Source organism: Rhododendron vialii, chromosome 4a (genome assembly GCF_030253575.1).
Source record: "Rhododendron vialii isolate Sample 1 chromosome 4a, ASM3025357v1".
In the NCBI taxonomy this organism is placed as follows: Eukaryota; Viridiplantae; Streptophyta; class Magnoliopsida; order Ericales; family Ericaceae; genus Rhododendron; species Rhododendron vialii.
In genome coordinates, this window is record NC_080560.1 from 13,368,123 (window position 1) to 13,436,682 (window position 68,560).

At 36.7% G+C, this 68,560-nt stretch overlaps 3 protein-coding genes and 3 long non-coding RNA genes across 9 annotated transcripts; 2 read left to right on the forward strand and 4 right to left on the reverse strand.

Annotated features, from left to right (window-relative positions):
* Positions 1 to 8,053: 8,053 nt before the first annotated feature.
* Positions 8,054 to 9,259, reverse strand: LOC131324455 (uncharacterized). The gene is made up of 2 exons (XM_058356417.1): positions 9,154 to 9,259; positions 8,054 to 8,415 (listed from the first exon to the last, which is right to left on the reverse strand). The coding sequence occupies exons 1-2, from the start codon at positions 9,212 to 9,214 to the stop codon at positions 8,084 to 8,086; spliced, it is 393 nt and encodes a 130-aa protein (XP_058212400.1). The 5' UTR covers positions 9,215 to 9,259; the 3' UTR covers positions 8,054 to 8,083.
* A 10,140-nt stretch (positions 9,260 to 19,399) lies between these two features.
* LOC131324456 (mediator of RNA polymerase II transcription subunit 7a-like) lies at positions 19,400 to 23,103 on the forward strand. 2 transcript variants are annotated; one of them, XM_058356418.1, is made up of 5 exons: positions 19,400 to 19,686; positions 20,594 to 20,663; positions 21,784 to 21,950; positions 22,069 to 22,142; positions 22,731 to 23,103. In XM_058356418.1, exons 1-5 carry the CDS (start codon positions 19,549 to 19,551, stop codon positions 22,789 to 22,791), a joined length of 510 nt encoding a protein of 169 aa, XP_058212401.1. In that variant the 5' UTR covers positions 19,400 to 19,548; the 3' UTR covers positions 22,792 to 23,103. The 2 variants fall into 2 exon arrangements, with proteins under 2 accessions (XP_058212401.1, XP_058212402.1); XM_058356419.1 differs by having other exon boundaries at positions 19,434 to 19,686; positions 22,074 to 22,142; positions 22,731 to 22,799.
* A 14,326-nt stretch (positions 23,104 to 37,429) lies between these two features.
* LOC131324457 (uncharacterized) lies at positions 37,430 to 39,384 on the reverse strand. The gene is made up of 2 exons (XR_009199357.1): positions 39,258 to 39,384; positions 37,430 to 38,593 (listed from the first exon to the last, which is right to left on the reverse strand). It is a non-coding gene; the product is annotated as an uncharacterized LOC131324457 (long non-coding RNA).
* An 11,941-nt stretch (positions 39,385 to 51,325) lies between these two features.
* LOC131324459 (uncharacterized) lies at positions 51,326 to 51,692 on the reverse strand. Its single transcript, XR_009199359.1, has 3 exons — positions 51,625 to 51,692; positions 51,460 to 51,531; positions 51,326 to 51,363 (listed from the first exon to the last, which is right to left on the reverse strand). It is a non-coding gene; the product is annotated as an uncharacterized LOC131324459 (long non-coding RNA).
* Positions 51,693 to 52,052: 360 nt separating this feature from the next.
* On the reverse strand, positions 52,053 to 52,423 carry LOC131324458 (uncharacterized). The gene is made up of 3 exons (XR_009199358.1): positions 52,352 to 52,423; positions 52,187 to 52,258; positions 52,053 to 52,090 (listed from the first exon to the last, which is right to left on the reverse strand). It is a non-coding gene; the product is annotated as an uncharacterized LOC131324458 (long non-coding RNA).
* A 5,899-nt stretch (positions 52,424 to 58,322) lies between these two features.
* LOC131324460 (mediator of RNA polymerase II transcription subunit 7a-like) lies at positions 58,323 to 66,858 on the forward strand. Of its 3 annotated transcripts, none has more exons than XM_058356420.1 (6): positions 58,323 to 58,561; positions 61,655 to 61,807; positions 64,430 to 64,499; positions 65,586 to 65,752; positions 65,871 to 65,944; positions 66,586 to 66,858. In XM_058356420.1, exons 2-6 carry the CDS (start codon positions 61,670 to 61,672, stop codon positions 66,644 to 66,646), a joined length of 510 nt encoding a protein of 169 aa, XP_058212403.1. In that variant the 5' UTR covers positions 58,323 to 58,561; positions 61,655 to 61,669; the 3' UTR covers positions 66,647 to 66,858. The 3 variants fall into 3 exon arrangements, with proteins under 3 accessions (XP_058212403.1, XP_058212406.1, XP_058212404.1); XM_058356423.1 differs by having other exon boundaries at positions 65,876 to 65,944; positions 66,586 to 66,655; XM_058356421.1 differs by having other exon boundaries at positions 58,354 to 58,561; positions 61,600 to 61,807.
* The last annotated feature ends 1,702 nt before the right edge of the window (positions 66,859 to 68,560 follow it).

Below are 68,560 nucleotides of genomic sequence, written 5' to 3' on the forward strand. Positions count from 1 at the left end.
AACCCATCTCTAAAGCCTATAAAACTTGGAGTATATTGTACTTGACAAGGATACAAAATTTCAAGTTTATAATTAATAAGTGCCAGTCATGTCTTCAATTTCTGAATCCGCCCCTAGGAGGATTGTTTGTCAGCTGGAGTAGTTGACATTTGACATTTCCAAAAAAAATCATGTGAAAATACATACTAAGGTTTTGAATCCCGTATCGTAGCGGAGGTAACTACCGAATTTGCCCAAAACAAGTACCCAACCCCCTCTAATTTCATACCTGTTCAAATATTGGTTGGTACCCGACGTCTGGTCATACTAGTTTTTGTTTTTAATTTTTTAAGGAGGTAATTCCACAACTAAGATTTTTTTACTAAATCATAATTTCTTTGTTTCTTAATATATGAGCTCCAGAATCATGACTAGTAATTTTTTTTGGTATACTTTCATGTTGGTTAAATTTTTTGAACTTTTTAAGCAAACAAATAAGTGTACATAACAATATAAATCCGAAAAATGGTGCCCGAAATTATACGGATACCGGTAAAGTATCGTACCATTTTAGAAAATGATACTACTACTAATACGGTATTCAAAATCTTGATACATACTGCGATATGGAACAAACAAAAGATGAACGGTAAGGAAGCTTATGTATGGCCCAATCTTGATATTCGGTTCTAATGCTAAATTTCTCACATCCAAACTGGGCCAATTTATTCTGACCCGATCTATGGGCCACCTTAGTCCTTATACCATGCAAACTAGGCTTCGAATCTAAAAAAAGAGGAACTCCGTGAATAATTTATTTATGGCTATTTCTCAACAAAAAAAAAAAACTTATTCACAGTTCTGTGCAATTTTATCCATCCATTTCGGCAACTAACGGTTAAGATACGTTTTTAAACTATTACAGGTGATAAATATTTTGTACTGTTAATAGTTTGTCTTTAATCTGGATCATCCAAAACGCATTTGAACGGTCGAGATTGGCCTCCGTAAACCTTATTTACGGGAGGCCCCGTTAAAAAGTTTTTCTCATCTAAAAAAGGTGGATCACCATCACCCAGTGTTATTTAACTTTGGAGAGTGAGTTTGGTGGCTTTGAAAAGAAGACAAAACTCTCCCATTGACAGCATGCATCTTGTCATTTGAAAGAGCAAACAAGTTGGAGTCAAATCCATGCCGATGCTACTCAGTACTCATAAGACAAAATTAAAGAAGGAAAAAAAAAACGCCTTAGAACCGAATATCACATGTTGAGCATCATTTCATGCATCGAACAATAACAGACATACCAACGTACATTTCGCATCTTAGAAAAAAAAAAAAAACCCAGAGAGTTCCAAACAGAATATATTGTCACCGAACAACGCCTTAATTTCTTTGCTGCAATGATCATAAACCTATTATTACAAAAACAAAAGTAATCCGGGTATTGATTTCATTTTCATCACCCTCCATTTTATCATTAGCTCTAACCTTTTTTACCTCATTGTTCATTTGAATTTACTACTTATCCATGTATGTGTGAAAAAGGTGAATAAATAAAGTAGTAATAATAATTTAAATTCACATGAAATGGGCAAATAATAAAAATGTAGTACCTTAAGCTTTTTTTTTTTCTTATCCGAACACAATTCATATCAATCCAAAGAAGCCACACGACATCTACAGATGTCCATCCGAAAACAACGACAAGGGAAACACCAAAACCATCCAACTAAGAATGAAGCAAGGAAGATAAATGTTTAAGACCAGAAACGACTTCACACCGCCAACAAAAATGGAGTACGAAATCACTGCCCTAGCTGCAACGTTTATTTGTATCTCAATCTTTCAAGAGAAACATGTTCCATTAGGAAGACTGAAGCCCTTGACAGAAAAATTAAACTGCGGATCAAATGCATAAGCGAACCGGGCAACATTATTTGGTTTAATCACTTGGTTCTTGTTGAGGAAGAGGCAACGACCGTCACCGGTGGGACCTAACAGGACAGATTGATCAATCTTTTCAACGGTTTGAAATCCTTTGCAATTTAACTCTATGTATTGAACCGCGCACTTGCATTTGTTGTTGAAAAGGACAATCCATTCGGTTTTCCCTTTGACTTTCTGGGCCGCGATTTGGGACAGTCTGATATCACTTAGGGCACAATCTTGGCACAGGCCTGCAATTCATTCAACCAAAATGATATTCTTACACTGTCACACAAAAAATTCGTACTAGAAATTGCACTAAATCAATTGAAACACAACAACCGTTTGTTTACTAAGCCACGTTGAGTTTCTCTAAGGGCTTTTTGAGCTTTTTCTTGTTTTATCTTTGTTCAAAATATTTGGGTAAAAGTAAAACTTTTTTTTTTTTTATCAACAAGACAAAAAAAATTTAACGCAAAACGAACAAGCGAGAAAAAAATTTAAATAAAGACAAAAAGTGCTAAAAGAAAAAGTTTTTAGCAGAACAGGGCCTAAACTGGATGAGTGCATGTGTTGTAAAAGGACAAATTCTACAAGCATAGTATTCTGTGATGGCATATATACCAAGTCGGGGGATGGTGTTGTGCATCAGCCGCACAACACTGTACGTGCTGTGTGGCATCCGAGCTAGCTATTCGTTTGGCAATCCTATGGTCCAAATTTTATTTCAGCAATCCGAATTTTAAAAAGAAAAAGAAAAGAAGAAGCTAAAAGCCTAGCTAAAACGCAATCGTGTTACATAAACAACACAAAGAAATTGACCGTAAAAAAGATGGGTTTTGTTGATGTGTGCCCCTAAGGTACATGATAATGCACTTGATAATGTTCATTAAATGATGTCAATTAAATTCCACTATTATAGAAAGTAGAGAAAGTAGTTGAAATGTTGGATGAAGAGTAAAATTTATTTTGGAGACCAAAATACCCCTTAATTTTTTCCTCCACTCTATTTTGTTTGTGTTCCATCCTTTTTTATTTATTTAACTGGGATAAACAAATTCAATATTTTTACAACAAATTTAACCCAAAATTACCGGAGACATTGAAGAATCATGAGGAAGTGAATCAACGAGTGCAAAAAAGCAAATATCAATTGAAAGAATGTATTTTGTACGTTGGTGCACATACACTGCTTGTTCTCCTTGGTGTTTTTTTTTTTTTTTTAAATACTTTTGAACGTTTAGATGTTATTTTAAAAAAAATTGTGTTTATTATTTTGAGCTAAATTTTTTTCTGGATTTGGATTAAAGCACAGGTTTTGAAATTTATCTTGAATATTTTGGAAAATATTTGGGTAAAAGTCAAGAAGAAGGTAAAAGGGCAAAATAAAAAAGGAGGGAACCCAAATGAAATAGAGTGGAGGGAAAAATTAAAGGGTATTTTGGTCTCCAAAACAAAATATACTCTTCATCCAATATTTCAACTACTTGTACTACTTTCTATAATAGTGGGGTTTAATTGACCTCATTTAATAAACATTATCAAATGCCTTATCATGTGTCGTAGAGCATCCGTAACGGGGTTTGATATATTTGTGTGTTAAAATGTTTGTTAAAAAGTATATTAGGATAAAAATGGGTCCCAAAGTGTGTGTTAGGCATTGATAACATAGAAGTGTGTTAGAACATCCACAATGAGTTTGGTAAATTTGTGTGTTAAAATATTTGTTAAGATAAAAATAGGTCCCACAAGTGTGTATTAGAAGTAGTGGATATTTATATTTTATGATTGAAGTTTGAATTATAGAGATGAGATCCACTTATTGTTTGCTAGTATCTTTGCCAAACTTGGCACACAAGATAGCACACAACTAGATTTAGCACACTCTAGCACACAAGCACTGTGGCACAAAAAATACATTTTTATTTGTTAAGTCTTAATACACACAATTAACACACTAGTTAACAAACCCATTACGAATGCTCTTAGGGGCACACATTAACAAAATTGTACCTTTGCTTATAAGGAGATAGGAAAGAACAATTTGGATGAGAAACTTGACAGAAGCCGCCATTGTTAAATTATTGATACTCAAAGTATGCCAATTTGCTACTATAATATATATATTATGAGAAGATAACAATAAATTGTTTTTCATTACTCAATTTCCAACAATGTCTTGATTTTCCGCGAGCAATTTTAGAAATTAATAATTATGTAGTTGCTATCGATTACGGAATTTCCAACTATATACGTATATACCTGATTTTGGGGTAATTAAAGGAAGTAACATTTACATATGTATTACTAAGTTTCCAACTATGTACTGATTACCTTTTTTCTTTATTTTTTTTATTTTTGTAACTAGATATTCGGGACCTTAAAGTTAACGATTGGGCAAACTCTTCAGAAGGCCGTAAGGTAGTAAGGTTTGGAATGTCAGTCTCCGTAGGATTTAAACATGCGACCTCATAAAGGAGAAGTACTCATGCCCATTTGGCTGAACTCCGAGCTAGGGGTGTTAGCATTTTTAGAAAGTGAATTGAATGCCTGAAGAAGATTACAAATTCCAAATAAAAGGGTAATTCCACACAAGCATTAAAACAGTAGTAACCTTTGTTGCCTATAAAAAAAGAAGGGAAAATGACGGCCCATGACGTGTTTTGATAATTAATACCCGTCAAATGCTAAAAATGTCCTTGGCAGGTATTAATTATCAAAACATGTCATTGGTCGTCATATTCCCAAAAAAAAAAAAAAACAGTAGCAACTCTATGTTTTACGATTTCAAAGCAAAACGTACTGAAGATTAGTTGTGCTTCTTGTATGGACGGTTCAGTTGTTCAAGTCCTTTGCAAACGGAGCTCCTTGCTATTGTTGGAGATGATTTTCAGTGCCGAGCGGCAGGGCCGGCTCAAGACTTTCAAGGGCCTAAAGCGAACGCCTATGATGGGGTCTTTCTACATTTTCCAAAAACACTTGGTAGGATTTCAAGTAATCGGTTCCAGGTTTGGGGTGCGAATAGTAGCATATTAGGCGATCTAACAAATATATCCAAGACAGAAATCTAATTGTTTTCTAATTCAATTTCCAAGCAAAAAAAGTTGAACTTGAAGAAGCATCCAACTAAAAAATTATGACCATTTTTTCGATGAATGTGGAGTAGATAGAGTTTAGAGACCTTACGAGAGCTAGTTTAAGAATTAGTTGAAGTCCCTTGCAGTACAACACATTAAAACAATGAATACTATTTTGACTCCTTCACGAAAAGCAAACAAGTAATGAGAGATATGAGGGGCCGTTCGGCTAAATAAGCTAAATGGCTTATTTTTTTTGTCTTTATTCAAATTTTTTTTTGCATTTGTTAGTTTTTTGTCAATTTTTTGAGGATTATTGTTTCGTCATGACGAAAAGAATCTAAAAAGTAAAAAATTAAGATCGAAACCTAATTTTTTTGAATAAAGACAAAAAATAAGCCAATAAGTCAATTTTTTCGTCTTTATTTAAAAAAAATTGAATTTCGATCGTAATTTTTTATCTTTTAGATTCTTCTTGTCATGAAGAATCAATAATCCCCAAAAAATTGACAAAAAACTAACAAATGCGAAATTTTTTAAATAAGAACAAAAATAAGCCAAGTGACTTATTTAGCCACTTGGGCTACAAATAGGGGCTAGAAGCTATTGCTTCCCTGGCTTACCCCATGAGTTGGGGCTACCGAGCGGGTATTACGTGGTTCCCGCTCGACTATCCATTTTAGTTTTGGATGGCTCGGATTTAGAGAAAGAAAAGAGAGAGAGAAAGAGGAGAGAGAGTGTTCGGGTGAGAGAAGATAAAGTGTTCCAATCTGAGCCGTCCAATACACTTTTGGATGGCCCATATGGAATTGTTTGGGCACCCCGTCGGCCAAGTGACGCGGTACCCACTCGGCACCCAAAAATTTCTCGCTATTCTTCTCGCTATTCAATGGGCACTTTTTCACAATTACATAGTGGTACTTCTGTTTACTGATTGTTTAAATGCTGTCATGCAGTTAGCAAGTCGGACTGAATGCCACTACTCGAAAAGATTTTTGTTGCTCAACCTTGGTCAAGAAATTTCCAAGGTCACTCACAAGGACATAAATAAAGCCCATCGGCTGGCGAGACAAGCAATGACCACTTTTGTTCACCCATCAGCTACGGAAGTGCAATCGTTTTGTAATAGAGCTAGTATTTCATTATCTCCTGTTGTGTAGAGTGTTCACGTATGCTAGTGATTAATTTATACAACACAATTTTTTGGTTGTCCTTATTGAATTTTTTTTTGCCTTTGTTAGTTTTATGCTAAATTTTTGGGAAATATAGGTGAGTAAGGTTGAGAGGAATTGGAAAAGTAAAAAATTATGACTTTTACACAAATATTTTGAGCTTTTCTTTGGATATTTCCCAAAATTCTTGTTTGAAAGTCATAATTTTTTACTTTTTCGATTCCTCTCATCATTTCTCACCCATATCACATAAAAGTTTAGCGAAAAACTAACAAATGCAAAAAAAAAATAAAAATTGAACAAGTTTGGATAAAAAAAATATTCTGCATAAATTAATCATTAGCGTAATTGGTTGTACAATTTTGTAACTGCTCTTTACTTTATAAAATTTCTCGTGTTTCACTAAAAAAAAGAAAGAAGCAAAATCCCCATCAAATTGAATTATCTTTTCAAAACCGCCATTACCCCTTACATATAATTCTGGTCAAGGTGGATGTATAACAACTCCGATCCATAGCCAGTAAATTAATTTAATTTCAACACCTTCTTTTCTTTTACCAATTATCTTTAGAAAGTAATAATTTCATCATTGGGAACATACTCCAATATCTGTCAAAATTTGCTTGTTCCTCCTTCAATTCTAGTAACATGATAAGAAAATTGATTCTATCTTTCAATCAGCTCGAGGATATCAGACCGGTGACCCTGTAAGAAAGGTTCTCTTCGAGGTTCCGAACATCCTAAAGCAAGAGAACCCCTTTCAAACTGCTGAATTTATGGGCAAACAAGAGACAACCTGTTTACCATCCCAAGTTCGATGAAAGAATGCCGCATTGAAAGACATTCACTCATAATCAATAACCTTTTATAAGTCATTCGAATATTATTTGATAAATCTCAATTAATTTTATAAAATAATTTTAAAATCACACTCAAGGAGGATTGCCAACTGGTGTCTCCTCCCACCTTTATTGTTCAAGCAAGAGAAACCAAAAAATCTAGGATCTGTCTTCAATTTCGTGTGTGTGTGTGTATATAGAGACATAGAGTACTCACTGGTAACAAAAAGTCTGAATACCATAAACCAGTTTGATTGAACATTTGGGGATTGAATTTGGTGGCATATATTTATAGCAAGAAGTTCCCAGTTGGAAATAAGACCAACTCTCCCCATTGACACCATCTTGTCGATTGATGAGCAGAGAAACAAGTAGGAGTAAAATCCATGCACGTCGAGGCTATTTATCCCTACGACAAAAGAACAACGACAGTTGCTGTTAAGAGAGCGAGAGGCTCATGTCTTGACGTTGGTCACGAGTTATCTCCTTTTTGCGTCTACCTAATGTATTTGGCTGTGCTAGGCTCGGTTCTATGTACGTATTTGGTGAAATTCTGTGTAAGTGCTGTTGGGCGTTCTTGAATGAGAAGTTTCTGATGACCAAAGAAATTTAGAAGACAATAAATTGCTGTTTGAGACATTGCTGATGGGGAATCCACATGACACAAACAAAAGAGAGAGGAAAGGAAAGAAAAATGGTAGTAACTCGTTAAGGATCTATCCGTTTCGTGGAGAGGTCGGTTGGAGTCGAGCTCATACGATTAATGAATAGCACAATTGTATTCAAGCTTGACTTGTTTGCACAATTAATTTCGCAGGCTTGTCAAATAATAACAAACAATTCAAATAATAATCGAAAATTGATTTCAGCACTCTCTTTTTTTAATCATCCACACTACTTTTTTTCCTATTCATGTTCTTGTGAATCTACTGCATTAGTCCCTACGTGTGCAAAATTGAACCAATAAAAGAGGAAGAGGGTAAATTACATGAATAAAAATAAAAAAACAAGCACAAATAATATAGGAGTAATAAAAGTAATGCGAGATTAATCACTGTTGCGAAATGTTTATTTGTATCTCAATCTCTCAAGAGATACATGTTCCATTAGGAAGAAGGATGTCCCTTACAGTAAAATTATACTCTGTATCAAATGCATAAGCGAACTGGCCAATATTTTGTTTAATCAGTTGGTTTCTGTTGAGGAAGAGGCAACGACCACTGCCGGTGGGACCTAATAGGACAGCTTCATCAATCTTTTCGACGGTCTGAAATCCTTTGCAATTTAATTCTATGTATTGTAGGGCACACTTGCACGTGTTGATCAGAAAAACGACCCATTCAGTTTTCCCTTGGATAAATCTCCCGCTCGCGAATTGGAAAATCTTGATTTTGTTTAGGGGGCAATCTTGGCATAGGCCTGCAATTCATTTAAGCGAAGATGATATTCTTACACAGAAATTTCGTTAAAAAAAAAAAAAATACATAACTTCAATTGAAAAAAACATAATCTTGAATAATATTCAGTCACATCACAATTCATTAACCTTCTATTTTTATGTCAGCAGTACTTAATAATAATTGGCTAATTTGGTTATTCAGTCAATATTTTTTCTCTCTAAATAAACCATATTCAAATGCAGCTGATGAGATGTTGCAGTGGGGTAGCTATATATTCACACCTAAGTCACATAATTAGTTTGTGTGAGCGCGAACATGAAAACTTCTTTGAAAACATCCCAACTTACTAAAATTTGCGAGAGCGAGGATTGCAAAAGTAAGAGCACGAGCGCGAGCGCAGGACATTTTGAAGAATTATATGACTAAGATGCAGACTTTTGGTTTGCATATATACGAGTGAAGTGGTTTTTGTATATCTATCTTTGCAAAACCAAACACTCACCATTAATTGTAATTTTAAAACGCAAGTAGAATAATTTGGTGCAGATTTATGTACACCAAGGCAAATCATGAAGAAAAACATTCTTCTACTGTTCTCTTGTCCAAATATTATTTCATTGAATATTCAGTCCTAGTTAAAAAAATAATAATCGGGAACGCAAATTCTTGTTTTTAAAATGATGGTAAAACATATAATCGTATTACTTGAACAACACAAATAAATAGGAACAAATCATCGACGGTTAAAAATTGTTACCTTTGCTTATAATGAGACATGAGAGAACAATAGCGATGGAAAACTTGAAGGAAGCCACCATTGCATGGAGGGAGAGAGAGAGAGTTCGATCACCTAGTAAATACGTACTTCAGTAGACCTGGTTATGCTTGTAAAGAAAAAATAGACCTATATATGCTGAGAAGATAACAAGTATAGTAATTTGTTATTACTCAATTTCCAACAATGTCTTGATTTTCCCCGAGCAATTTTAGAAAGTAAATGATTTTCTGATAATTAAAGGAAGTACAGTTTTATATAGGTATTTCTAAATTTCCAACTACATACTGATTTTTTGGAATTATTTTTAGAACGTGAATTGAATGGTTGAAAAAATACAAACAAAAGGGTAATTAATATGACAGGGAGGCGTTTGAATCCAAAAGACAACCAACGCTTAAGATTTGTCCTTTCCTTTTGCATAAATCTCCGCCCTCCATTCTATATTCCTTTTTTAGTCTTAAATGTTTCCCTGATATAAAATTAGAGGAATCAGAATTAAATGAATAAAAGGAATGAAAAATTGAACCTAGCTATATATAGAAGGAATCGATATTTGATATCTATCTTCTATATCTATATCTATATTATAAAACAGAGCGGTTTTTATGTACACATACAAATAAGAGTATCTTTCCAGCCGTCAGATCAAATTTTCAGTAGGTTATAGCCATCCAATCAACTTCTTTAATAAATTTATCCTCTCCCTCCCTCCCTCTTTCCTTACTTCTTTGGCAATGTTGTCATTTATAGGGACAAATATTTTTTTTTCTTTATTTAACACTTAATGAGCCTTTTATTATCAAAACGTTTTCTTTTCCCTATCGTCAATCTTTAACTCTATTATTGGGATGTTGTGCATTGTCCACTCATCTGTTAGAAAACTCTATTTAATTTCTATCTTTCTTCCATCAATTGAGGTAACAATAGAAAAATATTATACAAACTTTACTCATACAAAAGAATAAACTTAAATTTTTTGTTTTTTGGTAACAAGTTGTTTCACCTATTTCTTGGACGCATGATTGAAAGTAGTAGTGCTTAATAATTTGTCTCAGTTATAGGCCTGTAGCATTCCTTTGATTTGAATGGGGAAAAAACTCAAGTTGTGGCATTCCGTTGCAAGAATTATTTTCAATGTAAAAAAAAAAACAGCATTCATTAACCTACGGGAAGTAGAGTTTTAAAACTATTCATTTTTTTTTTGGATTAGTTGTTGGTTGAACTATATTAGATACGGGTGTGATATAAGTATTGGTTGATCGTGATAGCTGTTAACAAATGGTTGTGCATAAGTTAATTACAAATTTCATTTGGGTTTGTGCTCCTACTTTTTCAACGAGTGTGGTATTATTTGTTGTGAAACTATTCTTAGAAGAAATTAGTTCAATTTATACCATTTGTCTATTTGAAGAGAATTTTAAAAAATAAATTATAAAATTTTTCATTTGGGTTTTTTAAGATTACTAGAAGGGAAGGATAATTTTTTTTAAGTTGTAATAAAAAGTGTTGTGGAGTGTCTTTTTTTTTTATCGGCGTATTGTGCCGTGCCTTTAGGCACGGGTAATCACTAGTATTCTATATAATATGACAGGGAGGTGTTTGAATCCAAAAGACAACCAACGCTTAAGATTTGTCCCCTCCTTCTGTATAAATCCCCGCCCTCCATTCTATATTCCTTTTTTAGTCTTAAATGTTTCCATGATATAAAATTAGAGGAATCGAACGGAATTAAAGGAATAAAAGGAATGAAAATTTGAACCCATCTATATATAGAAGGAATCGATATTTGATATCTATATAATATTCTATATAATATGGGATGGGGGTTTTCAAATCCATATATTTTTTACCATAGGATCGGTATATTTGGAAATGACAGGAAAGATTTAAATGATATATTTGGAAAGGATGGTACAATCATACCTTCTATTTTTCCAAAATCACGGGAAAGATCTATATTTTGGCTAGCTAGAAGGCATACGTTTTGATTATACCTTTTATTTCCGAATAAACACATTTTTTTCCAAATCTTTTGGTGACTCAAATACCATCATGGTAAACTTATCAAAGGTTGGAACTCAAAAAAGCTAATAAAACCATTTCCCAAACATAAAACTCTCTCTCTCTCTCTCAAGCAATGTGTCTGTTCAAACGAAACTGTAACACCTCGACTTACCCCGACTTTTAAAAATAAATAAGGTGATAATATATATATATATATATATATATATATATATATATTCAATGTTAATATAACAGTTAGTGGTCGCTTGCCGTTAAGATTTAGAAAGTATACTAGTTGTGACGTAACATTTACAAAAAAAATTAGAATATTTTTCTGCTTATATGTCAATTTTTATTAAGCTTTGCCGATATCGTCTTACCATGTTAAGATCACTGCGACACTAGAATAAGGCACGAATTTCTGCGAGGAGGAGAACCGTGAATTTTTAAACAGAATAATTCGGAAAAGAGTCGGTGTCTTATTATAGGGCGAATCGGATAAAAATCCCTAATTAAAAGAATATTCTAGAAAGATATACCTAGATTCTATTAATTATGATTGGATTTTATTAGATTTTATTAGATATTACTAGATATTCTTAGATTATTCTAGATAATATAAGATTAGATATGATAAGATTCTTCTAGATACACCCTAGATCTTACTAGTTTAGTATAAAAAGCAATGTTTCTACTTTTTCCACACTACACACGGCACACACAGCACCAGGGAAAAAGAAGAAATAAAAAGAGAGAAGAAGGAGAAGGGAATTAGGAGAACAACAGAGGAAAAGGAAAAAGAAAAATTAGGAGGCTAGTATTCCTTTCTTTTCTGCCAACAGCACGCACCCACACACACACTTGCACTCACTTTTTATGTTCTCCTTTAAATTCACAAAGTATAGAAACAGATAGATGGTCTGCAATGGCCTTCAATAAATGATTTTGTAGGATCAGCTCGATTCGGAATTGAATCTACTCATGGATTCGCAAAATTGATCATGCATAGTTCATCTCTTAAAATGGTAATCGGGTTCCTTCTAGGGCTGAAACCAAACCGAGCTTCTCACACGACTTGTGACTTGATTTTACTCGTTCTGTAGCCGGACCGAACTAGAGCTCAAATCCTAGGCTCGGGGTGTGATACCCCGTTAGAGCACCAAAATTAGCTTTGTTTAGCTTAAGTCCTAATTGTCGAAAATTAGCTCATGACATTTGTAACTAAGGCATGTAGCCTACTGTCTATTAAATGGACAATGTGTTGTCAATGGAATGTCACTTAGCAATAAATCAAGAAAGTTTTCCTGTATACACATACACACTCCTCATGCCCCATAGGAATCAACACAATTTATGATGAAGTTCTCGTTAGGAGTTAATAAATTAATCCCAATTCTAGTATTTCTGATTGTTTACGTATTATTTTAGGATCCAGTACAGTACGGTAAATCTCGGATGCAAAAGGTGAGTTATGAATTATCCCTGTTACATGAGTTTTTGTAAAGTTTATGTTTTTAAATTATGGTTATTTAACAATCAAGTTCTTTTGTAGCAAATATACTATGGAATTATGATGTTTTGAACAGTTTATGGAAAAAGGTATTATCGATACATCCGAACGATGTCCCTGAATCTAGGGGACGTTAAAGATACTAGTTGGAATGATGTTATAAGGGCGGAATGGAAAGGGGCACAGCCGGGTGTCCAACTGAATTGATCAATTCATGTTATGCGCATTGGGGGTCGCTCCCTCATTACCGGCGGTAATCGTTGGATGGTATCATATTATTGTGTTATGATATGTTATGTTATACACAGAATTGTTTTGGTTACAGCTCAAGCCATAAAAAGCTAAAGTTATGATATTGGTTACAGTTCAAGCCATGAAAAATTGAAGTTACGATTCCTATTTTTCTCTGATAAAAAAGATTTTAAAAATTCCATGGTAGGTCGTGTAACTCCGATAATTCATAATCTCACACAAGCAGTGGCTTATGTTATTGAAATCTTTCTTTTCAGGTAATCAGGATTAGAAGAGCGGACCGAGTAACAATGTTATTAAGTTTAGTCATGTGACCGGGTATCTAAGCCGTTAAGCTTGTGTTACGATTTCGTAGTGGAAGGAAAGGAAAAAAAAAAATGTAACGCTCATGTTTCTATTATTGAAAAGAAAAAAATCTAGTGACTTATCTTTTTAGAGATCGCTTCCGCAAATGTTAAGTTTATTTGTTGTTATAAAAAAAGTGAAAGAGGGGCAATAGAGGCCTTTGGTGAGACCGACTCACTGGCCGGTCACGACATTCAAATCCGTTGGATTTGGGTCGTGACAGAAACCCTATTCGATTCAAAGTGCCAATCGAAGCTAACAAAAATCCCTATGGAAAATCCGACGGAAGAACCGATAGAGAAATTGTGATGTGTTACGGGGAAGCCATGGAGAAATGCCAATCGGTGTGTTGAAAATCCTAATTAGAAAGATTTCCTGGATTTTTTTTAATCTTATCAGACTTGAATTTATTGTATTTACAGGTTTGTGTTCAACGACTCTGATTTTGAAGGTGAGTTCTCCCTCTTTCTTTCTCTCACACACACATTCATACCAACACAAATTTGCTGACTTTTTTTTTATAGGCAAAATTTTATTAAAAACGGGGAGAGGGAAAAGGGAAATCCAATAAAAAGTTGAACAGTACATCAAACTCGCTGACTCTTTGCTTGATTGAATTTTGATAGATAAGTCTAAGTCAATTTGATAGATAATTCTAATATTATCATTTTGCAATTTTCGGAGAAAAAAAAAAGATGGCCTACTTTTGTGTTGCATTAGTATAGCTTTGTTCCCATTAGTTCGTAATGGCCAAATCTCCATAAGTAGTTTATGGGTAATATGTTCGTGTATTTTACAATGCCCGAAAATTACAGAGCACGGAATTTGATATTGAGGATTGGAGCTTATACGGTTAATGTTAATTTGAATATAATAGACCTGTGCATTTTAGCTATTGAATAGAGCTAGCTACTTTGTTTTTTTCCTCTTTCGAAAATGTTGCAGGTTTCAAACTAGCTTCCGCACAAACCGAGAACCAAAATTCAATCCGAGACAAAGTCAGGTAAGAAAAAAAATGTTTTCGCTATTCGATTCTTGCTATAATCTATAACTTTAATTCATTTTCTCCTTTTTTAATTAATACTCCGTATGGGTTAGTGAATTTTAGACCGGTTAAGTGAATCAACTCGAGACAAGTAGGCATCTCCCTTACCTTTTAGCTTTTGTCTTGAGATTTGAAAGTGAGGCTTGGGTGTTAGTTTGTAGATGTTGATTAAGGTGTTTTCCCCCTGCATGATAATTATTCTGGAATTGCAAGAGGTTCACATTTTCTAGCACTCTAACAATCTGCGTTGATTCTACCATTGTAGAGGTAACATGGAAAGAGTAGAAGTGCTTTTGGTGGATGATCCGCATTCCACCACCGATCTTTCTTGCAAAGCACCTATTCTTATGAAATTGTGTTGGTATGATCAGATATCCCTTTAGGTAAGTTGCTCTCCTTAACTTTTTTGTTTTGTTTTTGTTTTAATGATATTAGTATGGCTTTCTGTAGTAGGCCAAGCAAATGGCTCGAGCGGCTTTCGAACGTGATCCAGTACTTGACGCGGCGGAATTCACGAAGAGACTAGTTAGCGTACTAGTCCAAACGAGATAAACAACTCGTAGCAACGAGCAATTCTTGCGCACAAGAAAGAAAGAGAAAATCTCTGTAATATTATTGATAAAAGTTTAAAAGTCTAATAATTGAATAGGTTACAGCCCTTTTTATAAGACCCTAACCCTATAAATCCTACTGTAAAAGAAATAATAAATCATGCCAAAACAAGCGGCATTAAATAAAACATATTTCCTAATTAATTAAAATAAAATCTTAATTCTTGTAGACCAAGAATTCTAATAAAGGCAAAAATCAAAATTAAACCGAATACGGAAAGTTAATAATTCTAACCTAAATGAAAATATTCCTAGCCAAAATCTTATTCTAAAACAATAAAAATAAAATACAAAAACTCTCCATTTTTGTCCTACATCAGTCTCCTTTTCTTCAAAAGAACTCGCCCTCGAGTTCTCATTAGAAACTTGCCACCTGCCTTTCCAAATAAATAAATATTTGGAATACTTCAACTTCTCGCTCGTCTTCCAATAAAAGTACACTTGCCAAGATAGTTTTTCTGCACACTTCAATTGATTGACAATTTTCACAATACGAGAATTGAGTGAAAACTCAAACTGCTCCAACCCAAGAAAATCAATAAATTGAACGTCATGCAGAAATTCCAATTTCTCTTTATGTTGATCCATCGCAGAATTAATTGGTACATCATGTATGAATGATGTAGCATTAAGAGATCTTGTACAAAATTCACCATTGGGACCACTCATACTTCCGTGTGGCTCACAAGGCTCAATATTAGGGAAGACATCATCATGTCGAGAAATTATAGGTTCTGATTTATGACTTTCCTTTTCCTTTGGTTCTCGTACTTGATACAATGTTGCGATATTTTCATCATTGCTTGCAATTACCTCATTGGTTGCACCTCCATCTAAATCCAACAGATGTTCGAGCATAGGGGCACTCAAACATTCCTCTTTGCTACCAACTTCTTCATCGCCAGCTTCTTCTTCGTCACCAAGTTCAATCCGATCTCCCTCCTCTTTTGCAACTTCTTCAACATCTTTGACAATAATGGTTGTATTCTGTTGCTTTGGCCCATATTTTTCCTTCAGTAATTCCTCATAGTTCCAGGGCAAAAATCTCTCCACCAAAAGTTTTTTAATTCTCAACCATGCATGAATTCGACGCTTGCCCAATCGATCTCTTGACGATTGTAATTTTAACCACCATTGTAGCGCCGGGCCCGTAAGCTTCAATAATAAAAACCTCCACCTTTGTTCAAAAGGAGTTTTCGTATACTCAAAAAAATCATCAATGTCCAATATCCAATCCAAACGATCTTCAAAAAATTCAAGACCACTAAATTTTGGCAACTTATTGTAATACCTGAAATTTGCTTGTCGCTTTATCGACTGATAATCATCATGGCCCTCGAATAACTCGCCTTCAAATTCATTCCTACTATCGTAGTGATAATAAGAATATCCTCCGGAGACGTTTTGGTGAATAGGCTGGTTGCGGGCAAATCCCTCAACGCGGTTCCTATTCTGGTTAGGAGGTTGGCGATGGGCAAATCCCAACGCGCGATCCTTCTCAACCCTTTCTGGCCTTTGGCGAATTTGTAGAGTCAACCCATGCTGTAAATCACGGATCTCTGCAAACTGAGTGCGAGTATCTTGACGGATTTCGGCTAACTAAGTGCTTCGATCCTGCATTTGTGTTCGGGTATCCTCCATCATCTTCCTTAGGTCAGTAAGCCCACGACCAACGTCAATGGGTGTGTCTTCAACTTTGTTTGGTGCCATCGAACCAGGCAAAGCCTTGCTCTGATACCACTTGACGCGGCGGAATTCACGAAGAGACTAGTTAGCGTACTAGTCCAAACGAGATAAACAACTCGTAGCAACGAGCAATTCTTGCGCACAAGAGAGAAAGAGAAAATCTCTGTAATATTATTGATAAAAGTTTAAAAGTCTAATAATTGAATAGGTTACAGCCTTTTTTATAAGACCCTAACCCTATAAATCCTACTGTAAAAGAAATAATAAATCATGCCAAAACAAGCGGCATTAAATAAAACATATTTCCTAATTAATTAAAATAAAATCTTAATTCTTGTAGACCAAGAATTCTAATAAAGGCAAAAATCAAAATTAAACCGAATACGGAAAGTTAATAATTCTAACCTAAATGAAAATATTCCTAGCCAAAATCTTATTCTAAAACAATAAAAATAAAATACAAAAACTCTCCATTTTTGTCCTACATCAGTATTCCTTTCAACTCCAAGACATCTTTCTTTGGACGTTCGGATCAGCAACCGTAGCCGAGGGTCTCTGATAGCCGAGGGTCTCGATAATTACTACGTCCTTTAACGCTCCATTCCCTGCACCTGCTCGGGTGGAAGATACGTTCGTTTGGATAGCTGCCGAAGGTCACATAACATGCTCGGTTCTGAGTGGAGCGTGGCCGACGATCCAGCCTGTTGGCGATTAGAACAGCGGCCGTGGGAATGATGATAGTCGTGATGTCATCCAAACAGTTAAGAGGATAATGATGGGGGCACGTGAAGGTGCCAGCTCATCATGAAAACGGTTGCAAAACCCTAAACATGATGCAACAGTGACATCAGCCGACGCGTGTTGAGCGTTGGTGCAATCTTGGAGATCAAGCTAAGGGTTTCCTATAAATATCCCATTATGCCTACTTGGAAGAGGTACGCTCAAACAAAACCTGAGCTCCCAATCCCTAACTCTTCCTTGCAAGCAAACTGACTCTTACACCGGAGGGCCATCCCGGAGAACCTCCGGCGTAGTCTCTTAGTCGTGCTTCGTTTTGCAGGACTGAGCAAGGGGCTAGGAGCTAATTTCGAACCAACATTGAGAAAGTACGAACCATCCGGAACGGAGCCCCCACACTTTCGCTGTTAATGTTGACATACTCTGGCTTTGAGTTAATGTAAGTGTTACCGACAAAATTTGTTGCAGTGCTTAAAGCTCAGTCGAAGCATGCTTTCATTTTGGAAAGGCGAAGCAAGGATTACAGGTGTAAAAGTCGTTGTAACTGATAAAAAAAATCTTCTTTGATGTAGTTTTGTTAACTTTGGGTTCCTAATGTACTCAAAGGTACTTAATTTTTGGGTTTCTTTGTTAAGAGTATTGATTATATCATGGGTTTTGTTTGTTACATGCAGATGTTGTTATTTAGATAATTGACTTCTATGCCAGCTTTTACATCTTTTTAATTTACTTAATCCCTTTTTGCATTTGTGTATTGCATTGGCTAGACCTCTACACCCATTTTATCAGTATGGGACGGTTGTGTAAGTCTAGGTTTAATACGTACCTCAACTCCAACCACACGTATTATATAGATGTTTTCTTCCTTGGTTGCATTCCATTGTACGGGAAGTTGCTCCTTTGTTTAAAAGAATGAATTTGTTGGATGATTAAAGGACAAAAAGGTTAGATGGTTGGTGACTAAGAGGTACTATGTCATTTCTCATTAGTTGTGAACATGCCATATGCACCATGCCAAAAAACCAGAGATCAACTTAATGTTTTCCTCTTCATTTGATAATAGTTATGTACAAAGAACTAAATGTTTCAAGCAGAAAAAGGAGGGAGTAAAGTGAGAAATAAATTGTACACTTGATGCACCATTACTATATATGATTCTATTTCAGACTTCGTTTTCCTTGTAGGACCTCTGAAATTCAAGTTTTTTTTTCATGTTGTGTTACTCTAATGGGTGGATGATTTATATGGTTGACCAATTTTTATTTTTATTTTTCTGTTCTTAAACAGAAGTACTAAAGTTCTAGCAAAAGGGATTATAAAATTGTGTGTTCTTTTATTTGCTGATTCAAGTTAAACAGGTCAATGAATATACTTAGGTTATTATTTTTCGCATAATTGGATTCGTTGAGCAGGAGTTGATATATTGCATGCGAGTCCATAATTTATTTACATGTGCTGATCGTTTGAGCCATGCCTTCAGGCACGAACATTCGCTAGCTTACTACTATTTCAAAGCAAAATTCCCATCAAATTGGACTTGTTTTTTTCTTAACTATCATACCTCTCCCCCACTTAGTTTATCCCTCATTCTATTCTGATAGAATAAAAATAATTTATTATGTCTTTTAATCGGTTCAAGAACGTAAGATGACCCTATAAAGAAGGTGTGTCTTTGAGGTTCCGAAACATTTTAAAGTAGGAGAATCCCTTTCAAGCCGTTGCTAAATCCATGGGCCAACAAGAGACATTTTTCCCTTCCAAGTTCGATGAAAGAACACGCATTGAAAGAGATTCACCTCGTAATTGATAGTAATACTTTTTATAAGCGATTGGAATGTTGTTTGATAAATCTCGATTAGTTATATCAAACGAAGTCTTAAAATAAGTTAAAACTCAATAATTTAACAATGACAGAACTCTAAAGAAAAAGATTGACAATTATAGTACTCCAAATTGTAGTATCTGCCACGAAAATCCCCCTCCTTTCTTGCTGAAAGTGTATTAATCCAAAACCTCAGGAGACCAGTGTAATTTATCTTAACAGTTCCGTTTTTCATTCTTCAACACTCTTCGGCCTCCTGATTCTCTCTCTCTCTCTCTCTCTCCGTTTCAGATGGTTTCGAAGTCGCTTCGCTTTGCTCTGATTCGTGCGATTGTGCTTACGTAAGGGTTTGTGATTTCCAATGGCGGCTACAGCTACTTACCCGCCTCCACCACCATATTACAAGTTGTACAAGGACTACATTCAAAACCCTAACTCCGCTCCGGAACCTCCTCCTCCTATTGAAGGCACTTACGTCCTCTTTGGTGCCAATTACACTGTGAGATTCTAACCCTTTTCTCGTTCCAATCTTACTAAGGGTGCGTTTCGGCTAAACTTGTAGTCCCTTTAGTTGGAGTAGTTGTTTGGATATCCTAGTTCATGATAATGCGTGGAATGGGTCATGTCTTTCTCTTTGAATGCAAAGGCGGAGAGTGGCTGATGAGCCCGGGTGACAGCCCTTCCCAAGTTTCATGATTTTAATGGAATTATAGTAGTTTTTGTGGGAAACTTGAAATATGAACTAGTTCGCTCACCCAACATTGTTTCGAACAATCCAAGTCTTGGCCAACCTAGAGTTTTTGTTTGTGATGCTATTCTGCCTTCTAAAGTGGATAGGGATGCACAAGATTTTATACGGTTATAATTATAGATGACTTTATCTTAGTAATTGAATAGGTGGATTGAAAATATATATGATAATCCTTTTGATAGTACTTTTACAATTTGTACTGGCAAAAAGAATATTGGCTTTTCATATGTGATAAAAAAAACAAATAAATTATGTTCGCCGACCCAACCTTGAATTTCTGCATCCATCCCTGTTTGAATGTCATTGGTGTTCGTTAATTGGTGTTAACAATTGAGGTTCATATTGAATCCTTATTTTGCCGATATGATTTTGTTGCCCCTAAAGTTGAAGATGAATGATTTTCTGAAACTTTCTCTCGTTTGGTCGCTGTTTTAAGATTTGCTTCCAGAATAGTATTTTTTTTGGTAGAAAAGGAACAGATAAGATTAAGTAAGAGTTCTTACAAAACAGGGGGGAAAAACCCCTTGAGCATTATCCATAAGTAAATTAGTACCTTTCAAGTTAATCTACCTACTTTTTTCCGAATTTTTGAAAATAATCCTTCCAGTAGGGTACCTACCTTTGACCGCAAAATATGTTTGCATTTTGGATGTAGACGGATGATGTGCTTCCAAGCTTGGAAGAACAAGGAGTCCGTCAGTTGTATCCTACGGGACCTAATATTGGTATGTTTCCACTTCTTCAACTTTATGTAGCTAAGAATTTTGTTATATGTTGCTTCCCTGCAGGTATATTGTTGTGTGACCTGTCATATGATGTCAAATTAGTTCTTTAAAGTTTGCTGATTTTTTGAAACTCAAGAGTAGAAGTCTGCTTCCTTTGTATGTATGATAAAGGATATATCTTCGATTCCTAGTACCCTGTGAGTGTTAGTAATGTCGTATGAAACTGTGTTATTTGTTGATATTTCCAATAAAGGTTCTTTTTCGGGATCATTAGAGATAGAGAAAATCTCATCCTCTTGAAACTTTGCTGATAGGGTTCTTTTTCTTGAAGACATTTTTATCATTTTGTTTGTGAGCGTGTTGATGATGGCTTGCTAATAAATACTTTGTTCCACAAGCTTTGGTGGCTTATTAATCCCGTTTCAGGGTAGTCACTTGCCCCCAAAAAAGAAGAAGAAAGGTTCAATCGTAGTCACTTTGTGCAAATAATTCAAAGAGGTTTGGTCTCGGTTTATTACTCCTATCACCCTTAATTGTTGAGATCTAGCAGTGATGAATGCCCTTTCTTTCAACTTGTGCAGTGATGAGTTTATAAAGAGATCTGTCTTTGGATGATGAATATATATTTTTCTATTAAGAAAACAATAATAATAGATTTTTCGAGCCTGAAGTTACAGAGCAAGTACTATTTGGATCCTATTACTTCGAGAGGCTTCCAAGTATATTGTTCCAAATATTTGATCCATCTTTGTGGGAAGTAGGGCGACCTGGGTGAGAGTGTGTTTGAATTGTGGTACTGGGGAATTAAAAAGTTGTATTCTTTAAGCTGGGATGACGACTTTTTATGTATGAGGCTGCGTTTCAAGTTTATGCAGTGCAAGAGGCCAAGTGAGAAAAGATTAAATTGAGATCTTATATGCTATTTGGCAACATTTCATTTTATTATCTTTTGAAGCACGCAAGGTTGTCATCTTGTTATTCTTGTAACATCGTCGACAACCTATTCATTAGCATAAGCACACAAGGTTGTCATCTTGTTATTCTTGGAACATCATCGACAACCTATTCATTAGCATCCCTTACCTTTGGTGCGTTACATGAACATTCCGGTCTCTCTCAGATTTCAAGAACGAACTGAGATCACTTAACAGAGATCTCCAGCTGCATATTTTGGAGCTTGCTGATGTTCTTGTAGAGCGGCCATCTCAATATGCGAGGAGGGTAGAAGACATTTCTCTGATATTCAAGAACTTACATCACCTTTTGAATTCACTGCGTCCTCACCAGGTAGAATTTTCCTAAAATTCTTCATTGGTTCTTAGCATGAATTCACTCCAGTTCACGATGTAGTTTTCAGTTCCTTTACCTCACTTTCCTGCCTTTTTCATGAATTCTCTTTCTGCAGGGCAGAGCAACTCTAATTCACCTACTAGAATCTCAGATACAGCGTCGTAAACAAGCTGTGGAGGATATTAAGCGGTATGGTTCCGTTACTCTTATTGAGGTTTTCAGAGAGTCATTGAAATGAAATCTTTAACTTAAGGTTATGTAACATTTGAAAATGTTGTCTTGGAAATGCTTATTTGCTTCTGCAGTTTAGCTAAAGCAACTTGTAAAGTCTAAATATCCTAGCGTGTGAAAGAAATATACCAGGAAATTCAAATATATTGGCGTGTTCCCGTGCCTTTGACATGGAATTTGGCACATCCAACATTTCATTTCATCTCAAACGTACATCAGACAACCAGACTGAAATATATGTAACATAGATTAGATCTGTGGCGACAAAGCTTTAGGACCAATTGATGGATTAGAAGCATCCATTCACAAAGATGTTGCAAGTTGCAATGTTATTGTCGGCCAACATTGACAGTCACAGGCAAACTGATACTTAAGATTCATGTATTTTATAAACCTCTGAACTAAGAAGAAGAACAATGTGGCAACTGTCTTCGGTAACTAGTAGCTAAATTATTAACCTTAAATCTCCATAGAAATGAATCCAATTCAACTGTTGGCAGTGGTGTTCATTCTAATATTGATGTTTGTTTCCCTTGCTTTGTCTAGGAGGAGAGAAGAAGCGCAGAAACTGCTCAAGGAGGCTCTTGGAACATTGGATGGCCATTAGCTTGTAGATACATACTTCTATCTTGAAAACTTGCAGCACCCTATGCCGCAGTTTTATATTGTCCAAAAGCTCTGGTTTTACTTATTTTCCTAGGTTAATGGTGGGCATCTGATTATGCTTCAAAACAGCGGCAAGGGCTTCCTCTGTTCTTCGATTGTTGTTTACTAGTAATAGGAATATGTGGAGCCTGTTCCAAAACCAGAAACTTTTTTTTGGTTGTTTTGTTTAGACTATCTAGATTCTAACTATCTAAAGGCTATGTGATGGAACAACTAATCATATTCTTTGCTGATTTTCTTTTCCTACACAAAATGTGCTGCTAACAAAACAAGTTCAGTTATGTGAGAAGACTTGATGTTATTACTTTAGATCCAATGAAAAGTCGATAAGATGTGAACTCTGCTCTTATTTCAGTTTCAATGAAACAGATTCATTTCAAGCGATGTCAAGTTCCATCGGCTTCTAGCGCTTTGGTGCATGTCCGAGTCACAGATTTGGGATCCACAATCGGGAGCAAGGTTGCTTGTGTACCACCCTTGGTTGACTCTGCTATGAGACTCTTGCATTGTGTTGTGTACGACATTGTTGTAACATCACCAAAGTTGAAAAGCAAGCAACTAGGTGCTATTACGAGGCATCCACTGGATGTGACTTCTCTCAGGGATGTTGGCTTTGAATCTAAAAAGGAACGTTGTCTCTAGAGCTTTTGCCAGTTAGTTTCATGTTATGTAGCACGAATACGGGCGCAGGATTTCTAAGAAAATAGACACGGACACCAAGGACACCGTAGGAGACACGGAAAATAAATAAATACATATGCAAATGATATTTATTTTATACCTGTGAAAACATAGTTATATATGTAGAAAAATGAAGCATGGACAAGCATTATATACACAGTCATGTTACACTTTTAACCTAAAATATTTAAAAATACACATTACCCCCAAGGAATTTTAAAAAATTACATATCTAACCCATGTCGTGTCCCTACACGTGTCCCTCTCGTGTGTCAGTCGTGTCCTCATAAAATATTAATCGAATTTAATGGGCACGTCACGTGGCATGTCCCGTACGTTTTTTGCTGTGTCCTCATGTTCGACATGGAAACGTGCCGACCTCTAAGAGTATTGGTGCTTCATAGGTTTCATGGCTTGTGTGGGAATGACAGATTGCACGTACTTTGAGGAGTTAGTCGGGACGAAACTCCGATTACCCTTGTCACTGTCACTGTCACTATCGAGAGAGAGAGAGAGAGAGAGAGAGAGAGAGAGAGAGAGAGAGAGGTAATTATTAGTGCAGCCAAGATTTTACCATGTTTTTGGTGATTTCAAAATATGAGACCATGACAGTGGTGATTATTTTTTTTGTCTCCACCACTGTCTGGTAATTTTTCCTTGGAGACATTGAGAACAGGGAGTCTGCATGACCTAAACAAAAGAGAGAGGAAAGATAAATGGTAACTCTTTCAAGCATCTATCCATTTCGCAGAGGGTTCGGTTGGAGCCGAGCTCAAACAATCAATGAGTTGCACAATTTCGTTCGAGCTTGGCTTGTTTATGTAATTCCTCTGGCATGTCAAATTACTCTATATGATAACTGAATGTCACATGTTGGGCATCATTTTCTTGTGTCGGTAATGCATCAGTAATACACACTCGAAAGTCCATTTCACATTTGGCGTAAAACAAAGAAATGGCAAGGAAGTGATTTCCATTTTACACATGTCGGCCAGAAAACCAACACCAAGAGCTTTGATGAGCCAATGACAATATTTTTGATAACTCAGATGTTCGGACCAGCTTACGTGCATCTCGACTAATTTTGTATGACCAATTTTTCAATTAAAGCCAATGCATAGCTCAGAATGAACTTACCCCAAAAGAGTGGATAGCACTTGAAAGATTTTAAACTTGAGACCCTATGAGTGAGCAAACTCTCAAATTCCAAGCCTTAACACTGGGCTAACTCTTTGGGGTTATGAGCTAACCAAAATATGTAACGCGCGTACGAGTTATTATTCACCTTGATCATCACACATCATGTATGTATATGTATGACCCCATTTGATTGTGTGCTCTATTGTAAAGAGAGTTAAGTGCACTACACAGCAACGCCCCATGAAAACCAATAATTTTCTGTTAAGCAATGTTTCTATTACGCAAGCAAGTGGAATGGTAGCTTAGAGGTAACCACATGTATTTTCATGCATTTTACAAAGGTTTAAACTTCATCAGGGACGGAACTAGAATTTTGTATATGGGAAGACCATAATAGCAACAAGTTTTCTAGGTTTTGTTATTGTGTTTCCTGTTTAGTTTGTATATGGGGAAAACCAAGGATGGAACTAGAATATATACATGTTAGAATAATATTAGGAATATTACCAAGTTTTTTAGGTTTTATTATTGTGTTTCCTATTTAGTTTAGGATATTATTTATGTTTTTTAATTGTGCCTGACTGCCTCTTTTTTCTTATTTGTTTAAATTTTTTTTAAAAAAATGAGAAGATTATTTTAATAATTGTCCAGCAGCACTTACATAACGGAGTTCATTACAAAAAATTTGGATGAAGCCAAACTAGTCATCTAACTATAAAGGAGAGAGCATAAGGTAGTCGATGCCTTTTACTCCGACCCAGACATAGCCTGACACAAATCTAGTATAAACGCACCAATGATCTTCCAAAAACTACAGATTTGACAAGCCATACGAGTTGTTCCGCCAAAAACATTATCTAAGAAAGAACACTGTTGGCACATATATCATCGTGAAGCAATATCATCTCTGAAAGTATCCAATTTGTAGACGAAATCTTCATCCAAAGACAAAACTAAAAACTCTCGAGAAGGCGAGAGACAAAACTCTCACAGATCACGACAAGTCATTAATCTGAAGAGACGAGAGAAGAATAAAATAAAGACAAAACTAAACCATGGCCTTCCCCTCCCACCACCGTAGAAGGGTGTGAAAGATAGAAGAAACTCGAATATATGTGAGTGTCTATTTTTCTTATTTGTTTACAAGTTTTGTAGCTTGTATGAAGACATGTTAAACAATCAATAATACATCAATGAAAATTCCATTAATACTAAATTCTTTGATGTAGGAATATAACATAAATAGTGATGGATCGATCCGAAACGGTACCTCTCACCATCGGATCAAAATTATGCCAATCGCATTTTTCGTCCCTTGTTGAAAGATTTGTTTGTGTAACTATATTAATAGTCTAGCAATTTAATCTTCTGCATAATGTTCTTTTCAACTGGGTCAAGGAGATGGACAATTGTGATCACAAAAGTTGGCTCACGGTAAGCCCAGTGGTATTAGGGCACATGTTTTTTTTTTTTTTTTTGGGGGTAATGAAGGCGATGGATAATCATTAAATAGAAATAATAAGTCTGAGGTATTTAACCCGATACGGTCTTCTTGCAAATGAAAAAGCATCACATGCGGTGCAACATAGAAATTACTAAAACCTAAGGCATGGTTGAGAGCGTTCTTGGCGAGGATGGCCTCACATTTGTTTTTGCTCCCGATAGACGTGGTTAATCTTCACATTGGTGAACATCTTCAGAAGGGATGCATTTAGAAATTAAATTACGCAAAGGGTGGTGGTCTGAACTGTCCTCAAGGATCTTGATCGATGACGTGCATTGCATCTATTCCGACATGGATTTTGTTCCAATTGTGTTGCTTAGCTAAAGAAAGCCCATCAAGGAAGGCCCAAAGTTCTGCCGCTAGAGCCGAACAAGTGCCAACGTTGCGTTGGAAACCGGCCAGCAGTAAACCCTGTTCGTCACGAATAACACCACGTCACCACCCGCCGCTGCTATGCCATTTCGGTTAAGAGCCCCGTCAGTGTTTACCGGCACAATACCCGTCGGAGGAGGGGCCCAGCCAACTATAAGTTCCAAAGGGGCTCATACCAAATTGGCATTAAAGACTGTGTGATTAAGAGCATCTCCAGCCTTCATCTATATTTTTCCTCAAATTTGAGTCAAATTTTGGGTAAAAACCCATTTTGGCTAGACACATTTTCAACTATCAAATCCAAATTTTACACATCTCCCTCTTTTTCTCTCTCTCTAACTAGCCGTTGGAGAAATAGGTCAAGGCAAAAGTTGTCTCAGATTTGGGCAAAAAAATGGGTAAAACCCAAAATCGGGAAGGGTTTGGGTTAGAGGTGTCAAACGTGCGTGTCGTGCCGTGCCGTGCCATTCAACTTTCGTGCCAACCGTGCTTCGTGTTGTGCCGTGCCGTACCCGTTTACTTAAATCGTGTCGTTCCGTGTCGTGCCCATTTACTTAAATCATGTCGTGTCGTGCTGTGCTGTTTTTCAATTGTGTCGTGCCGGGCCGGGCCCATTTACTTAAATCGTGTCGTGCTGTGCCGACCCGTTTTTTAATCGTGTCTTGTCGTGCCGTTTTTCAATCATGTCGTGCCGGACTGGGCCTATTTACTTAAATCGTGTCGTGCCGTGCTGGCCCGTTTTTTAATCTTGTAGTGCCATTTTCAATCGTGCCGGTTGGGCCCATTTACTTAAATCGTGTCGTGCCATGTTGGCCCATTTTTTAATTGTGTCGTGCTTCGTGACGTGCCCGTTTTACTTGATTGCCATTTTTAATTGTGTCGTGCCCATTTAGAGGTGTCAAACGGGCCGTGCTTCAAACCCAAGTTCCATAGGATTTGGGTTTGAATCACATGGAGGTTTTTTTTCTTTAAAATTAGTTTTTTTCTTATTTATTTTTAGTTGTTCCAATTTAAAAACTTTTATAAATTATGAAACTAAAATGTCTTGTTTTGTAATTAAAATTATTGTCATTTAATCACATTATATTCATGAGTCACAAGTCAAATTAATAACTTTTTTCCCATGCCTTGTGTAGTGCCCGGCTAGAACCGTGTTGTGCCCAGCCAAAACCATGTTGTGCCGTGCCCATTCAACTACCGTGTCAAGCCCGTGCCCAGCTAGAACCGTGCCGTGCCGTGCCGTGCCCATTCAACTACTGTGTCGTGCCCATTCAACTACCGTGTCGTGCCGTGCCGTGCCAGGCCAACTTCCGTGCCGTGCCTGCCCACTTCCGTGCCCCGTGCCAGTCCGTGTGCCCACTAAAACCGTGCCGTGTCGTGCCGTGCCAGGGCACGACCGTGCCCGTGCCCGTGCCGTGCCACATTTAACTGTGTCGTGCCCATGTCGTGCCGTGTCGGCCCGACCCGTTTGACACCCCTAGAGGGTCAAAGATTGGAGAGAGATTTTTGTGGTTTTTGTCCCATTTTTAAATTTGAGTCTTAAAATGGGTCAAGGCCGGAGATGGTCTAATACTCCCATTCAGTGCCACGGGCCAAAATATCCAAGTGGGAGAAAAGTCTAGAATCCAGAGGGTAATCGGAAGTGTTCGGACCCAAATGCAACCTATTTCGATTTACCCAAATGTACCAACACCCTAACGGAAAAATAATGGACCAAGGCACTCCTGAAGGGTGAATGACATTGGAGCAACAATTGGATTTGAGCCAGGAAGGTAATTAATCCGTGTAACGGCTCAGGAAGTTGGAGGTTAATTGATTAGGAAGGAGAGCACACCACAAATTTTTTGCTTTGTGGCAGTCTCGGATGACATGAAGGGTATCCACAATAATGTCCGGACAGGAGGGACAAAAAGGATTGGAAGTGATGTGGCGGGAATGAAGATTGTTCTTGGTAGCGAGACGGCCATGAGCCACAAGCCAAAGGAAGTGAACGACACGAGGATTTGCGGGGATTTTCCAGATCCATTTCCAATCTGGGAGGGAGGGGAGCACGGTTTATAATGGAGAAAAGATCATGAGCGGCTTTGGAGCTGAATTTTCCGGAGTTCAAATTCCAGCAAACTCTATCAGGCTCAGGCTCGGTGCACTCGAAGTTGACAAAGGTCCCAAGAATAAGACGCTCTATACCACACATTTCTATACCATGAGAGATGTTGAGAGGTGAACGATGACACTCATACCCTTCCTTAGTCAGCAATTGCCTAGTGGAAGTGGTAAGTGGACTTTTACCCTTTGACAAGAGGTGAACGACAACCAAGTGGAGGTGCCATAAGACCACCCAATAATTTTTTCCAGAATTTGACACCCATATATGTAATGACCCACTAAATAATTTTTTCAAGCTGACCAGTTAACTTCAGATTATATAGTAGTTTTTTTTTTTTTTTTTATCATAGATTATATAGTAGTTGCTCGCAAATCTTTATATATTACAACAACTTTTCATTGTATGCCGATGTGGGACTCCACAATATAACTCATGAACTCCGTCATATTCATGAAGTAATGCACATGTAAATAGTCCGTTGTATTACATGCTCTACATTCAAGTTATTCAAGTGATCAATTAAAACCTGTGTAAACACCGGTGAGAAAGTAAAAATTATGCATGCTGCAACACAAACACCTGTGTACATTATTTGTAGAAGCACTATGCATTCATCAGTAGTAAATTACGGTACCCAAAACAAACAAATCCCGAGAGAGAAAATTGTAGAAGGAAAACGTACAACGTGAAAAAAAAACAATCCCCCCCTCCCCCCCCCCCCCGATAAGGCCAACATGCGTGCACCACCTATCTAATCTCTGTCTCCCAAATGTCTGAACCTCAATTGAGAAGGTACCTAGAGGTGACCGGCAGACGTACGTAGAAGAAGCAGTGCATGCAGGGTCCATCAGTCTAACATACTCTGAATTTGGCCATCACTTGTATCAGTCTCAAAGCTTTTTTCAATCTCAATCATCATTGCCTTCAGGTTCATCTCCTCATAGGAGGCATCCGGATCTGGAACCAACGACTACTCGGGGACAGTTCTTGCTTCGAGCATGCTGACAACTGAAGACATTGCAGGCCTGGTGACTCCTTGGTGCACAGAAAGCTGCATTTATCATCCCCGTGACCTCTATTTTGTTGAAGTCTGAACCCAACTTAGGATCCACTAGCTCCATCAAATTCCCCTTCTTCTTCAAGACCAGTGCCTACCGAGAAACACCATCCCTATGTTAGAACTCGAGTACCTAATGTGCATGGGATTTTACTTGAAGAAGTTTCGTTTCAATGGAGGTAAAAAACATGATGGTACTGTATCACTAACAAGAAGGTAGACATTACAGCTATGACGCACGGACAGTGGTGGCATATCTCTTTCCTTTTCCGCAATTATTTACTGTAGGACACAGATCGGACATGTGTGTCATGTGTCAGTGAAAACACACAGGACAAATCTGAAGACAAGTAGAAACGCTGTTGATTATGTATACGTATGCTCATAACAGAGTTCCAACAATAACTCTGAGGTTCGTTGATGAGGTTAGCAAGTTGTTCTTCTTCACTGCATTGTGATGCTAATGAGTTGCTCTAGTGTCTTGAATCTTGTTAAAAATCATGTATGTTAATTTTTTTCCCCATGTTTTTTTTTTACAAGATTTTCCCCATGTTTAATGAGTATCATTTTTACTATTTTGGGTGGGTTTTTTTGGCCATAATTTATAGTTAGCGGGATAGTGGGAAGTTAGCCAACAAGGGGGCTTTGAGGCTATCCATGGCCCTGAAACTCAAACCCCGCCTCTCGTGGGACTCGAACCTTGGTCTCCGCGAAGGGGGGACATGAGCAAACCATCTCATCAAGCATGATTTCTCTATTTTGGGTGGTTTATGCATGTTCGATTCATTAATGTGTTCGCCATATCCCTGTGTTCGCCGAACCCAGTTTTTCAAAAAATGCCATGTCCTTGTCCATATCCATTTCGATGTGTTCCCCATCTGCATGCAGGCATCCCATGTATGTGTCCATGCTTCTAAGCATCACTATTACTTTCCAACTTGTTTAAGAACGTTTCAAGTTATGTTATTTGATAAGAGGTGCGTTGGAGATTGTCCCATATCGGTTAATTGTTTTCTCCAAAACTAGTATATGAGCCTGGACGGCTTATCCACTTATTGCCAATTGATTTTGAGTTGGATGCTTTCACATGGTATCACAGCTATGATTTCAGAGAATTTTGTTATTGATTAGTAGTTTGTTCCCCTTTGTTTGTGCCATAAGTGCACCGTTGTTTGTTGTGATCTACGTGTTATGGATCGTTTGTTTACCTCTCCACGTGCATATTTGTGAAAACAAAAAAATTGCACTAAAATATTCCAATGACAAATTTTTAACATTTAGTGACTATATTTTGTTGTCAAAATAGTGATAGTGAAAGTTACTATGCTAAAAAAAATACGAAAAAAGCACGGGTACAAAAAAAACACGAAAAAAGTACGGGCACGAAAAAAGCACGGAAAAAAGCACGGGCACAACATATTAAGAAAAGTATCATGAAAATTGAAACATCAAGATCTGATCAAGTATTGGATACACATCCCACACCCTTACCAAAGTGACATGGGTAATTACTTTGAGATTTCATGTTATAACTAGAGAAAATGAAAATTGGCGCTAGATTTTTAAGAACAATTAATCATTAGTTGGCTGCATTTTATTGTTGATGGCATTTGGCTTCAAACAATTTTACCGGGGAGCTTCCGGAAGAACTCACAAAGCTGACCACTTTGCAATACTTGTAAGTGTATTTTCTTTCAATTCACAATTTGGAAATTTTAAATTAGGTACCGCTTTTGAAATTCCTTTGAATTATCAATTAATTCCTTAGTATAATGCAGTCAGATCGGTGATAACGACTTTACTGGAAAGATACCAGATTTCATCCAAAATTGGGTAAATCTCACCAGATTGTGAGTGTTTGACCAGTTTTGATTTATTCAGTGGTTATTAAGCTTTAGAATATTTACTTGACCATGTTTCTCTTTCGATCTTGACGTACTTAGATGGATTGTGGGTAGTGGATTGAAAGTACCAATTCCTCCTGACATTGGTCTTTTGACAAAATTATCCGACTTGTGAGTGAAAGCAGAACCCTCTAATCCCATGGCTTTTACGCATGCCACAATATTGTATGGTAATATAGTTGATCATATATATTTTCTTTTTTAAATGCAGAAGAATCAGTGATTTAAGTGGTTTCCAAGCATCATCGTTCCCCCCCTCCCCTTAATAATTTGACAAGCCTGAAGACACTGTAAGTTGATTCTTTCTTTGGAATCCTTTTTAAAGGATTTACCAGTTTGTTGCTGATTTGAAGTGCTTTGATTGTGTCGCAGAATTTTGAGGAGTTGCAAAATTAGTGGCTCGTTACCTAAATACCTTGAAACAATGACAAACTTGGAGCAATTGTTAGTAAATATATGCCTTTTCCACCTTTTTATTTGCATATAACTGTCAACTTCTCTTTAAAGGCTCTTTCCCCTATAGTGTTGTGGAGAATTGTTTGTATCTTCCAATTTCTCAGAAGTTCATAACAAGCCATTGATAGATAGAGTTTATCCCACTCATTTCTGCACAATGCTTTTATAAAGGGTAAATTTCACTTACCTCTCTCCTTTGAGGTTTCTGACAAATACAGAAACCTCCCATGATGTTTTTAAAATTGCACTGACTTCCCTCTACTTTAGTTGTCGTTTGCAGACTCCCCCATGCCGTTAGGAGACAGTTACTAAGTATGACATCACCAACAAAATCTATTCTTTTTACCTATATTACCCTTTTAGAATGATGGTTTGACATGAATGCCCTTCTAAACTCAATTTAAAGACATTAACGTCCCCCAATTACAATTTCTTAAAAGAGTTTTATACATATATAAGAATAGAAAAAAAAAACAGGGGAGAAGCAACACTCGTTCATTTTAATATTGTGAAATTTATACAACACTCATTTGTAAGATTCAACGAAGAAAAAAAAAACAAAGTCGTTCATTTTTATCACCAATTTAGTTGCCACAGTTGAAGAAAATGAAACAAGGGAGAAATACATGTAGATAAAAATAAAAATACTCTCATAAATAACTTTTTTATTTGCACTAATATATAATAGGAATTGTGTGTTGCTTTCTTTATCCCATTTGATTTGAAGTACATTTCTTAATAACTTCCCAATATATAATCTGGGAGACTAGAGTACTATGCGTAATACATACAGAGGTTCCATTTGTCCCATATTGTTTGTCCATTTTTGACAGTTAAAAATCGAAAAAATAAATATAAGGAATCAACAAGTTAATGCATTTTGGTGAGAAAAATTACAAAACTGTACTCACACAAGTACACTATTTGTTGATTGGATTGAAGACCAGAGTATCAAAAATAGACAGTGTACAAACAACATGGTACAGAGAGGGAGTAACTATGGAAGACCTGTTTCCGTCCGTACTAAAATGAACACATATTGTGATATCCTTAGACTTAAGCTTTAAAGTCTGATGCTTAGACACAATCACACCTGATATGGTGTAAAATAGCTAAAAGCTAAAGTTGTTAGAGGGAGGAGCATATGGCAATAAATGTCAACAGTTTTTTTATGTTTGGGATCACATGAAAAGACCACCCCTATAAAATGCGGCACTGCATCATTGGTGATTGCAAAATGGTCACGGACCCAATCGCAGTGGCACGTCAACACGTTGTACGATTGTCGTATCCATTGGTGCATTTGTAAACTTTCTCATACAATATAATGTTTGTTCAAAGAGAATAGTTTCATTTTGTTATTTTCTAATGGTAAAAGTACACGAAAACCCCCTCAACTATCACTTTTTCCCACGGAGACCCCCTAACGTTGAAAATCGCCCATACATACCCCCTCAACTATACCGTTTAACTAATCAGCACTCTATCGTTAAGATGAATAGGTCAACGTGGACAATTTTTATAGGTGAGGGGGTCCGTGTGGGCAATTTTAGTGGTAGATTCATCATTTCCCCTCATTCCATTAACAGGGTTAGCCAATTTTTTATTTTATATAGTTGAGGGGGTTTGTATAGGCAGTTTTAAACGTTAGGGGGTCTCCGTGGAAAAAAATCATAGTTGAGGGGGTCTTCGCATACTTTCACCTTTTCTAACTGTTCCAAAGTTGTATTCAAATTCCGACAAGGTGTTCTTGCTATGATACAAACTACTGAAAATGTTAACATAATTGAGTATGTCCAACATTGTAATAAAATAAAATAAAAACCAAAGACGACATGGGTCTTACAGTTTCTCTAAGAGAGGAAGCCTCCCAAGCTCTGGAGGAATGGGTCCTAATAAATAATTGAACTCCACAGTTCTACAAAATTCAAAATTCAAACTCCAAGCAACAAAATCAGTCAATATTTTCACATCAATAATCATGAATTGAAATGGGTCCACAAATTATTTTACAGAGTTGCAAGCGTACTGATGTTTCTTAACTCTTTTGGGATTGGACCCGATAATCTGTTTCCAATGAGGGAGCTGCATTTTGACAGATAAGGAACAAAGGACAAGAAAATCCTCAAGATACCATACATTGATAAACATGTAAGTATTCGCATAGAGAGAGATAAAAAACTAGTGAATACATCTTAACAAGTTCCATGGAACCCCATTCTAGAGGGATTATACCGTTGAGGAAGTTGAGACTAAGATCACTGTAGGAATAAGAGTGCAAATCCTTGTCAAAAGTAGTAAAAGTTTTTGATAGGTTTATTAGTAAAAGAATTAGCCAAAATTAGCAAATCCTTGTCAAAGAATTAACCAAAATTAATATAGTTTTAAGGAAGAGGTGATAGCGCACTAAGGGTAATTAGATAATCTAATTTCATCATGTCAAGGTAGTAATGAAAATTCCTGCTAGATTTAAGTGACAATCACTGAAAGGGAGGTTAGTGTACTTTCTCTAATGTGAGGGGCAAAATTGTATTAAATCTAAATTTTTAGGGAGGTCAATGTAATTTACCCAAATTTAAAATGTAAAAAATTAAGAAATTGAAAAGTAAATAACTACTACCAAAAAATTAACAAAAAATAATAATTAGAAACAACTGTCATTAATGTAATTGCTCTCTCGAATAATTACACTAAAATTTTTTTGATAAAAAACCATATTGTACAGTACTAGCTATATTTATGACAAATTAATTTAGGTACCGTTTGTTATTGGTATGACATATGGGTTACTTACATCTTGTAGACACCTCAATATGGGTCTCCCAATTGATTTACTTCATTTTTCGGTTTCTTGTTTTCCTGATGATGAATTGGATCACAAACAGTCTTGAGAATGAAAAGGATTTGAACTTTAAGTGTTTGGAACCCCTTTTGAACCTTAAACCCTAAAACATAAATCCTAGCCGAAGGTTTCACTCGCGTGCGTTAATTTGAAACCTACGTGCACCGGTCAACTTGCCAAGTGTTGGTCAAAGGTCAAACTTTGACCGTTGACCAACGCGTGGGTTATTTTGACCCACGCGCGCCAATCTGCGATCAGCATCTGCCAATCAACCTCTTGTCCCATCACCTTTTGGCCGGCTGCAGAAACCATCATCAGGCAGTCACTAAGCCAGCTGAGCCTCCCTGACAGCTCGGGGATCACCCCAGCATCCCCTCTCTCACAACCACTCTCATCACCTTTATGGATGCATGGCCTTCTCCACCAAGCCACCCCAACTAGCCTTGCTGGCTGATTTATCCTCTATTACCTCCACCTTCCAAACCCCTATAAATACCCTCATTCATCTTCCATTAAAAGGGTTACAAATTTTCAAGATTAACAAAATTCAAGCAAAAGTCTTCACATACAAGCCCTAATTCTCTCAAACTCAAAGCAAACACTTCCATTGTCATCCAAACAACCACATCAACCCATTTTTCAGCCATTAATCGTCCAAGTTCAATCCATTTTGAAATACTCAAGCAAATGTATTAAACCTTACAGTCTTATTGTTTTGATCCCTTAGGGGGGCTGGCAGGGCCAAGACTGGTAATCTATAACAGTCCTGGACCTAAAGCTTGCAGGGTTACAAGAACCACATTGGCCTTCACACTTGTGCGCGTCAGTCTGCTGTTAGCGCGCGCCACTCTTTGGCTACGCGCGTAGATCTGCGTGGGGATAGTGGTGTTGGTATTTTATGTTTTTAATATCATATAGGTCAATATGATGCATGTTTAAAATCTATTTACTGTTTTATATGTTAAAAGTGCTAGTAGTATTTCAAAATGCATGTTTGCTCCTTTGGAATACCCCAAGATTCCTTCTGAACAGGCGCGCGCAGGTTGTTAACACCAAATACTGGAAGTCCAGCCAAAACAAGCGCGCGCTTATCCATGTTTAGCGCGCGCAAGTTGTTAACAAACCCCAGTGGTTGGCTTTACATGGGTAACTTGGTCTTTGGCCACTATCTCCACACTGTTTATGAGGTGTATTCCATTCAATATCTATTATGTTTGTAATTATATAATCCCCTTGTACATATAAACTGCTTGGTTTGATTCTAGGTGAGCACTGATCATTCTACAGCCTAGAAAGGAATAAAAATCAAAGCTATTGAGATAAGTCAATACACGCGCGCTTGTGTGGGATTCGCGCTCACAGATTGTTTTGCATGCATGTAGATCATTGCATGCAAGGTGGTCCTTCTTCATGCCAATTTTCCCTAGTGTACTGTTTTGGCAATTTTAGAAGTATTTTGACTTTTATCTCATTTATTGCTTGTTAAATCATCCATCCATGTTATATTATCACATTCTACAAATTGTCATAGTTTTAATCCTCATTTTAACTGTTTTCCCACCCTAATTCGCTAAAAAAATTGATTAATAAAGAAGAATCTCAAATCTTTTCACAAAATGCATAAGTAGAGACCGATTTCCAAGTTGGGCGAGAGGGGTGCCTTAAAATCCTTCCCCTCTTGTAACCAAGCTCCCGAACCTAGATATGGTTATGACAGACTGGTACTTTCATTTTTTCAAATCAAATAGCGTATAAGGCATTTTAAGTTCGGTTCCTTAGGTGTCGAACTTTCAAACCTAAGTGGTGACTCTGAATTAAGCGCTCGTCCCGCCGATGCTCCCTCGATCTGGCCCTCTCTTTGAAAAAATCGAAATTTTTAAAGGCACGTTGCCCACACATTTCTTGAAGGTGAGTGAGTCTTGTCAATTCTGGTGGGAGCATGCCCTGAAGAACCTATTCTTTCAATACTCTGCATTTCACCAAGATTTGAGTGTGTTTGATTATTGAGCAGATAATTGCCTGTCGAAATTGGCTAATTTGTATTCTTTTTTAACGTTGTTTATACTCCGTATTTGTTTTGGTTAATACTAGTAGGAATTAGCATAGAATTCGACAATGTTATCGATAGGGCTGATAAACGAGCTGAGTTATTTGAAGTCGAGTTTGTTTCATTAAAATCTAGTTCAAGATCAATTTAATTTATAAGCAAACATAACCTTCAATTATTTTAAAAATTCGCTTTTGTTTTCGAAGAGACCAGTACTCACCTAATTTGACCCATGATTTATTAAAAAATTAAGAGTTAAATACCTAGACACCCTTCGAAATTTATCTCTTTGTCTCGTTCACCCCTCTTAAAGCTCATTCAAAAAGAACGATTCTAAATTTTTTAGATGAGGAACTTAATGAGTTTTAGAAATAAGTTCAAACACTACTAAAACTCATTAAGTTTCCTCTAGTTTTGAGTTAAAGCAAGCGAAACCCTTAATCCAAATAATAATTTGGGATCAACCGGATGTAAAAAATTACTGGAATTGTTCATATTTATAAAACTTTGATATGAGAAGATGACGCATACCCAAAATAACTCGTTTGCTACATGAATAATCGTGTTTTGCTGGAACAAATGTGTGGTCGGAGTTTCAAACCAAATTTGCAACCTATTTTTTTCTTGCAAAAACGCCAGCAAAAGATATCCCCTCCAAATGACTTTTGGCATGGCGATCTTCCCAACAAAATGAACCATGGTCATTGTTTAGGTCCACCAAAGCTCAAGAATTGAGAAGCATACTGAATCAAAATGATCCCTCCCACATGATTCCTTAAGTGACGCAAAATAGAAAAGTGATCACATGTTATTTGCCGATCAAAACAATTCTTCTGTAAGTTTCGTGTTTCTAAAATCCATGCAAAAATCAAGTTCACTAGACATTCGTAATCATTGAAACAAGTCATTTGTAACAAGAGAAATAGAAAAATTCTAATTGTCTGTTTTTGTTCAAACAAATATAATGCGACTTTACGGATTCTTGATATTCTATAATTTTTGCATAGGTGTTAAACACATCGAGACCAACTAGATTAATGAGGCCCCATTCCAAAACCTAAATTAAGTATTTATTTTTTAAGAAGGTAATTTCAAACTTAAAAATAATGTATTTACGCAAATAATTTTTCTAGCAATATGCATCTTGTTTGATAGATTTCATTGAGATCTTTTGAACATTGCAATAAAAAATCAAAAAATTAATTTTTATTTACATTATTTCTATTTTAAAAATATGAAATAAATATTTATTTTTTAAGAATGTGTTTTAAAACACAGCCTGAGTCTCATCTTGCTCGCATAGGAATTATACGACGGATCATCGCGATCTTTGTCAATCCTAAAAACAGTGAGAGAGAGAGAGAGAGACATGCGAGTAATGTGGCAGACGGTGTTGAGAATTTGGTCATCTGTACTTGCAGCAATCACTTGGGAAGACATGGGAGAAGAAAGACTGGAATTTCAGTGTGGGTGCTGATCCCTGTACTTGGTTCACCGATGACCTAAATGGTGTTGAGAATTCGGTCATCTGTACTTGCAGCAATGACACCGTCGATACTTGCAGCAACGACCACACTAACATTCTAGTCTTTCTTCCCCAATGTCTAATTCCCAACTTCCTTCAATGCTTCCACTGTTAAAAAAAATGTGTTGAAAAAAAACCCACAATTTATAGTCTGTTGATAATTTCCAGAATCAATTTACAAACAAAATAGCACCACGCTGTAATGCAAATTACTACTACTGAACATCGGATATATAAACAGCCATTATTTTCCTATCTTATTCATTTTTGCGGAAGGGGTTTTTTTTTTTCCCTAGAAAAATGATCTAATTTCCAGAAAATTATGAAAAAATAAGTTTCAATAATCATCAACCAAACAAGTTTCCAAAAAAAAAAAAAAAAGGTAAATAAATCTGGAAAACAGAGTATAACAAAACAATAGAAATTTTTTTATTCTTTTGTTTAATGTACTTGGTTATGAAAGAAGAAAATTAAAGATATTTCTTGACAAAATCTAGTTTCTTTTTTCTTTTCCTTTCTCTTTGCTGATTATCTAAAAGTTATGTTTGAAACTTGTAAAAGCCACATCTCAATGAAAAAAAGAAAGAAAAAAGAAATGGAATCTAAAACAGAGGAAAATTGTGGGCAAAGTACAACAATTTTCCCCTACTTTATGTGCAAAGGAAAGAAAAAAAAAACGAAAAGGACATGGTAAACAATCAAGAAAAAAAAAAAAACATAAATTTGTAATCTCTCTCATGATTCATGAATAAATGAAATTATGTTTGAATACCTTCATCAGGGAGAAGACGAGTGGCTGCAGAGGCAAAAGTTGTGAAGGAAATGAATATTCCAATGGCTAATGGAGCAAAATCTCGTGGGAATATCCTCATGTTGTGTTGTTCAGAGAGGAATGAGAGGAAAATTGCTATTCCCCCCCCCCCCCTGACCCGCCCCCCCCCCCCCGGCCCCACCTCCCTTTTCCCATTCTACCCCCCTTCTCTTCTCTCTCTCTCTCTCTCTCTCTTTTCTTTCTTTCTTTCTCTTTTTTTTTACCGTTTGGTTTTTTTTTTTCTTTTTCTTTTCAGTTTCAGTTTCGTTTTTTTTTTCATTTTATTTTCAGTTTCGTTTTTTTTTTCATTTTATTTCCTATTCGTTCTTTCCAGTTTGAATTTTTTTCTCTCTTTAATAATAGGTTCAAGTCTAATTCTAGGCTTTGTAAAATAATTGAGAGAAAAAAAAAGTGTTTTAATTGATCATGTTTATCCGACTGTTTTATTTTTATTTTTTTGACCTTTATAGATTAAAAAATATAGTTACTAAAATAAGTGTTTCAATTTTCAATCCGTTTGAACCGGTGCAAAGTTGTTATTTTTCTGATCATTTCATCCTAAATGGATCTAGTAAATTTTTGGCTCCAAGGCCTTTCAATGGACACCCTAAGAGAGTTTTGAAACTAAATAATGAGTCTTAGGGTATTTGTTGAAAGGCCTTAAACCAAAAAATTCATTATGACCATTTAAAATAAAATAATAATAAAAACGATCTTTGCTCTGATTTAACTGAATTGAAAATTAAAACACTTAATTCTTGAATTATATTTTTAAATATACAAATGGTGTATTTATAGAAATTAAATAAATAAGGTATAAGTAATTAAATAAAAAAATAAATGAAAAAATAGGTGGGACCCGGGGGGCTCAACTGCCCTCATTGGCACAGTAGCCCCTACGAAGCCCCTAAAACGTTTCCGTTTTAGTTATAAAAAAATAGAAACCAGCCATTTGCAATCCTATGGAGTAGAGACGTGATTTGAAGCAACATACTACTGAATCAGTTAAGAGGATTTATGCTAAATAATAGTTAACAAATTTATTAAATTGTACTATAGTTAAAAAAAAGTAATCCTAAATATAACATTTGTATTTTGGATTAGTATGTCGTTTGCAAAATACATTTCGTAATTAGTTCCCGAACACTAATTGTAATCTTAATTGAAAATAGAATTTGAGTTAACCAAAAAAAAAAAGAAGGGAGGTAAATGGGAAAAGAAACAAATAAAGAAAATAATTGAAAAAAAAAGATTCAAAGTGGAAGGAATAAAAGGAAATAAAGAGAAAAAAAACAAAAAAAAAAAATCCAGCCGAAAAGAAACAAAAAGAAAATAAAGAGGGAAAAAGAAAAAGAAAAGTAAATGGACGGAGGGGGGAAGCAGGAGAAGAAGAGAGAAAAAAAAAAGTAAATGGGAGGAGGGAGGGGCAGGAGAAGTAAAATGGGGGGAGGGGAGGGGGTAATATGGGAAATGGGGTGTGGGGCCGGGGGGTGGGGTGTCAGGGGGGGGGGAAAAGCAGCCCTCTTTGTCCCAACCTCCACAGCTGTTCTTTTTTCAACTCTCTCTCTCTCTCTCTCTCTCTCCCTTACACTACAAGATCCAATACCGAAGCTCTCGAAGAGAGAGAGAGATGAGATTGGGACGAAGTAATTGAAGAGAGAGAGTGATGGGTTTGGGAAGTAAACTACTAATCGCACCTCCTCCGGTGTCAGGCCCCCACTGACACGGCCCTCCTTCCCCCTTTTACCCTCTCTCTCTCTCCCTCCTTCCCTCTCCCGTCCCAGCACTCTCTTATATTTAATTTTTTGTTATAAAATTTTAAATACTAATAATTTGTTTTTCACGTATATTTTTTAATAAATTTATATATTTGAAATCTACTCAACGAAATCTATCAAACAAGCCTAATATTGATGGTAAAATAATATAAAACGAAAAAATTATATTTTTTACGTAGTCTAAACTATCTAAAGAGGTTGAAAAATATGTTCCAAATTTCAATCCGTTTTTACGTAGTTTAATTATGACCATTTAGGATAAAATGAGCAGAAAATTGAAATCTTTCCACCGATTTAAACAGATTAAAATTTGGAACACTTAATTTTTTTAACATTTTTAGACAGTTTATATATTAAAAAATATAGTTAAAAAATTAAATGTTCCAAATTTAAATCCGCTTGAACCGGTGGAAAGATTTTAGTTTCCTGATCATTTTATCCTAAATGGCCATAATTAAATTTTGACTCTAGGACTCTCGTTGATAAGCCCTAAGAGATATTTGATTCTAAAATGCCAAAAATTCATTATGACCATTTAAGATAAAATGAAAAAAAAAAAAGATCTTTCCACCGATTGAACCGGATTGAAAATCGGAACACTAAAATAATTTTTAATAAATAAAAAAGAAAAAAGATACAGAGCATAAATATTATTAATTAAATAAAAAAAATAACAAAAAATAGGTTCTCGGTATTTTTGGAATGAAAATGTTACAAAATTAAGGTTAAAAGTTGGAAGTTGCAACAGTTGAAAGTTAATGCACCATTGGTTGAAAGTTGCAACAGTTGGCCAGTTTGAAGTTGGAAAAAAATTAATTGCACCATTGGTTGAAAAGTCCTTCTGAACTCATATCATCTTTTTCAAATCAACAGGACCCTACATTGATAGCGTTGGTTGAAAGTTGGACCTCAATGTTACATGTTGCAAATTCGACAGTAGCGTCTATATATTCAGTTGCCTGTATATTTACTTGTGTATGTCTTGACCTATATATTCACATTTACTCTCATTCACCATAATATCCTTAAAATTTTCTCAACTTTCATTTCATTTTCGTAATTCATAGGCTCTCGTTTTTTAACCTTAAGAGATATTTGATTCTACGACTTTCTTAAGGTTAATCAACGAGAGCGTCATATTCAAAATTTCATTATGACAATTTAGGATAAAATAATCAAAAAACTAAAATTTTTCCACTGGTTCAAACGGATTGAAATTTGGAACACTTAATTTTTCAAACTCTTTATACATTTTAAACTACCAAAAAATATAGTTTTTCTGTTCAACATTATTTCACCATCGATATTAGGCTCGTTTGATATGTTTCGTTGAGTAGATTTCAAATATATATAATTTATTTTAAAAAAACAAGTGAAAAAAAATTATTAGCGTTTACAATTTTATAAAAAAAATAAAATAAGAGTGAAAGAATGCGGGAAGAGAGAGAAAGAGAGCATGGGTAAAACGGAAAAATCGGCTGGGCCGGTGTCAGACCCCCGACCGGGGGGGGGGGGGGGCAATTAACAGCTCTCGTTGGGAACAGACTTTTGATCCAATTTGGGGCAACCCGTGAGACTTTAGAAGCAGATGTGCTATTCACACAGATGAATAGCATACAGATCATGCATTGACCAAGTTGTGAGGTCCATTACGGGTTCCATACAAAGAATCTGATCCTTTCATTGAATTTAAAATATTTTTTCAATGGCTCGCAAAAAATCAACTCAATTCGAAATCAAGAAGTACTCCATCCAATCATCTAACTTTTCGTGCAGATTCGAAACTGAACAAAATGTTAGATGATTGGATCAAGTATTTATAGTTATCAGATTGAGCTGATTTTTCACGGAGACCTTAGAAAAAATATTTTAAATTTAATAAACGACTCGAATTGTTTGTGTGGGACCCGTAGTGGACCCCACATCTCGATCAATGCAAGATCTGTGCATTATTCGTCTATGTAGGTATCATTTCTACTTTAGAAGTGAGGTTTTTTTTTTTCCCCTTTCTAGTGAGAGAGTAAGGGAACCCACTCAACTTTGAAATGAACCATCCAATTACATATTTTTACATTTTAACTCAAAATTTACAATTCAAAATTGTAAATCAAACACAGTGACAAACTTGCATAATTCTCCTACTGGCGAAAAATAAATTGGTTGGTAAAGAGTCTTTGTACAATGGCCAAATTGGTTGTTTTGAAGGTTACAAAAATAGGGAATGCCATTTCCAGGACCAGGATCATGTGCAGCTCCTGCCCCTTAACGAGAAATGGGAAAAATAATAATACAAGGAAAACCACCCATGAAAATGTCTCTTGGTTTCATGAAAAATACAATTTATCTTTTTGAAATGTTGAGAGGTCGTAGGTTAAGAATTTGCAAGTAGCAGTAGTAGGAGAATATTGTACGCGTATTTTCAGAGGCCTCTCTGAATTTTTTATTTTCTCATTGTTTTGTTTTATTTTATCCTTGTGATAAATGAATCTGTTTTTGATAAATGAATCTGTTCTTCGACGATCAAAAAGAAATTCAATAAACTAAAATCCAACAGTAGTCATGACTAGTCAGTCTAGCTTATTCTTATGAGAGTGATCATCTCATGGGAAAACAAATCGACCATCATGCGAAAAACTTCAGCTTCATCGGTTTCAAAAACTAGCATAATATATGAATTCAAAATTCGCCCATTTGTCTTTACAATTATTTTTAGAATCTCTTTTCCAAATTTATTTGTTGAGAAACTCATATCGTTCACCATGGATCTTCTCAAAATAAAATGTTTTTTCTCTCTTCACTTGGACCTATTACTTGCGTGCAGTTTTTTTGACTTAGAATACCTAAGCTCTGAAATTAACGATCGAATAATTTGCTGTGGCTGTGAAATCTATGAGCTTGGGAATAAGCCCAAGACTCGCTGTTATAGTCTCCAAAAAAAACTTCCGAGGCAGAATAGTGATCCATTATAATTAAGGAATGGGGGCCAAAAGGTAAGGTAGCCCTTTTTTTTCTTTTTTTCTTTTTTATGTCAATCGGAAATTCAGATAGCCCTTTTTTTTAGTACCTAGTGTCCCCTACTTATCAAAACTTGGGCCGAGGTTTCTATAAAAACTTAGGCAATTCTATTGGCTGGCTATGTTCAAAGGTCATGGTTTCACATTGATAAAATGTTGTGATAATAATGGAGCATGTATTACTACATAATTTCTCTGTCAACAAAATTAAATGGTTTCACATAGGGCAGCCTGGCTGCTAAAATCAGCAACGCCTAGCATATGGAAATATTCATGACCACCCTTTTTCCTTTTTTCTTTCTTTTTAACCAGGTACCCAGAATAGCTTACGCACATTTTGACTAATCATGGAAAACCAATCCCACCATTAATTCACTAGCTAGGGTCACATTTAAAGTCGGAGAAAATCTATTTATGGACTGGCCCTAAAAAGTTTATACCACTTGAGAGATTTTAAACAAGAGATCTCAGAAGTTAGATGGGAGCCATGGCTGACACTGGGCTAAGGCCCATGAGGTGCAAGCCTTACGAACATCTCCTGTCCAAACCCATTTTTTGCCCTAAATTTGAGTCAAATTTTGTGTAAAAACTCCTTTTGGGTAGGCACATCTTCAATCATCAAACCCATATTTTATCCAAATTCACACTCCCTTTCTCCCTCTGTCTCTCTCGACCCCTCCTCTCTTCCTCCTCCGACCCACCACCACCGACCCACCCCCACCGCACCCCTCCGTCTCCATGTCACTCAATAGGAGTGGGCTTGTTCCAACGGTTGTTTCTTTGGTTGGCTTTCCAATCTTGGATTTGAATCTCGGATTTTTGTGCACAAAATTATTTTTTTAACAATTTAGAAGATTAATAGTAAATTTTTTGCCTTTGAAAAAAAATCTCATACCTACTTGTTTCATGAAAATTATAGATCATATGACAGGATAATCCCAACAAAAAAAAAAAAGGTCCAAAAAAGTAGTAATGAGTGTCAAATCTCGTCTTCCATTTTTTGTTCCTTTTTCTACACGGCGATGGAGAAGCGCTGCAAAAACGAAAGAATATGCCCCCCATTGCCATCAACCCTCGCTATGTGATTTTTTGGACAGCTATAGCCTTATGTGTTTCATTGATGGATGTGAACGGCTAGACAGGCTAGATGTGTAGTTGCCCAATCTAATTGCACACGCTCAAGCGAGAGCGAGAGCGTGAAAGTGTATTCAAATTATATTTTAAATTATTAAAAATTTTGAGAACAAGGATTAATAGCGTGGGCACAGGACATTTTGAAGGATTGTACTGTGACTAGGGATTGTTTATGCTAGTGATTAACTTATGCAGCATAATTTTTTTATTTTATCCTTATTTAATTTTTTTTTGCATTTATTAGTTTTACGCCAAGCATAAACACACCTAGCGTGAGCACATGACAAAACCAAAAAATTATGCTGCCTAAGTTGATCACTAGCGTAAATACTCCTAAAAAGACTCCACTCTAAATTTACCCACAAGTATGATCGGTTATCCTTGATCAAATGATCAAACAAATTTCTTCTTGAAAATCTTTTCTACATTGATTTATTCAGTTTATTTTAAAAATAAATATGAAAAGCCTACACTTCCCGACCCCAAAATCCCGATCGGAATCCCGACGCCCCGCCGGGCACACTTCGGCTACCGGACGGCCGATCCGAGCCGTCCAAAAATTCTAAAAAAAAAAAAACCAGGTGTATGCGAGAATCAACGGAATCCGAAGTGTGTAGGTGCTCGATCCAAATACTCCATGTTTTTGTATAGTGTACCGAGAATCAACGGCATCCAATGTGTGTAGGGTGCTCGATCCAAACACTCCATGTTTTTGTTGTTTTTTTTTATAGAATTTTTGGACTGCTTGAATCTGTCGTCCGGTGGCCGGAATGTGCCCGACGGGGCGTCGGGATTCTGATCGAGATCCCATTTGGTCGGAAACTGTAGCACTACTCAAATAAATACTCCAATACACTGGATGAACTCTGTAAAGAAGGATTCAAATCATATTTTAAACACTTGGGACAAGAGCCAACATGATGGAAGGGTTTTTCTAGTCAACCATTTTATAAGAAGATCTAGTCAAAACTTTTTGCACTTCACTTTTTGACTCAAAGGATTTGCCCAATCCAGCAGCTCACCTACTACATTATGATGGATTGAGGAACTGTGTTGCGCAGTCCCGTGCTTTGCAGCGTACTATGCGGGGCGAATCGCCACCGCTTCAATCTCGATTCGATGATAAAAAATGTTTACTTCGTAGAGTTCGTCGACTAGAACAAGTGTTCAAAAAATCTACTCGATCAGATATCATTAACAGCTTGTCGATTCGCCCTGTTTTCAATCATCGGTCCCAAAATGATTTTGTCACTTTATTCCCCGTCCCCCTCTAATACTCAAACTTTCGTTAATTAATTTAGAGGCTATTACACTTATAGTCAATTGATTTTAGGTTGCAATCCTTCCAAAAAAATCTAACATAATATCAGAATTAGGTATTTGGTGGCCTCACTTCACGTGGTCAAGTCTCCATCGCCTGAGTCAATTACTTCACCTCATCAATTCATACTTTTTACGTGCATCCGGACTGCACGTGAGAGTCGCCTAAATCAACTCTCCTAAGTTTATTTTTAAAATATTTTCTAAATTGATATATACAATTTATTTTTAAAATGATATACATTCTATTGGATGAACTCCATAAAGAAGGATTCAAATCATATTTTAAACCCTTGGGACATGACCCAACATGAAGGCAGGGTTTTACTGGTCAAAACCATTTTTTTTAAAGAAAATCTAGTCATACCTTTCTGCACTTCACTACTAATTGTAACTCAAAAGGATTTGCCCAATCCATCAGTCTAAACCATCCTAGATTTGTTAATTAATTTAGAGGCTACTCCACTTAAAGTCGGTTGATTTTAGGTTGGAACCCTTCCAAGGAATCTAACATGGTGTCAGAGCTAGATATTAGATGGTCTCACCTCACGTGGTCAAGTCTCCATCGCCTGAGTCAATTGCTTTACCTCATCAATTCATACTTCCACATATCCAGGTTGCACAAGAGGTCGCCTGAGTCAACTCTCCTGGTCTCCTCAATTTGTACATTCACGTGCATCTGGCTTCACGTGAGAGGGAATGTTAGACTTTACCTCACATTAATCATTTAAATCACTCAAACTTGGTTAATTAATCTAGGGGAGATGTTTCGGTGTCTACACTCTTTTTGGGGGACACCGTAAAAAATGGCATGACAGAACCAGTTGAAGTATAACTAAAACCATTAAAATATATAACTAAGACATAACAAAAAAACTTGGTTCCCATAGAACCGGTCATTGGTGGGAAAAACAAAAAAACCTTTAGCCCACCCCTTTAACCACAGTTAACATTTTTATCCTCCACATTTCATCTGTTTCCAGCTGACCACCACCACCTCCGACCATCTCACTCCTCTCCTCTCCCTCCAAATTCCTCTACAAATACCACCTCTTCCCTCACCTGTGAAACCACGGCATAATGTTTTAAAACCCAGCCCTAATCGGCCGGTCCGACTGGAAAACCCGTCAACCGCCGCCTACTCCGGTCCGGATTGGTAACGAAACCGTCTAATACTACCCAAACCACCTATTTTATGCTTAAGGGACACAGACCTAATGGTTGGGCCCAACCTAACTTGTTCAATCAGAGAAAACACGAAAGTGCTACAGGCACAACACTTAGTGCCACACCCAACCACATCAGCTGAGGTGGCAGGCCATTTAAAAAAAAAAAAGAGAAATCAAAATCAAACAAAATCGGGTTTCCTCTAAATCTTCTTCCTCGCCCAAAATCGAACGAAGAGAGAGCAAGAGGAGAGCGACCTCTACCCAGACCAACCCGCCAACACCACCACCACTAGCGACCTCCGTCTCCATTGCCACCACCGACGACCTCCGTCGCCATCAGCCCCTCCCCTTCCCTCCTCTCCACCGACGGCAACTAGCAGCAACAGCAATTTTCCGCCTCCGCGACCATCGACGCGACCACGCACCTCCAACGTCCCTATACACCCATACTCTCTCTCTCTCTCTCTCTCTCTCTCTCTCTCTCTCTATATATATATATATATATATATATATATATATCAGCCACAACCCTAAAACTTTTTTCAATTTCACTTTGGTTAGGGTTAGGACTGAACTGAAATTGAGGCTTTCACTCTGAAATTGGGGATTTCACTTTGATTAGGGTTATGTTTCCTTGCTTGCTTAGGTGCTTATATTTGCAGTAAGTTATGGGATTATTATTGGTAACTTCAAGCAATTTTGATTTTCAGAGAGACCCACTGTAGATTTTCTACGAAACTTTGTATGAGCAAGTGCTTGGTAGCGAAATGGCAGCTTTCTGGTAAGGACTTCAACCCTTTGGTAATTTTGTGTTTAACGCAAGATGTGAACCACCTTGACTTCACTATGGAACAATGGTTGTTTGAATTTTCAGTCATGTTTCTCTGTTGAATGTTGGATAATGTCTTAACCTCCACTTTCCCGGGCTTTGATCCTGATTGTGCTCCAAGACAACTAAATTTAACCTCCACTTTCCATCCGGGTATGAAGCAACAATAAAGCAAGCCGGACAATCAATTTTTGTTTGTGGCCGTGGTTTCACCATGTTGCTTCCTCTCACCCTTGCCTTTCCACCACGACTGCATTGAAGAGTTAGATTCTTCAAGTTTCCATCTTTTCCCTTTCTTGACGTTCTTTTCGCAACAGCAAATCCTTATTGTTTAGCGTATCTTAAGTAATACACATAAACTTTGTTTGATGTGTCAAATTTCATTCCCACCTTTGGCTCTTCAATTCTATCTTTACAATTTTCTGTTGTCTCATTAGTACCACTCAATACCTCCTCTTCATTGTCTCCACTCCCTACCTCCTCCTCCTCCTCCTCCTCTTCTGTTGTCTCATTAGTATTTGTATAGGTTTTTTCCTTGTCGAATACATGCATTTGCCTTTGAAAATTTTATTTATCTACTTATTATATTATTTTCGTAAATTTTATTGAGGGCCTTATTGTCTACATCCGTCCAAGGCTTCCAAAATCTCAAGACTAGACCAGCCCTGGATAAGTGTTGATTGTGAACTCGAGATCTTCATATTAACTAAGTTTAATTACGGTTATAATTTGTTTAGTAGGGAGAAAAATATTAAGAATACTACAGCTATTAGGTCTTAGACAATGGATTCATACAACTTATTGAAAAAAAAATCTCAGCTTTTGGGGTGATCCAAATTTGTTTGTGGACGATTGAAAAGTCATACGCCTGAACGTGATGTTTAATTGCTGAAAAATCCTATGTCTGATGGGCAGTGTCGGCCTCAATATTTGGGTTGCACCAGCCCAACTTTATTCTTTGTTGCCCACTTACATTAAGTCATACAAAATTTTAAAAAAAAACATACAAGTACAAAAAAAAAAAAATCAAAATTAGGTTTTTTTTAGACTGAAAATAACATCAAAATGTTAACCTCAGTTATAGTGCTTTACGTTTAGCACGGATTCAAAAATAATAATTTATCCTTGCATTTTTTTAAGCAAAATTTTTAATTGAGTCATCGTACATTACTTATCCAAGAACTCGGGAGCCGTTCCGCTAACTTTTAGTGTTTTTTGGGCTTTTTGAGTTTTTTAGTTGGTATATATGAGTAGAATGACTTGCTTCGAAAAACATAAAAAGTTTTAAAAAAAAGGCGAAAAGTACATAAACATACCCTCAGCTATCACTTTTCTCATGGAGACCCTTTCACGTTTAAAAACGCCCATACAAACCCCCTCAACTACTGAAAACGAAAAAAATGCTAACTCCATTAATGGAATGGAGGAAATGACTAAGATACCCTTTTTTTATAAGGCAAAAAGTACATAAACACCCCCTCAACTATCACTTTGTTCCACGGAGACCCCCTAACATTTATATTATACCTTATTCTATCAGTTGTTCTAATCATTTTTTTCGTTTTATACAATTTATTTTTTCCTTGCATCAATCATTTTAAAGAGAACCTTATGTATATAACAATAAAAAATAGCGCAAAAACCGTGGTGGTTATTTTGCTAATAAGAAATGAGAAGGGAAGAAGACAAGGGAAAGGAGAAAGGTGTGGGAGAAGAGAAGTCGAGGAGAATGGTGGTAGCAACTGACAACAGCTGCTACGTTGCTTTTCCCATCTCTATTTTTTTTTACTTTTATTTAGAGAGAGTGTGTGTATGTATTGGAGGAGAGAGAGAAAAAAAAGGTCACTGGAACCAGTGGTTAGTCGGTTAGGGTATAGAGAGAAAATAGCTTAGATGGAGAGGGAGAGATTACCTGTGATTGAGAGGGGGAAGGAGAATACAATCCTTTTAAGTTTTAATCCAACCATTGATTTTAATGGTTGAGATGGAGTGTTTTTTTTATTTAAATTGTGTGGGTGGAACCAGCCCCTATATATGTATATATATATGAACCAAAGTTTCAGATCTGTTTGCTGATTTTGGGTTTAGATTGGAGGCTGTTTGTAGAGGGAAGAAAGAGAAGGGTTAGAGGGGGTGTATGTATGTAATGCAACAAGGGTATTTTTGTCCGATTTATAGATGAGGGGGTTCATCACAAATGGCTTAGAGACGGAAGGGTGTCACTTGGGTAACAGAGATTAGTTGAGATGGTCGGTATGGACACTTTTAAATGTGAGGGGGTCTTCGTGAGAAAAAGTTATAGTTGAGGAGGTGTTTATGTACTTTTGCCTTAAAAAAATGCCCACAAATGCTCTTAGTGGAATGGTGCCTCATTTTCAATTGAGATCATAGTCAATTTCCTTAATCTCTCTTACGATATGGTAGTTCAAAAATAAAAATAAAAATCATGTTAGCTCGCTCAATTTATTTTAACTATGTCACTTATGCATTACTCTGGTTTTTATTCAAAACTGAACTGAACCGCCACATTAATAAAATCGATTGAAGCTGTTAAAGCTGGCTCGGTTCGGTTGGTCAATTCGGATTTCCGGTTAAAACTTTCATCCCTAATGTCGCGAATCACTCTAGATGGGTATGGTTGGTGTGTTGTTTTAGAAAATGTGGTAAGGGCACCGAAAAAGCACGGACACGAAACTGTTAGAAAGGCACGGAAAAAACACGGGCACAAAACTGTTAGAATTTTATACTAAAACAGCAAATTTGAACAATTTAAAATATTTTCAGTAGGATGATGCTTGGAAACCATTTAAATCACTGATTCTCCTACATTTAAAAAAGAAAATATGATCAACCATATTACCATACAATATTGTGGCATGCGTAAAAGCCATGGAAATAGAGGGTTCTGCTTTCACTCACAAGTCGGATAATTTTGTCAAAAGACCAATGCCAGGAGGAATTGGTCCTTCCAATCCACTACCCACAATCCATCTGCATACGTCAAGATCGAAACAGAAACACTGTCAAGTAAATATTCTAAATCTAAACAATCATTAAATAAATCAAAACTGGTCAAACACTCACAATTTGGTGAGATTTACCCAATTTTGGATGAAATCTGGTATCTTTCTAATAAAGTCATTGTCATCGATATGACCGCCTTATACTAAGGAATTAACCAAGGACCTTCTCATTACTTGGTAGGATTTCATTTACAACTTTTCAGAAATTCAAAACTGAATTGAACCGCCACATTAATAAAATCGATCGAAACTGTTAAAAATGGCTCGATTCGGTTGGTCGGTTCGGTTTTTCGGTTAAAACTTTCATCCCTAGTGTCGCAAATCACTCTAGATGGGTATGGTTGGTGTGTTGTTTTGGAAAATGTGGTAAGGGCACGGAAAAAGCACGGACACGAAACTATTAGAAAGGCACGGAAAAAGCACGAGCATTGAAACTGTTAGAATTTTATACTAAAACAACAAATTTGAACTATTGAAAATATTTTTAGTAGGATGATGCTTGGAAACCATTTAAATCACTGATTCTCCTTCATTGAAAAAAGAAAATATGATCAACCATATTACCATACAATATTGTGGCATGCGTAAAAGCCATGGAATTAGAGGGTTCTGCTTTCACTCACAAGTCGGATAATTTTGTCAACAGACCAATGCCAGGAGGAATTGGTCCTTCCAATCCACTACCCACAATCCATCTGCATACGTCAAGATCGAAACAGAAACACTGTCAAGTAAATATTCTAAAGCTAAACAATCATTAAATAAATCAAAGATGGTCAAACACTCACAATTTGGTGAGATTTACCCAGTTTTGGATGAAATCTGGTATCTTTCTAATAAAGTCATTGTCATCGATATGACTGCCTTATACTAAGGAATTAACCAAGGACCTTCTCATTACTTGGTAGGATTTACATTTACAACTTTTCAGAAATTCAAAACTGAACTGATTCGCCACATTAATAAAATCGATCGAAACTGTTAAAAATGGCTCGGTTCGGTTGGTCGGTTCGGTTTTTCGGTTAAAACTTTCATCCCTAGTGTCGCAAATCACTCTAGATAGGTATGGTTGGTGTGTTGTTTTGGAAAACGTGGTAAGGGCACGGAAAAAGCACAGACACGAAACTGTTAGAAAGGCACGGAAAAAGCACGAGCATTGAAACTGTTAGAATTTTATACTAAAACAACAAATTTGAACTATTGAAAATATTTTCAGTAGGATGATGCTTGGAAACCATTTAAATCACTGATTCTCCTGCATTGAAAAAAGAAAATATGATCAACCATATTACCATACAATATTGTGGCATGCGTAAAAGCCATGGAATTAGAGGGTTCTGCTTTCACTCGCAAGTCGGATAATTTTGTCAAAAGACCAATGCCAGGAGGAATTGGTCCTTCCAATCCACTACCCACAATCCATCTGCATACGTCAGGATCGAAACAGAAACACTGTCAAGTAAATATTCTAAAGCTAAACAATCATTAAATAAATCAAAGCTGGTCAAACACTCACAATTTGGTGAGATTTACCCAGTTTTGGATGAAATCTGATATCTTTCTAATAAAGTCATTGTCATCGATATGACTGCCTTATACTAAGGAATTAACCAAGGACCTTCTCATTACTTGGTAGGATTTACATTTACAACTTTTCAGAAATTCAAAACTGAACTGATTCGCCACATTAATAAAATCGATCGAAACTGTTAAAAATGGCTCGGTTCGGTTGGTCGGTTCGGTTTTTCGGTTAAAACTTTCATCCCTAGTGTCGCAAATCACTCTAGATGGGTATGGTTGGTGTGTTGTTTTGGAAAACGTGGTAAGGGCACGGAAAAAGCACGGACACGAAACTGTTAGAAAGGCACGGAAAAGCACGAGCAGTGAAACTGTTAGAATTTTATACTAAAACAACAAATTTGAACTATTGAAAATATTTTCAGTAGGATGATGCTTGGAAACCATTTAAATCACTGATTCTCCTGCATTTAAAAAAGAAAATATGATCAACCATATTACCATACAATATTGCAGCATGCGTAAAAGTTATGGAATTAGAGGGTTCTGCTCTCACTCACAAGTCAGATAATTTTTTCAAAAGACCAATGCCAGGAGGAATTGGTCCTTCCAATCCACTATCCACAATCCATCTGCATATATCAGGATCGAAAGAGAAACATGGTCAAGTAAATATTCTAAAGCTAAACAACCACTGAATAAATCAAAACTGGTCAAACACTCAAGATTTACCCAGTTTTGGATGAAATTTGGTATCTTTCTAGTAAAATCATTGTCACTGATATGACTGCATTATACTAAGGAATTAACCAAGGACCTTTGCATGACTTGGTAGGATTTACATTTACAACTTTTCAAAAATTCAAAACTGAACTGAACCGCCACATTGATAAAATCGATCGAAATTGTTAAAAATGGCTCTGTTCGATTGGTCGGTTTGGTTTTCCGGTTAAAACTTTCATCCCTAGTGTCGCCATTCACTCTAGATGGGTATGGTTGATGTGTTGTTTTAGAAAATGTGGTAAGGGCACGGAAAAAGCACGGACACAAAACTGTTAGAAAGACACGGAAAAAGCACGGACAGGAAACTATTAGAATTTTATACTAAAACAGCAAATCTGAACTATTGAAAATATTTCAGTAGGTTTTTGTTGCGCGGCCTGTGGTCTACAATCTAAAAACAAAATTGCAGAAAAGCTAGATTTGTTTTTAAAAAATGATACGTCCTATTTCTCTATCTATTTTCTGTGTAGAATTCCTACATGGAGAATACTGGAGGTTTTGTGTATAAGAAATGGTTTAAAAGTGGGAGGTTTTGTGATTGGCATTTTGATTATCTAACATTCCAATATCATAGCCGAAGATAAACCCGCCCATGGACGCAACGATACATGTGACAACGACATTCCGAGCGAGCTTGTCCGAATATGCTTTTTCGGTACCTGAACCGGATACAAAGCCACCACACGCCATGTTTTCAGATAGAGATAGAGAAATAGGGTGGTGAAGAGGCACTGTAGTGGAACAAACAAATTACGTAGAGAAACAACTAAGAATCAAGAACTAAAAACAAAGAAAGAGAAGAGAAGAAAGAGAAGTTGTATTTCGTATATTTCTCAGCTGAGATCAAGAAGCCCCTGTTACAAAGCTTATATACAAGAAGGCCGGCGGCCAGCTCAACACACAGGCTAGCTCAAGAAACCCTGACATTAACAGACTAAACACACTTAACCAACTATCAAATTAACTAACTACATTGAAGTCCACAACAAATAATTGAGCTCAATATTAATTAGTGCCCCTTGCTAAGAATTATGTATAATACTTCATGTACATAGTAACCACAGTTTGTGAAGTTTTGGGTTTCGGTGGTACTTGCTCAATAAATTTACTTGGGTTTTGTTTAGATAAATGGTTATGATTCTTAAGATTCACTTTTAATGGTAATTTGTAAAAATATTTCATGATAATAAATGGAATGTTTTAGATTATGGAGACCCAATTTTCATGGTAGATTTGGATAAATATTTCATGTAATCTTGGGCTTTTAGTGGTGGAGTAGATGCTCTAACGGTTTCGACCTTGAGATTTTTAGTCAGTCTTGTTGGGATAAATATTTCATGTTGTGTTTGAATCCAAAAAATAACCATCGCTCTAGATTTATCCTCATGCCTGCATAAATCTCTACCCTTCATCCTACAAAAGGCATTTTGGTAAATACCTAATCCATCCAAGGGCTATCATTAACGGCATTTTGGTAAAATTTTACTTAAATTGATTTCCAAAATTTGAAACATGCTGAGTTGGGAACCCTAGCGGCACCATCTCACTCTCCCTCAGTCCCCTTCTCTCTCGCGACTCTCTCTTCAATCGACCCACCACATCCCTCTTTCAACTCCCTCTGTCGACTCTCTCTCTCTCTCCCTCCGACCAAACCGTAAGTCCCCCAGTTTATTTTTAAAATGATATGTATTCTATTGGATGAACTCCATAAAGATGGATTCAGATCATATTTTAAACCCTTGGGACATGACCCAACATGAAGGCAGGGTTTTACTGGTCAAAACCATTTTTTTAAAAGAAGATCTAGTCATAACTTTCTGCACTTCACTATAAACTCAAAGGATTTGTCCAATCCATCAGTCTAAACCATCCAAGATTTGTTAATTAATTTAGAGGCTACTCCACTTAAAGTCGGTTGATTTTAGGTTGGAACCCTTCCAAGGAATCTAACATGGTGTCAGAACTAGGTATTAGATGGTCTCACCTCACGTGGTTAAGTCTCCATCGCCCGAGTCAATTGCTTTACCTCATCAATTCATACTTCCACATATCCGGGTTGCACATGAGGTTGCCTGAGTCAACTCTCCTAATCTCCTCAATTTGCACCTTCACGTGCATCTGGCTTCACATGAGTGGGAATGTTAGACTTTATCTTACATCAATTATCTAAATCACTCAAACTTGGTTAATTAATCTAGGGGAGATGTTTCGTTGTCTACCCACTTTTTGGGGGACACCGTAAAAAATAGCATGACCGAACCAGTTGAAGTATAACTAAAACCATTAAAATATATAACTAAGGCCTAACAAAAAAACTTGGTACCCATAGAACTGGTCATTGGTGGGAAAAAAAAAATCTTTAGCCCACCCCTTTAACCATGATTAGCATTTTTATCCTCAATATTTCATCAGTTTTCAGCCACATTTCATCAGTTTTCAGCAGACCACCACCACCTCCGGCCATCTCTCCTCTCCTTTCTTCTCCCTCCAAACTCCTTTATAAATACCACCTCTACCCCTACCCCTCACCTGCGAAACCGCAACATAATGTTTTAAAACCCAGCCCGAACCAGCCAGTCCAACCGGAAAATCCGTCAACCGCCGCCTACTCCGATCCGAATTGGTTTTAAAACCAAGCCCGAACCAGCCGGTCCAACCGGAAAATCCGTCAACCGCCGCCTACTCCGATCCGAATTGGTTTTAAAACCAAGCCCGAACCAGCCGGTCCAACCGGTCCGAATTGGTTTTAAAACCAAGCCCGAACCAGCCGGTCCAACCGAAAAATCCGTCAACCGCCGCCTACTCCGATCCGAATTGGTAACGAAACCGTCTAATTTGGAGAACCGGCTTATTTATTAAAAATTGTCTCAAGAACCTGCTCTTCAGCTAGAAGCAACTTTATAAAGGCCTAAATGTACCTTCTCCCCTCAAAACTAGTCGATGTGGGACTCTTTGGGAGTTGTCACAATTCACAGATGTAGAACTAATTTTTCAAATTGAACACCACCAATGTCTTCAATTTATTTATAATTTTTCATATACTAATGAGGTAATTATGAGGTCACAGTTCGATTCCGGTTCACACAACGGTTAAACCGGTGACCCGTCCACGGTGACGAGCAATGAAAAATCATATGTCTGAATGTGAATCATATGTCTGAATGTGGTGTTGGAAAATTGCGGTTATTGCGGACGATTGATGGTTAGGATTTACAAATGCCTTATAACCGGTACGTAACTGATTTTGAATGATTTAGTTGTTCTAAACTCAATATCAAGTACTGCCGGACCTTAAGGTATGGATGATTCGCTCACATTTAGGACACTCAAAGGCATAGCGAATACCATATTTTTCGAATGGTGCTTTCAGGCAAAGGCATGCGGTAGTACAAAATAAAGTATTAAAACGTTAAACTCTATGTTTTACTATTTCAAAGCAAAATCCCCGTCAAATTGACTTGTTTTTTCTAAACTCTCGTACAAAACAGTCATACCCTAATTTTTTTAACCATACTTCCCTTTTTTGTTTTTAGTGTGTGAAATTACCAAAATATTTTCAACTTTGTGAAAACCATTTCATTTTGATAACCAAAAAAAAAAAGGAAATATGAAAAAGTTGAAAGATATTTTGATAATTTCACAAACTAAAAACCAAAAGGGGAGTGTGGTTAGTAAAAAGGGGAGTGCCAAAATCACTCTCCTAAAAAAATTATTATGTCTTCTAATCGGTTTAAGGACGTAAGGTGACCCTGTAAAAAAGGTGCATGTGTCTTCGAGGTTTCGAACATTAAGCAAGGAACCCCTTTCAAGTCATCGTTAAATCTATGGGCCGATAAGAGACATCCGTTTTACTTTTCCCTTTCAAGTTCGATGAAAGGACACGCATTCAATGAGGTTCACCTCGTAATTGATAATAACAATAATTCTAACATCACACCCATTTACATACCCATTTGCACACATTCACTCACGATAAAGGTGGGGCTCCATACACACTGAGTGTGTAGTATGTGCGGGCTCTACCCTTATTATGAGTATGAGTGTATGATTGGGTATGGTAGTAGAAGAATTGAATTGATAATACAACTTTTATAAACGATTTAAATGTTGTTTGATAAATCTCTATTAATTCTATCAAACGAAGTCTTAAAATTAGAGGTGGAAATTTGGATCCAGCTTCATGACCCCACCCATCAATTTATAATCCGTCCAAATCCACTCATATCCAAATGTGGTTTTTAATTGGGCTAACTTAATAAATCCATCTTTGAGAACAAAAAAAACTTATTTATGGAGGATTCTGTAAATAAATAATTACGGAGTCAAATCGCGGCCGTTCAAAAATATTTTGAATAGTTCGAATTGAAAATCAATTTTGACCGATAAAAAATAATTATAATTGATCAAAATTAAAAACGAATCACAACTATTAATTTCGGCGAATAAACGGCCGCGATTACACGGCTTTGTTAACAACCCTCTGTGAATAAAAGTCTCTCTCCTTGAGAAACCGTCAATGCTAGCTGCTTTTCACAGTCGACGATTCCTCTCTAGCAATCGAGCAACACACACACACTCTCTCGATCGACTCTCTCTTCCTCTATCTCCTGACAAAATCCTAGCTACGTTGACGCGAGGTTTGATTTTGACAGTAGGGGTTGGCGTTCGTTCTCTCTCTCATTTGTCGAACACTTCAGGTACTTATCCCTTAGTTTCTTTTTCATCCGTGAATGTGATTTTACATGCTATAGAAGCTATACCCAACATTAGATAGGTTATATGTACCAGTTTTCTGTTGCCTAATACATGTTTGATGAAAATCCTTCAAATGTGTGTAATTCGCATGTGTTTCTCCCCGAAGCCACCATTCTTTAAGATTCTGGTCTAACTAGGAATTTGAATTGAAGAAAGGATACATTTGTATAAGCAACTAGGTATGAAACCAAGAATTTCATTTGACTTAAACAACTCCATGTTTAGGTCTGTTTAGGTAGACCTCCATAGCATAATTTTGTTGTTAATTTCGTTTCATATTCTCTAAATGCCTTGATTACCGATTTTTCATCCTTGATTTATGTCATATCCACACTAGTCAATGATTGGATTTCTTTATGTAACTTACAATTTGATATAAATTATTTTCTTGCTGAATTTTTTCTTGGTCATTTTTTGGTATGGAGTATTGCTGTAATTTGAGCTTTCTTCTAGAGTTTAAATTTGTGTTTTTGTATTAGGAGTCTAGGACACTTAAAATGGAAAACCATTTTGATGAAAACATCGAGCAAGGCTCTTCGTCTACTGTAAAACGTACTAAGAGGCCCACTTCTATGGCATGGAATGAATTTGATACTTTGCCTACCAGTGATGATGGGAAAAAAGGCCAAGTGCAATAAGTGTGGGCAAAAGTATGTTGTTGGTGGTGCGGGCACATCAAATTTGTTACTGACATATGGTTAATTGTCCTAACAAAGAACCCCGTGACTTTCTTCCTTTTATGGACACAGATCAGGAGAAAATGGCGATGACAAGAATTAAGCACAATTACCCTCTTATGTTTGTGGAACATGAAGGAGTTAGGGATTTGCATTCCTTTCTAAATCCAAGTGTGAAATTGGTATCAAGAAATACAACAAAGGCTGATGTATTAAAGGTATTTGAAAGGGTGCAATTTATGTTAGCGCAACCTTAGTTGCACGAAGCAGGAGCGGGGGTGGTAGCGGAAGTGGGTGCGGGAGCAGGAGCGGGTGAATACAGAAGCGCCCAAGGTTGGGAGCGTGAGAGTAGCGTGTACATATATTATAAAAATAATGTAGAATAGAGTATTCACTTTGAAAGTACAATCATTTTAAGAAGTAAAAATATGGGTCAAGTCCGCCATAAATGTAAGAAATGGGCTAGTGTTACAATATATGATTTTCTTTTCAAGATTTCTTGACTTGGGCTAGATATCATGTGTTTATTGAAGATCAATGAATAAAGCCAAGCGACAAATCCCTGTTTTCCTATACAAAGATCATACAAAAGTTCCCATCTTTGTAAGGAGCGAGCTCTTATCTCAATGGGAGCGGGTTCCCGTCAAGCTCCTTAGTTGGGAGCGCAAAAGCGGGCTCCCAAGGAGGGAGCGGCTCCATTTTAGGAGTTTCCTGCAACTAAGAGTGCAAGAAAAGCTATGGAGGGATTAGCCCAAGATTTACTAGTACTTAGGTGCAGCAAGGAGAAGTATTTTTTTTAAATTTTATTCTTGGGTACTTGCTTCCAAAGATTACATTAGGATCTCCTATTTATACTTGCTGATATAACTAGATAAGATTAACTCTTGTCCTTCCAACTTCAAGTGACTCAATCTAGATAGGACTAACTCGTGACCTTCCTACTTCTAGATAAGACTTAGTTAACTTTAACAAATTCTAGACCTTTCTACAAGACTTCTTCAAACATCTAGAAAATTGCAAATTAACTTCTAACTATTGAAACGCACATTAGCATCCATTCCAAGTAGGATATGCCTAACTTCAGATTTATGGTCATCCCTAACTAGTGACGGATATTTAGCTCTTACCGTGAACTACATTGATAATGATTGGGTTTTACATTGATGTTTGATAGGGTCACTTCTAACTTTGCAATGCTTGAATTGAGTCTTTTTTGGTTTCCATTGATGTTTTGGGTTCATTTGAGTTTGTTAGTTTTGTGTGGAAAAGCCATATAGTTTATGAAATGCTCTTGCTATAAAAAAATGCAGGGAGATTGACATGTCTAAGTGTCTTTGTTTTTGTTCAATGGACACATTATCTATGTATGGTCAAATTCCTTCTTTTGTTTATTGGTGAGTGTCACTGATTCATTGAGGTGTTCCTTGTGCTTGTTTGTATTTTGATGTAATTCTGCTATTGGTGAGCACTTGTTTAAGCATTAGCAATAACTGAAACAGTTGATCTGTTATGGGTGAACACATGTGCAAGTAGCTTCATAATTTTGATAGTAGCTATGTAGGTTTGGTGAAAAAAATGGGCCATCAAGCATTTAGAACAAAAACCATCAGGTTGTGTTAAAGGAAGCAAATATTTAGGGCTGGCCCTCCCAATTTCACTTGTGTTCCCCATCCCACACCCCAACATGAGCACTATAATCATAAAATCTATTTTTAATGGCAGTCATAAAATCCCTTGAGTCTGTTGTTTCTGTTTCTTTCAAAGTAGATAATATACAGGTGGTGTTGGTTTAAGCAAATTGACATTTGGTATATGTGCCAGCTAGTGAATCATAAAATCTATTTTTTTTTTAAAGTTAAAATGAATTAAACTTCATAGATTGAGAAATATAAACAATTTAACAATGACAGAACTCTAATATAAAGATTAACAAACTAAAACGGAGGGAGTACAATGTATAGTAAATTGTATCTGCCATGAAAAAACCCCTCCTTTCTTGCTGTAAGTGTATTAATCCCAAACCTCAGGAGACCAGTGTAATTTACCCTAACAGTTCCTTTTTTCCATTCTTCAACACTTTATTTCTTGGGAAGCTAGGCCTCCTAATTGATTATTGGATCCGGTGTGGAAGGATAACCATCCTTAGTACTGTAATTGATTTTCTGGTTTTTAATAATACTGGTACCATTTTGGAAAAGAAAAAAAAAAAAAAACTCTATTCTTTAAACCTCATCTCTCTCTCTCTCTCTCTCTCTCTCTCTCTCTCTCTCTCTCTCTCTCTCTCTCTCTCTCTCTCTCCGCAGATCGTTTCGAAGTCACTTTGCTTTGCTCTGATTCGTGCGATTGTTCTTACGTTAGGGTTTGTGATTTCCAATGGCGGCTACAGCTACTTACCCGCCTCCACCACCATATTACAAGTTGTACAAGGACTACATTCAAAACCCTAACTCAGCTCCGGAGCCGCCGCCTCCTATTGAAGGCACTTACGTCCTCTTTGGTGCCAATTACACAGTGAGCTTCTACCCCTTTTCTCGTTCCATTTTAGTTGGAGTTGTTTTTTTTTCTTTTTCTTTTTGATAACCGGATGTCCAGGCCAACTTGCGCACCTCGACTAAGGGTATGTTTTGCACTAAACTAAATGGATGACAATTTAATGACAATAGTCAAGTTGTCTGTGCTAAATGGTATCTAGAAAAAAACATGAACTTTAGTCTATTTAGTTGAGCAAAAACGCACCCTAATTCGGGGACCCTGAAGTTGGAGTAGTTGTTTGGATATGCTAGTTCATGATAATGCATGAAATGGGTTATGTCTCTCTTTGAATGCAAGGAAGGAGAGTGGCGGATGAGCCTGGGCGACAGCCCTTAAGTTCGCTCAACCAACATCGTTTCGAACAATCCAAGTCTTGGCCAACCTAGACTTTTTGTTTGTGATGCTATTCAACCTATTCTGCCTTCTAAATTGGATAGGGGTGCGCAAGATTGTATGCGGTTAGAATTAGAGATGATTTTATCTTAGTCATTGAATAGGTTGATCGAAAATATATATGATAATCCTTTTACAACTTGTACTGGCAAAAAGAATATCGGCTTTCATATGTGATAAAAAACAAATAAATTATGTTCGCCAACCCAACCTTGAATTTCTGCATCCATCCCTGTTTGAATGTCATCGGTGTTCGTTAATTGGTGTTAACAATTTGAGGTTCATATTGAATCCTTGTTTTGTCGATATGATTTTGTGGCCCCTAAAGCTGAAGATGAATGATTTTCTGAAACTTTTTCTCATTTGGTCACCGTTTTAAGAGTTGCTTCCAGAATAATATTTTTTTGGTAGAAATGGATTAGATTAAGATTTCTTACAAAATGGTAAAGTTGCTCCATTGTGACCTGGAGGTCACGGGTTTGAGTCGCGGAAACAGCCTCTCTGCTTGCAAGGGTAAGGTTGCGTACATCAACCCTTGAGCGTACATCAGGTTGTGGACTGGGTTTACTCTAAGAGTTCTTACGAAACGGGGGTGAAAAAGCCCTTGAGCATTATCCATAAGTAAATTAGTTATACAATTAGGCCTATTACAAAAAATAGGGGGCCCAACTCCTGAATGCAGCCCTTCTGCTGCCAATCTGTCCGCACAAGCATTGCCCTCATGGTAAATATGCTTCACCGTTTCCATTTGCAACTTCTGCATAAGAGACCTGCAGTCATGTGACAGAACAATTAAGGTGATGCAGAGAGGAGATATCATTGGTAACAAGAAGTACAACCAGCTGCACATCCGTCTCCACTTTCTGGTTTTGTATGCCAAGGTCTAAGGCAAGTTGTAACTCATCATGGAGTCCCCAAAGTTCAGCTTGGATGCTGGTGGTGAGAACAACTCATTGACTGTTATCATCCCGTATGACCTTCACTGCGCCATCGGTATTAAGCTTAAAAAATGCTGCTTTGGGCGGAATCCATCCAGTGAACACCCAGTTTCCAGTTTTGATACATCTCCTGTCTCCCATTACCACTTCCCATTCAATGGCTTACGTATGAGTTGTTCTTGAAGAGTAAGTAGGGCCGGCCCAAGGTATTTGGAGGCCCTAGGCCAAATCATCAGGTGGGGCCTTAAATTCTTTAACAATTACAATATAATAAGAGATAGTTTCTATATATAAAAAAATTAGACCACATTTCACACAGAATATGCTATGGTTCAGTGCTTTGGGTGTTCCTTTGTTTTCTCTGTGACCCAAGTTCAAAACCTGGCATCAACAGAATTCCCTCATGGCCTTGATTTTTGACAAATGAAAACTTAATAAAGAAGTGCAGGGCGGGAGTCGAACCCCAGCAAACCAAGAAGACATTTACAATTCATATTGTGAACAAATAATATATATAACTACTCTCAACAGGGGCCCCTCCTTTTGGGCCAAAATTTTGAGCCCCAGGCGTTGCCCTTGGGCCAGGCCTGAGAGTAAGCCACAGGAAATGAGTGGTACGGGGATTCCCACTGATTTTTCAAACCCAACTTGAGTCTACAAGAGGATTGTGTTAGAAGTTAGAGCTATTCAAATAAGCGTATTTTGAGCTGACAAATAACCAATTCCAGTCCTGAATAGTTTTTGAAATCCACTTTGGCTGACAAATTTGGAAACCATTTCTATAAAACTTTTTAAGAAAATAAATCATTTTTAGACAACCCTGGTTACATGTTTTCAAAAAGGTAATTCTCTCAGGACTAAGGACAATAGTAAGATGATGTGTATTCATGTTTTCTGCACAGTTATCTGAAGCTTTATAGACAACAGATTTAGGAACAGAAATCAAGTTACTTCTTGATTGCTGTGATTTTTGTGAAAGGATCGGTTTATATTTGCACTTTCCTCCAGGTTTGGATTTCCTTAAGACCATTGTGGGGAAATCCTTTTCGAAGGAGACTCATTAAGTCAATAAACGTAATCATTTTGAGAAAAATGGATCTAAGCTTTTAAGATTGGATTGTTTATATTGTTATGTCACGTCTGTTGACGTGGCTTGGACAACCTTTACCTGTCAAGTTAATCTACCTTTGTTCCGAATTTTTGATGAAAATAATCCTTCCAGTAGGGCACCTACCTTTGACCAAAAAATATGTTTGCATTTTGGATGCAGACGGATGATGTGCTTCCAAGCTTGGAAGAACAAGGAGTCCGCCAGTTGTATCCTATGGGACCTAATATTGGTATGTTTCCACTTCTTCAAATTCATGTAGCTAAGAATTTTGTTATATGTTGCTTCCCTGCAGGTATATTGTCGTGTGACCTGTCATATGATGTCAAATTAATTCTTTAAAGTTTCCTGATTTTTGAAACTCAAGAGTAGATGTCTGCTTCCTTTGTATGTATGACAAAGGATATATCTTCGATTCCTAGTACCCTGTGAGTGTTAGTAATGTCTTATGAAACTGTGTTCTTTGTTTATATTTCCAATAAAGGTTCTTTTTCGGGATCATTAGTGATAGAGAAAATCTCATTCTCTTGAAACTTTGTTGATAGGGTTCTTTTTCTTGAATACATTTTTATCATTTTGTTTGTGAGCATGTTGATGATGGCTTGCTAACAAATACTTTGTTCCGCAAGCTTTGGTCGCTTATTAACCCTGTTTCAGGGTAGTTGCTTTGCTTGGCACAGTAGTGAAAGCTTGGGCTGCCAATTGCCCCAAAAAAAAAAAATTCAAGCTTAGTCACTTTGTGCAAATAATTCAAAGAGGTTTCGTCTCGGTTTATTACTCCTATCACCCTTGATTGTTGAGATCTAGCTATGATGAATGCCCTTTCTTTCAACTTGTGCAGTGATGAGTTTATAAAGAGATCTGTCTTTGGATGATGAATATATATTTTTCTATTAAGAAAACAATAATAATAGATTTTTCGATCCTGAAGTTACAGAGCAAGTAATATTTGGATCCTATTACTTCAAGAGGCTTCCAAGTATATTGTTCCAAATATTTGATCCATCTTTGTGGGAAGTAGGGCAACCTGGGTGAGAGTGTGTTTGAATTGTGGTACTGGGGAATTAAAAAGTTGTATTCTTTAAGCTGGGATGACGACTTTTTATGTATGAGGCTGCGTTTCAAGTTTATGCTGTGCAAGAGGCAAAGTGAGAAAAGATTAAATTGAGATCTTATATGCTATTTGGCAACATTTCATTTTATTATCTTTTGAAGCATGCAAGGTTGTCATCTTGTTATTCTTGGAACATCATCGACAACCTATTCATTAGCATCCCTTACCTTTGGTGTATTACATGAACATTCCGGTCTCTCTCAGATTTCAAGAACGAACTGAGATCTCTTAACAGAGATCCCCAGCTGCATATTTTGGAGCTTGCTGATGTTCTTGTAGAGCGGCCATCTCAATATGCGAGGAGGGTAGAAGACATTTCTCTGATATTCAAGAACTTACATCACCTTTTGAATTCACTGCGTCCTCACCAGGTAGAATTTTCCTAAAATTCTTCATTGGTTCTTGGCATGAATTCACTCCAGTTCACTGTGTAGTTTTCAGTTCCTTTACCTCGCTTTCCTGCCTTTTTCATGAATTCTCTTTCTGCAGGGCAGAGCAACTCTAATTCACCTACTAGAATCTCAGATACAGCGTCGTAAACAAGCTGTGGAGGATATTAAGCGGTATGGTTCCATTACTCTTATTGAGGCTTTCAGAGAGTCATTGAAATGAAATCTTTAACTTTAGGTTATGTAACATTTGAAAATGTTGTCTTGGAAATGCTTATTTGCTTCTGCAGTTTAGCTAAAGCACCTTGTAAAATCTAAATATCCTAGCGCGTGAAAGAAATATACCAGGAAATACAAACATATTGGTCCCGTGCCCTTGACATGGAATTTGGCGCATCCAACATTTCTTTTCATCTCAAACGTACATCAGACAACCAGACTGAAATATATGTAACATAGATTAGATGTGTGGCGACAAAGCTTTAGGACCAATCGATGGATTAGAACCGTACATTCAAGAAGATGTTGCAAGTTGCAACGTTATCATCGGCATCCCAATCATCATCCTCTACTGTTCTGGAAATTAAACAAATTCATCCTTTGATGGTGGCCAACATTGGCAGTCACTGGCAAACTGATACTTAAGATTCATGTATTCTATAAAGCTCTTAACTAAGAAGAAGAACAATGTGGCAACTGTCTTAGGTAACTAGTAGCTAAGTTTTTAACCTTAAATCTCCATAGAAATAACCCAATTCAGCTGTTGGCAGTGGTGTTCATTCTAATATTGATGTTGTTTCCCTTGCTTTGTCTAGGAGGAGAGAAGAAGCGCAGAAACTGCTCAAGGAAGCTCTTGGAACATTGGATGGCCATTAGCCTGTAGATACATACTTCTATCTTGAAAACTTGCACCCTATGCCGTAGTTTTGTATTGTCCAGAAGCTCTGATTATACTTCAAAATAGTGGTGAGGGCTTCCTCTCTTATTTGACTGTTGTTTACCAGTTATAGGGATATGTGGAGCCTGTTCCAAAACCAGAAACATTTTTTTGGTTGTTATGTTTAGACTATCTATCTAGATTCTAACTATCTAAAGGCTATCTGATGGAACAACTAATCATATTCTACGCTGATTTTCTTTTCCTACACAAAATGTGTTGGTGGCAAACCAAGTTCAGTTCGAGTCACGAGATTTGGGATCCACAATCGGGAGGAAGGTTGCTTGTGTACCACCCTTGTTGATTCTGCTATGAGACTCTTGCACTGTGTTGTGTACGACATTGTTGTAACATCACCAAAGTTGAAAAGCAAGCAACTAGGTGCTATTACGAGGCATCCACTGGATGAGACTTCTCTCAGGGATGTTGGCTTTGAATCTAAAAAGGAACGTTGTCTCTAGAGCTTTTGCCAGTTAGTTTCATGTTATGTAGCACGAATACAGACACAAAATTTCTAAGAAAATGGACACGGACACTGTAAGAGTCATGGGAAAAATAAATAAATATGTAGATGATATTTATCTTATACCCTTAAAAACATAGTTATACGTAGAAAAATGAAGAATGATCAGGCATCATACATACGCATCATGTTACAAGTGTAACCCAAAATATTTGAAAAATACCAACGAAGAGATACATTTCTATTAAGGGCAAAGTAGTGCAGCCAAGATTTTACCATGTTTTGGTGATTTCAAAACATGAGACCATGATCATTTTTTTTTCCGTCTCCACCACTGTCTGGTAATTTTCCCTTTGAGACATTGTGAACAGGGAGTCTGCATGACCTAAACAAAAGAGAGAGGAAAGATAAATGGTACTCTCTTTGAAGGATCTATCCATTTCGTGGAGAGTCCGATTGGAGCCGAGCTCAAACAATCAATGAGTTGCACAATTTTGTTCGAGCTTGACTTGTTTATGTAATGATGACAACTGAATGTCATAGTTGGGCATCATTTTTCTTGTGTCGCTAATGCATCAGTAATACACACTCGAAAATCCATTTCAAATCTTATAAAAAGTACAGAAAACACAGAACCCATACAAAATTCTCACCAACAATTAAACCAGTAACCGGAAATTGATTTCAGCACTCTTCTTTTTATCATCCCCATTGGAGTACTTTTTTTTCCTTCTCCTTATTCATGTGAATCCCCCTATGTGTGTATGCAAAAGTGAACCAATAAAAGGGTAAGAGTCTAACTTCATATGAATAAAAATGAAAAAAAGGAAGAAAGGAGGCACAAATAATTCATAGTATTATAGTTGATAATCACTGTTCTGAAACATTTAACTGTATCTCGATCTCTCAAGAGATACACGTTCCATTAGGATGAAGAAGGCTATTGACAGAAAAATTATAGGCGTAGGCCTGCAATTCATTTAAGCAAAACGATATTCTTATACACAAATCTCGTAAAAAAAATACATAACTTCAGTCACATCATAATTCATCATTTAGGGGGCCCTATAAAATATTATTTTAAAATTTACGGATATTTTTCTGTATTTTTTGGAGTCCGGAGTAGGCCCCAATAGGTGTGCGGTGGATGGTACTTGACTTTCTGATAATTCATTAACCTTCTTACACTTAATTGACTAATTTTGGTTATTCAGTCAATATATAGTTTTTTCTCTAAATAAAAGCATGTTCAAATGCAGCCGATGAGATGTCGCCGTGGGGTAGCGATACATTCACACCTAAGTCACATAATTTGCGTGCGCAAACGCTAAAGCTTTTTTGAAACACATTCCAACCTACTAAAATTCTCTAGGATTGAAAGCGCAAGCGC

Bases quoted from the DNA above. Each gene is read 5' to 3' on its own strand.
- LOC131324460 (XM_058356420.1), top strand. From the start codon at position 61,670: ATGGCGGCTACAGCTACTTACCCGCCTCCACCACCATATTACAAGTTG. The intron at 61,808-64,429 runs GTGAGCTTCTAC...TTTTGGATGCAG, and splicing joins TCTTTGGTGCCAATTACACA to ACGGATGATGTGCTTCCAAG. The intron at 65,945-66,585 runs GTATGGTTCCAT...TGCTTTGTCTAG, and splicing joins GCTGTGGAGGATATTAAGCG to GAGGAGAGAAGAAGCGCAGA.
- LOC131324455 (XM_058356417.1), bottom strand. From the start codon at position 9,214: ATGGTGGCTTCCTTCAAGTTTTCCATCGCTATTGTTCTCTCATGTCTC. The intron at 8,416-9,153 runs GTAACAATTTTT...AATGAATTGCAG, and splicing joins ATGTCTCATTATAAGCAAAG to GCCTATGCCAAGATTGCCCC.
- LOC131324456 (XM_058356418.1), top strand. From the start codon at position 19,549: ATGGCGGCTACAGCTACTTACCCGCCTCCACCACCATATTACAAGTTG. The intron at 20,664-21,783 runs GTATGTTTCCAC...GGTCTCTCTCAG, and splicing joins TCCTACGGGACCTAATATTG to ATTTCAAGAACGAACTGAGA. The intron at 22,143-22,730 runs GTATGGTTCCGT...TGCTTTGTCTAG, and splicing joins GCTGTGGAGGATATTAAGCG to GAGGAGAGAAGAAGCGCAGA.